The sequence below is a fragment of the Onychomys torridus genome, chromosome 9 (genome assembly GCF_903995425.1).
Source record: "Onychomys torridus chromosome 9, mOncTor1.1, whole genome shotgun sequence".
In the NCBI taxonomy this organism is placed as follows: domain Eukaryota; kingdom Metazoa; phylum Chordata; class Mammalia; order Rodentia; family Cricetidae; genus Onychomys; species Onychomys torridus.
The window spans coordinates 13,936,149-14,008,237 of record NC_050451.1 but is presented as its reverse complement, the minus strand read 5'-3'; the positions used below and the strand labels follow the sequence as shown (position 1 = coordinate 14,008,237).

The window sequence follows — 72,089 nt, the reverse complement described above, 5'->3', positions numbered from 1 at the left end:
AATTCTCTGTTTAGTTCTATAGCCCATTTCTTAATTGGACTGTTGGGCATTTTGATGTCTAATTTCTTGAGTTCTTTATATATTCTGGATATCAGCCCTCTGTCAGATGTGGGGTTGGTGAAGACCTTTTCCCATTCTGTAGGCTGTCGCTTTGTCTTGTTGACCATGTCCTTTGCTCTACAAATGGATTTAAGAAGCTAGCTGGTGTAGCTATCCTAATAGCTAATAAAATAAACTTCAAACTAAAATCAATTGAAAGAGATTGGGAAGGACACTACATATTTACCACAGGGAAAATCCGACAAGATGAAGTCTCAATTCTGAATATTTATGCCCCAAATACAAGGGCACCAACATTCATAAAAGAAACATTACTAAAACTTAAATCAAACATCAAACCCCATACACTAGTAGTGGGAGACTTCAACACCCCACTCTCACCAATGGATAGGTCTGCCAGACAGAAACTTTACAGAGAAATAAAGGAACTAAAAGACATTATGACTCAAATGGACTTAATCTACAGAATATTCCATCCTAACATAAAAGAATATACCTTCTTTTCAGCACCCCATTTCTCCAAATCAACCACATGCTTGGTCCAAAGCAAATCTCAACAGATACAAAAAAATTGAAAATAACCTCCTGTGTCTTATCAGACCTCAATGGCTTAATGTTAGATTTCAAAAACAAATATTATAGAAAGCCTATAATCTCATGGAAACTGAATAATGCCCAGTTGAATCAACAATTAGTCAAGGAAGAAATAAAGAAATAAATTAAAGATTTCCTAATGAAAATGAATGTACAACATACACAAACTTATGGGATACCATGAAAGCAGTGCTAAGAGGAAAATTCATAGCTCTAAATGCCCACATAAAGAAGTTGGAGAAATCTCACACTAGTGACTTAACAGCACAACTGAAAGCTCTAGAACAAGAAGAAGCAAACTCACCCAGGAGAAACAGATGCCAGAAAATCATCAAATTGAGAGCTGAAATCAATAAAATAGAAACAAAGAGAACAATATAAAGAATCAATAAAACAAAGAGTTGGTTCTTTGAGGAAATCAACAAGATAGATAAGCCCTTATCCAAATTAACCAAAAAGGAGAGAGAAAGCATCTAAATTAACAAAATCAGAAATGAAAAGGGGGATATAACAACAGACAATGAGGAAATCCAGAGAATCAGCAAGTCATACTTCAAAAACCTGTACTCCACAAAATTGGAAAATCTGAAAGAAATGGACAATTCTCTGGATAGGTATCCCATACCAAAGTTAAATCAAGACCAGATAAACTATTTTAATAGACCAATAATCTCAAAGGAAATAGAAACAGTCATTAAAAGTCTCCCAAACCAAAAAAAAAAAAAAAAAAAAAAAAAAAAAAAAAAAAAAAAATCCCAGGAGTAGATGGTTTCAGTGCAGAATTCTACCAGATTTTCCAAAAAGAGCTAATATCAATACTCTTCAAATTGGTCCACACCATAGAAACAGAAGGAACATTACCAAACTCTTTTTATGAGGCTACAGTTACCCTGATACCCAAACCACACAAAGATGCAACAAAGAAAGAGAACTACAGACCAACCTCCCTCATGAACATGGATGAAAAAATACTCAATAAAATACTGGCTAACTTAATCCAGGAACACATCAAAAAAAATTATCCACCATGACCAAGTAGGCTTCATCCCAGGGATGCAAGGATAGTGCAACATACAAAAGTCTGTCAATGTAAAACACCATATAAACAAACTGAAAGAAAAAAACCACATGATCATCTCATTGGATTCTGAAAAAAAGCCTTTGACAAAATCCAACACCCCTTCATGATCAAGGTTCTAGAGAGATCAGGAATACAAGGAAGATACCTAAACATAATAAAGGCAATTTACAGCAAGCCAACAGCCAACATCAAATTAAATGGAGAGAAATTCAAAAACGATTCCACTAAAATCAGGAGCAAGACAAGGTTGTCCACTCTCCTCATACTTATTCACATAGTACTTGAAGTTCTAGCTAGAGCAATAAAACAACAAAAGGAGATCAAGGGGATAAAAAATGGAAAGAAAGAAGTCAAACTTTCATTATTTGCAGACAATATGATAGTATACATAAGTAACCCCCAAAATTCTACCAAGGAACTCCTACAGCTGATAAACTCCTTCAGTAAGGTGGCAGGATGCAAGATTAACTAAAAAAATCAATAGCCCTCCTATATACAAATGAAAAAAGGGCTGAGAAAGAAATCAGAGAAACATCACCCTTTACAATAGCCACAAATAATATAAAATACCTTGGGGTAACTCTAACTAAGCAAGTGAAAGACCTGTATGATAAGAACTTATGTCTCTGAAGAAAGAAAATGAAAAAGATATCAGAAAATGGAAAGATCTCCCATGTTCGTGGATAGGTAGAATCAATATAGTAAAAATGGCAATCTTACCAAAAGCAATATACAGATTCAATGCAATGCCCATCAAAATCCCAACACAATTGTTCACAGACTTGGAAAGAACAATACTTAACTTTATATTAAAAATCAAAAAACCTAGAATAGCTAAAAGAATCCTGTATATTAAAGCAGCCTCTGGAGACATCATGATCTCTGACCTCAAGCTTTACTATACAGCTATCATAATACAAACAGCTTGGTACTGGCATAAAAAATCAACATGTGGACCATTGGAATTGAATTGAAGACCCTGAAATTAATCCACACACCTATGAACATATGGTTTTCGACAAAGAATCCAAAACTGTACCATGGAAAAAAGAAAGCATCTTCAACAAATGGTGCTGGCATAACTGGATGCCAACATGCAGAAGATTGCAAATAGATCCATATCTGTCACCATGCACAAAACTCAAGTCCAAGTGAATAAAAAACCTCAACATAAATCCAGTTACACTGAACTCAATAGAAGAGAAAGTAGGAAGTAGTCTGGAATGAATGGTGCAGGAGACCACTTCTTAAATATAACACTAGTAGCAGAGATGCTGAGAGCAACAATTCATAAATGGGACCTCCTGAAACTGAGAAGATTTTGTAGGACACAGTCAATAAGACCAAATGACAGCCTACAGAATGGGAAAAGATATTCACCAAACCCACATCTGACAGAGGGCTGATCTCCAAAATATATGAAGAACTCAAAAAGCTAGACATCAAAATACTGAACAATCCAATTAAAAAATGAGCTACAGAGCTTAACAGAGAATTCTCAACAGAAGAATCACAAATGGCTGAAAGGCATTTAAGGAATTGCTCAACATCCTTAGTCATCAGGGAAATGCAAATCAAAACAACTGTGAGATACCATCTTACAACTGTCAGAATAGCTAAGATCAAAAACATTGAAGACAGTTTATGTTGGAGAGGATGTGGAGCAAGGGGAACACTCCTCCACTATTGGTGGGAATGCAAACTTGTACAGCCACTCTGAAAATTAGTATGGCAGTTTCTCAGAAAATTGGGAATAAGTCTTCCTCAAGACCCAGTTATACCACTCTTGGGCATATACCCAAGTAATGCTCAATCTTACCACAAGGACACATGCTCAACTATGTTCATATCAGCATTATTATTTGTAATAGCAAGAACCTAGAAACAACCTAGATGCCCCTCAACTGAAGAATGGATAAAGAAAATATGGCATATATACACAATGAACTACTACTCAGCAGTAAAAAACAATGATATCATCAAATTTGCAGGCAAATGGATAGAACTAGAAAATATCATCTTGAGTGAGATAACCCAGACCAGAAGAATAAACATAATATGTACTCACTCATAAGTAGATACTAAATGGGAGGGAAGGGATGGCCAGACTGCAACCCACAACTCCAGAGAGGCTAGCTAACACGAAAGACCCTAGGAGGGACACATGGATGACCCTATGAAGGAGAGGTGGATGAGCTCTACATGAGTGGACTGGGTGTGGGGGGTGGCAGGGAGCAAGGAGTGGGGGATGAGAACATAGTGAAATGGGAGGGTCAAGCTGGAACAGGGACAGAGTGGGAGGGTAAGGAGGAAAATACCATGATAGATGAGGACATTATGGGAATATGAAGAGGCAGGGAGCTGGAAAGGCTCTCAGGAATCCACAAGGTTGACTTGGTCTACTGGCAGTGGTCCAGAGGGTGCCTGGACTGGTCTACTCCGGTGACCAGCCTAGCAAATAACCTAGCTGTCATCATAGAGTCTTTGTCCTGTTACTGATAGAGGCAGATACAGAGATCCAAGGCCAGGCATCAGGCTGACCTCTGGAAATCCAATTGATGAGAGAGAGGAGAGATACTGCAGGTGATGGGCGTTGAGATCATGATGGGAGACATGCAGAGATGACCAGCCACACTAGTGGGAGCCCATGAACTGTGAACTGGTAGCTGTGAAGCCCCCATGGGACTGGACTAGGCTCTCTGGATATAGAAGATGGTTGTTTGGCTCAAACTGTTTGGGTGGCATCCAGGCAGGGGGATCGAGATCTGTCCCTGGTCTATGGGCAGGCTTCTGGAACCTGGTGCCTGTGGTGTGACACCTTGCACAGCCTTTGTGCAGTGGGAAGGGGCTTGGACCTACCTAGGCTTAGTGTGCTGAGCTCTGCTGACTTCCCATGGGAGACCTCAATTTGGGGGATGTAGGGGTGCATGGTGGCTTGGGAAAGAGGGATCTGTGGATAGTATGTGGAGTGAGTAGAAAATTTCTTAATAAAGAAAAATGAAATAAATAAATAAAATGTTTTGTTAACCTAAGGTTTTTTATGCTAATGAAACACATCTGCTCCTGGCAGCACCAATTTACTTCATAAAAGGATGATGGACATCAAAGAAACTCCATAGGCATTTGCTCTCATTGTGGCAAGGTTAGCCATTGGGCAAAGAAAAATGCTCTTGCCTTTGACTGCTGACAGTGTGCTGTGCAGAATGGACAAGCAGGACACACAGGAAAAAGACTGTTGAACTTTGCCAAAACAAGGCAAGACAGTCCTTCAAAATTCCTGCTTCACTGAAAAGTTTGTCAGATATTGTGGACCTGTAGGCTAAAGATGGATGACCCAACATTGCAGAGGAATTTTGGGTGACTGTCCAGGCACACAAATGTCTCTGCTGTTGGAAGATATTACATCCTTCTGGGTCTTTGATAAAGTTGAAGACTAGATAGTTATGGTTGCAGTTTTTCTTAGTTATGATAATAAATTAGGTATAAAATTTTAGATTAACTAAGGATATTATGGAGTATTTTCTTTAAATTTGCCACACACAAATGAACTGGAATTCATTATATTGTGGATGTAATCCTTACTTTATAATTGTCCTTACTGTATACAGTCTTACTACATTAAAGTTAAAACTTCATTTTTCTCAGACAAAAAGGAGGAAATGTTGTGAAATATTATTTTGAGATGTGTTACATTTGTTTATGCTGTGGAATATTTGTTGAATGATGCAAAAATGTGCCCTGGCAAGTGGGGTCTTCAACAGGGACCTAAAGGGAGGGCCAGCAAATGAAAGGGACAAGAGACACAAAGAATGAGAGCAAGACAGGATGTCTGATCAAGCTCCAAAATTTTATTTTTCTCACAAGGCATATATAGGTAGGCAAAGGGGGTTGCAGCAGGAAAGGACTTAATTATGGGGGTTGTGAGCAGGAAGGGACTTAATTATGGGCTGTTCAACCAGCAGGAAATGTTGCTTTGAGGGTTATCTATCTACTCTTGTCTAACTGCCTAGTTGCCTAACTACAGCTCATTCACCTGATATCTGAGAAGAGGCTATGGTATTTGTGAGAAAAGGTTCTGGTCCTATGGAGACTTAATCAAGGCCTAGAACTAAGAAAAGAGGAGAGAAGCCTAAATATGGCAGCATGTGTGTCAAGGGTCGCTTAGGCTTATGGCTCCCATCAAAAATGTTGCATTCTTTTATGTTGCATCTGTTTAACTCTATGAAGCTGTATTACTTTGCTTGTCTAAAACACCTGATGGTCTAATAAAGAGCTGAATGGCCAATAGTGAGGCAGGAGAAAGAACAGGTGGAGCTGGCAGGCAGAGAGAATAAATAGAAGAAGAAATCTGGGAGGAAGAGAAGGAGTGAGAGAACAAGGAAAGGAGGACACAAAAGGCCAGCTATACAGCCACACTTCTAGCCATGGAGTAAGAGTGAAAGTAAGATATACAGAAGTAAGAAAAGGAAAAGCCCCAGAGGCAAAAGGTAGATGGGATAATTTAAAATTAAGAAAAGTTGGCAAGAAACAAACCAAGCTAAGACTGGACATTTATGATTAAGAAGTGTTGGGGATTTAGCCCAGTGGTAGAGCACTTGCCTAGCAAGCGCAAGGCCCTGGGTTTGATCCTCAGCTTAAAAAAAAAGCTCTCTCTCCTCCTCTCTCTTCTCCCCTCCTCTCTCTCCTCCCCTCCTCTCTCTCCTCCCCTCCTCTCTCTCCTCACTCACGTGTGTGCCTCACACAGGCCTGTCACCTCTATCCTCTATCCTCTATTAATAAACAGCTCTTCTGTGGAAAAAAAAGTCTCTGTGTGTGATTTATTTGGTAGCTGGGTGGTGGGCCTCCCAAAGAGTGAAAACAAACAATAACACCAGTCTAGCCAAAAGGTTCACTGAAGAGAACCTATTTCAAAAAGTAAAAAAAGTAAAGAGCAAGAGAGGAAGAGCCTCAAAGCCAGCCTCTAACCCCTCCAAGTACACACACATGTACACCACCACTGCCAGCACCATCATTATTGCAGCATAATTTTAAAATATCAAATCAATTAAATACTATGAATACATAAAAATGAGCATCAATTAAAAGAAAACCAGGGTAAGCAAAAAGGTTCAATGGATAAAAGTGCTTGCTATATGAGCCTGATAATTTTACTTTGACCTTGAACTTCTGTAAATTAAAAAAAAAGTTTGGATGTGATGGCATGTGTCTCCCAGCACTCCCAGTACTGTGAGCTGGGAGGTGAACAGAGGAGAATTACCCAGAATCTCATGATCCAGCTAGTTTAGAATGTACAGTATAGTAGAAACAAAAGAGACCCTGCCCCTAACAATGCGGAAGGGAAGAACCAGGTCTCCAACACACACACACACACACACACACACACACACACACACACACACACACACACACACACACACACACACACACACACACAGAGAGAGAGAGAGAGAGAGAGAGAGAGAGAGAGAGAGAGAGAGAGAGATTAAATTAGATTTTAAAAATAAATCCAGGAAAAGAAATCTCTACCTATTTTAACCTTGGTAATCAACAAAGAAGTTACACATTATTTTATTTTCACATGATGAATTGTAGTTTAGGGTAATACAAATGTCTCATTGTCTCATTGCTGATGATGAATTCAAAGATTTCTAGACACAAAATAAAAGTGTACATGAAAAAGTTTTAAATGCAGTTCACAGGGCCCAGCACCCACATGGCACCTCATAACCATGTGTAACTCCAGCTTCAAAAATATCTTATGCCCTCTTCTGGCCTCCACAGGCACTGCACATACATAGTGCAGACAGACTGTGGGTAAAACACAGAACCTAAAGGACTAGGCAGGTGAAGTCACCTACAGACCCACCTGGGGCCATTTGCCTCAGGAAGGTAGAAGAAACCACAGCCTACCTGGCACCTTGGTGGGGTATGGGAGAGAGACAGAATGGCTATGTCCTGTGCAGAAAGGCAGATCTCAAGAGGGGAAGGTGGTAAGGAATGGGCTGATTTGGGTTGCCTGCTTGCCACCTGGGGCCATTACAACATCTGGGTCTGGGCTGCTGCCAAGGACCATGTCTGGGTCCATGGCCTTACCACAGCCACAGTCTGTGTTGATGTCCATCACTTCCATTACCACTGGAGGCCATGAGAAGCCTGGGGTCTGAGTTACCATATGTGTCCACAGTGGGATCTGAGGGCCATGCCACTACAGGGGCCATCTCAGTCTGAGTAGTCTGTACTACCCCTGGAATCATGGAAATATCCCAGCCCAAGCTGCAGCCAAGGGCCATGTCTGGGTCCATGGCCCCACCATAGCCACAGTCTGTATTGATGTCCATGACTTCCATTACCACTGAAGGCCGTGAGATGCCTGGGGTCTGAGTTACCATATGTGTCCACAATGGAGTCTGAGGGCCATGCCACCACAGGAACCATACTAATCTGAGTGGTCTACACTACCACTGGGGCCATGGAGATGTCTCAGCCCGAGCTGCAGCCAAGGGCCATGTCTGGGTCCATGGCCCTACTGCAGCCAGGGTCTGTGTTGACATCTGTGGTTCCTGTTACCATTGAAGGCCAACTGTGTGACTGCCTGGGGTCTGGGCTGCCACCTAGGGTCATATTGGAGTCTGAGAACACATTACTGCTGGCCCTATGCCCATCCAAGAGGCCTGTGCTGCCACCAAGGGCTATGGAGACATCCAGACACAAGCTGCTGCTGCTGCTGGTCACATCTCAGTCCCGAGTCCTGCTGCAACTGGGGTCTGTGTTGCGGTCTGTTACCCCAGGAGCCCATAGGAATAATGTGTTGAACCATGTGTAGAAATATAAGGATGGTGCTGAGCTGATTCTGCCCCTCACCAGCCCTGGCATAGAGAACCCCAATGACCCTGGCATGGGAGAGCTGGTCCCACCCCTTGTAGGAAAGCTGCTCCCCTCTTGGGAACTCCAACCTCATCCCTCACCACTAGTGTAGGAGAGCTGGTTCTACCCCTCACCTGAGAGGAGTGGTCCCAGCAGCCTGAATTGATAACTCAGCTGCCACCCAGGCCCACCTCCAAGGCATTGAGTTGGCACACCCAACATCTACCCAAATTGTGAGCTACTGCAGTGCATTAAGGGACATAGCCACAGGATCTCCATGACACAACAACAGGATATCCGAGAGGAGTTTCCATGAGGGTTCAGCATTGATGATCTACCAGAAGCCAAAGGCCTTGAATCTAACCAACAACACAATATACAATGAACATTTGTAAATAAAGCTGTGTGGACAATAGAGCTTACTGCATGATACACAGCAGCTCTCAAAGCTTCTGAGATGAATGAAGAGGTGGTAGAGAGATAGGAAGGATGGAGGAGTGAAGTGGTTTTTGTTGTTGTTGTTGTTGTTTGGCTATTTTTGCTGTCTTTTGTTTTGTTTCTGTTTGTTTTGTTTGGTTGTTTGGGGTTTTGCCCTCCTTTTTTATTACTAAGAAATTTTCTATTCACTTTACATACCAACTACAGAACCCCCACTACACCTCTTCCTACCCCCTAGTATTCCCCCAGAACCCACCCACCCCCATCCCCACATTTCTCAAGTTAAGTTCTCCCAAGTGGAGTCAGCAGAGCTTGGCACATTCAGCTGAGGTGGGTCCAAGCCCCTCCCCCCTACACCAAGGCTGTACAAGGTGTCACACTCTAGGCACTGGGTTCCAAAAAGCCCACCCATGCAGCAGGATCCCCCTGCCTGGGTCCCCCCAAACAGTTCAAGCCAAACAACAGTCTCCCTTATCCAAAGGGTCTAGTCCAGTGCTCCACAGCTATTAGTCCACAGTTTATGGGTTTCCACTGGTGTGGCTGGTCATCTCTGCACGTTTTCCCATTATGATCTCCATGTTCCTTGCCCACAGAATCCCTCCTCTCTCTGATCAATTGGATTCCTGGAGCTTGTCCTGGCGCATTGGCTTCTATCAGTAACTGGATGAAGGCTCTATGATGACAGTTCAGGTATTTACTAATCTGTTCACCAGAGTAGACTATCCCAGGCACCCTCTTGACAATTGCCAAGGTGGGGGTCATCCTTGTAGATTCCTAGAAACTTCCCCGGCACCCTGCCTCTTTTTACTACCATGATGTCTTCATTTATCATGGTGTCTCTTTCCTTGCTCTCCCACTCTGTCCCTGTTCCAGCTTAAACCTTCCATCCCCTTATGTTCTCATCCCTGATTCTTTGCCTTCATTTATGCCCCCACTCCCAGTTTGCTCATGTAGATCTCATCTATTTCTCCTTCACTGGGTGATCCATGCATCGTTCCTAGGGTCCTCCCTGCTAGCTAGCTTCCCTGGAGCTGTCATTTGCAGTTTGATTATCCTTTACTTTACATCTAGCATCCACTTATGAGTGAGTCCATAACATGTTTGTCCTTCTGAGTCTGGAATGTTTAGTGTTTAGTCATCATGGAGCAGAACTACCTAAGAAGGATCAGTAAATTAGGAGGTATGGCCTTTTTGGAGTAGGTATGTCCTTGTTAGAAGAAGTTTGTCACTCATTGGCACAGCACTAAGATCAATAATTAAGTGAAACTGAAAAGCTTCTGTAAGGCAAAGAAAACCATCATTCAGACAAAGCGGCAAACTGTAGAATGGGCAAGGATTTTTACAAACTCCACATCTGGTTGAGAGGTAATATCTAAAATATATTTAAAAAAAAAAAAAACTTAAGAAACCAAGTAGCCAAGAAACAATCTAATTTAAAAATGAGGTACAGATCTAAACAAAGAAATCTCTCGACCATTGCCAGCAGACTACAGAGGATATATCATTGTGGATTTCTGGGGACCTCTCGAGCACTCTGCCTATTCATGTTCTCATGTGGTCTTCATTTATCATGGTCTGTTATTTCTCATTCTCCCTTTCTGTTCTTGATCCAGCTGGGATCTCCTGCTCCCCTAAGCTTTCTTTCCCTCAAATCTTGCCCTTCATTACTCCCACTGTCATCCAGGTTGTTCATGTAGATCTCATCCATTTCTCTGCATTGGGTGACCCTTGGGTCTTTCCTAGGGTCCCGTTTTCTAGGTAGCCCCCCTGGAGTTGTGTAGCAGTCTAGTCATCTTTGTTTTATATCTAGTGTCCTCCTATGAGTGAGTACATACTGTGTTTGTCCTTCTGAGTCTGGGTTACCTTACTCAGGATGATTTTTTCTAGATCCATCCATTTATCCTCTGTAGTCTGCTGGCAATGGTCGAGAGAAAGCCTGATCTGACCTAGTCTGGTGATCAGATAGCCAAACACCCTAACAGTCGTCTTGGAACTCTCATCCAATAACTGATGGAAGTGGACGCAGAGTTCCTCAGTCAGGCCCCAGGTGGAGCTCCAGGTGTCCAACTGTTGAGAAAGAGGAGGGTCTGCAAGAGTGTGAATTGTTGAATCCAAGATTGCAAAAAGCACAGGGACAAATAGCCAAACGAATGGAAGCATATGAATTATGAACCAAAAGCTGTGGAGCCCCCAGCTGGATCAGGCCCTCTGGATAAGTGAGACCATTGAATAGCTTGATCTGTTTGGGAGGCATCCAGTCTGTGGGACCAGGATCTGTCCTTAGTGCATGAGCTGGCTGTTTGAAACCTTGGGCTTACACAGGGACACTTTGCTCAGTCTGGAAGGAGGTGAGAGGACCTGCCTGGACTGAATCCACCAGGTTTAAATGAATCCCCAGGGGAGTCTTGGCCCTGGAGGACATGGGAATGGAGGGGAGGGTCTGGGGGGAAGTTAGGGGTGGGGGCGGGAGGGGGGAGGACAGGGGAACCCATGGCTGATGTATAAATTTTAAAACACATAATAATAAAGAAAAAATTATTTATTAAAAAAAAAGAAAAAAAGAAATCTCAATAGAGGAAAATCAAATGGCTGAGAAACACTTAAATGTTCAATATCCTTAGCCTTCAGGGAAATGCAAATCAAAATTACTTTGAGATTTAATCTTACACCTGTCAGAATGGCTAAGATCAATAACACAAGTGACAGCTCATGCTGGAGAGAATATGGAATCAAGGGAATACTCATCCATTGGTGAAAGACAAACTTGTACAGCCACTATGGAAATCAGTGTGACAGTTGCTCAGAATGATGGGAATAGATCTATCTCAGGATCAGTTATACCATTCTTGGACATATACTCAAAGGATGTTTCATCCTACCACAAGGACACTTGCTCAACCATGTTCATTGTTGTTCTATTCAGAATAGCCAGAAATTGGGAGCAACTCAAATGCCCTTCAACAGAAGAATGGATAAAGAAAATGTGGTACATTTATACAATGGAGTATTACTCAGCTATTAAAAAATGACATCGTGAAATCTATAGGCAAATGGGTGAAACTAGAAAAAAAAATCATCCTGAATGAGATAACTCAGACCCAGAAAGATAAGCATGGTATGTATTCACTTATATATGGATATTATCTGTAAAGTAAATGATAACCAAGCCATAGTAAATGATAACTGACCCAAAGAGGCTAGGCACAGAGGAAGGGTATAGGAGAGACACGTGGATATCTTGGGAGGGAGAAATAGAATATATTTTAAGGGTGGAATGGGGAAGGGGAGATGGAAATGGGAGGAGAGGAAAGGAGAGGAGAGGGAGTTGAGGGAGGGGTTACAGGAGAGAAAGCTAGAATTGAGGGGCATTTTAGGGGCAGTATGGAAACTTGTTGCAGTGGGAACTTCCTAAAATATATGAGGGTAATGCTCTGAAGTCTCCAAATAATAGAAGAGACAGAGTCCCAACTGGCCAACACTTGAAACCAAACAAAGCATCCAGTACTGGGACTGGGTTACATTCCATTGAGTTGTTGGCTAACATGAAAATTCCTAAATAACATAAAATGTTGCCAAGACAATAGGCTGTTCTCCGCAAACTAACAGCAAGGCCCCATTGCTGAAGACAACTTACTGAACACAGAAACTTCAAGCAGGTGCCTACATTAGAGCCTTCACCCCTAGGTTACAGTGTCTTTGGTATGGGAAGGTGCTCCACTGGTTACCAAAAAAGAAACAGAAACACCAACCCAGCCACAAAACCCTTCGTCTACAATCTGTCCTCCCTACAAAAATATGCCATGACAATGGTGGCACAAAGTTTGTGGGAGTAACCAACCAATGTCTAATTTAACTTATGGCCCACTCCATGAATTGGAACCCATATCCAACACTGCTTGGGTGACCTAGATTAGGTAGCCCAAAGACTGAGGATAAAACCAAATACTGCCAGTCTTAAAAAAAAGGGGGGGGAGTGATAAAATGACTCTTAATGATATTCTGGTATACTCATAGATCAATGCTTTATTCAGCCATCATCAGATAAGCTTCCTTCTGTAGAAGATGGGAACAAATACAGAGCCCCATAGACATTATGTGAAGAGAGAGAGAGAGAGAGAACCTCTCTAGAGGAGAGCTCCTCCTCTTAGAGGAACACTCTAAGTGGGATGTCTCCATCAAATCCCTCTCTTCAGCACTCAGGAAATCCTGAGAAAGAGGAGTCAGAAAGAGTGTAAGAGCCAGAGGTGATGGAGGACATCAAGAAAACAAGACCCTCTAAATCAACTGAGCAAAACTCATATGAACTCAGAGAGACTGAAGCAGCATGCACAGGGCCTGTGTAGGTCTGCACTAAGTCCTCTTCATATATGTTATAGCTTCCAGTTTAGTGTTTTTATGGGACTCCTGAGTGTGTGAAAAGAATGGGTCCCTGATTCTTGTACCTTCTCTTGGCTCTTTTCCTTTTATTGGTTTGCCTTGTCCAACTTTGATGTGATGGTTTTGTTTTATCTTATTATATTTTATTTTGCTATGTTTTGTTGTTATCTCTTAGAAGTCTGTTCTTTTGTAATTAAAGACAGAAAGTGATTGGATTCAGATGGGAGGGGAGGTAGGGGGAACTGGGAGGAGTAGAGGGGAAGGAAATTGGAAATAGGATATACTATATGAGAAAAGAATCTACTTTCAATAAAGGGGGAAATTAAATTTACTATTGTGTATTTTATGTGTGTGCACACACATGCACATATATATAGACACACACATGCTGTAGGCATGTGGCTGTCAAACTTGCAGGAATATTTTTTCCGTCTGTTGTGTGGTTTCAGGGTATCGAACTCAAATAGCCTAGCTTGGTAGCAGGTACTTTTACTTGCTGAACTATCTCACCAGCCCTAAAGTATTTTATTTTAATAACATAGTTTGCATTATTTATGAGGCGTTATTTACATGTGATATATTTATACATACACACACACACAGGTAATAATTCAAAGAACAATCAATGTTTCTGTTACTTGGAATTTTTACCACTTTTTTATGATGATGACATTCAAAATTCTCTCTTTTGGCTAATCTAGGAGTTCTCAGAATGGCGAAAGTGAAAAGATGGTGGAATAAACCAAAGCTGCTTAATGGTGTGTACTTTTTTATAGTACTGATATACAACTTGATCCTTCATTTTGCTGAATATCACCATCCTTTTATTTCAGATTCAGTGTGCCTGCATGGTCTAATCTTTTGCAGTGGGAAAAATTAGTTTAATTACTGTGGTGGTTTGAAAGAAAATGGTCCCCCAAAGGGAGTGCACTATTAGGAGGTTGGCCTTGTTGGAGTAGGTGTGGTCTTGTTCAAGAAAATGTGTCACTGTGGAGGCAGGTTTTGAGGTCCCATATGTGCCCAAGCCACACCCAGTGAGACAGATCATTTCCTGTTGCCTGCAGGTCAGGATATAAAAACCCTCAGCTCCTTCTCCAGCACCATGTCTGCCTGCATGTTGCCTTGCTTTCCACCATGATGATAATGGACTAAACCTCTGAACTGTAAGCAAACCACCCCAATTAAGTGTTTTCCTTTATAAGAGTTGCCATGTTGTGGATTTAGCTCAGTGGCAGAGTGCTTGCCTAGCAAGCGCAAGGCCCTGGGTTCGATCCTCAACTCAAAAAAAAAAAAGAGTTGCCACAGTCATGGTGTCTCTTCACAGCGACAGAAACCCTAACTAAGACAATAACCTATGCTTACATCCTTTGTAGCCACCATTTCCCCATCTATTTCCTCCTCTTCTGGATTCCTTGCCATCCCTGAGTCTGATTCAGATGGAAGATCTAGATCCCTCCATAATAAGGCCAGAATTGGTCCAGCAGCAGAGACAGTCTACCAAAATGAGCCTAGCTGCCATGAGCAAGAAAGTCTATGACTCTGGTGGACAGCCAGGATTAGCCACTCTATTTGAGACCCATCTCCCTGTAGGGCAAAGAATATCTGCTTCTCCCTCTCTCACTGAGTTCTGGCCAGGACTACTTTAAACAAAACTGTATCCTTGGAACCACAATGTCTCAGCCTATGACCAGCCAAATTCAGCTTTCACCCATACCCTTTGAGGACTGTTCTAGGCTGTACAAAGTCTAAAAATTACTCCCCCTACCTCCTTCCTGTCTCTTCTCAGGGCCCAGTTGTTGGTTGGGGTCCAGCCCCGATCCATGGAAAGGTCCCTTGAAGGGACCCAACACCAAAGCCTTGGATTTGGAAGGATTCAGTAAAGGAAGTTCTCCTGAGAGCTCTAGATATATCCTGAAACTTCAAAGGGAGCAAAAGATCTGTCTGGCCATGGTGAACTAGTGCCTTGAGCCTACTGGCTGATCCAGAAAAAAGTGTGCTCCAGGCCCTCCAAGACTTTCCCACTCCCCTGTCTCTGTGTGAGGAATTTAGAAATGCTAAATAGAAAATATAAAAGTGGATGAATACAAAGAGACACAGGATAGCTTCTGCGGGTTGGGGGGGGGGGGCTGGGTCAATATCCAGCAGCCTTGAGTTTATTTCTAAGGGGGTTTTATACTCTAGCAAGGGGAGAGGGAAAAGACCTCCACCTTTCAAGATCAAAGCACAACATACAACCAAGTGTAGACCCTTCAAAACACCTGGTAACCACATCTCATGACAAAGCATCTTGTGATTAGGCCTTGAAGGATAAGACATCAGGTAACTATGTCTTTGCACCCTATGTGCAGCCTTGGAGAGCAACATAAACTCTGACTCTCTGACCTTGAGTCAAACCACAAGTTTGAATCTTTGTGGTCTCCCACAGTCTTTGACCTCCAGCCTCCCATGATAAAGTCTTCTGAGGCTGGGTAGACCTCCAAAGACACAGTTCCCTTCTCTGACAGATTCTCATTTATGGGTGTGATTAATGTTGAGCCATGCTAGTCCCTACTGCCTGGCAGATCCCCAGATCCCCACATCTCCAGAACTTTTTGTGAATAATAATATAGAACAGGCATGACAAGACAGTATATACATTTAATAAGTAATTTCTCCTATTTTTCCCTGTTTCAATTTCCAACTGAAAATGGCTTGGGAAAATGATATTATATACAAAAACATTAAAAACACAAAAGTGTTTCTTTCTAGCATTTGTGATTTTTGTACCCACATCTTTGAGAACTAAAAACTCAACACCATAGCCTTGGATTTGGAAGAATTCAGGAAGGAAGTTCTCCCAAGAGCTCTAGGTGTATCCTGAAACTTCAAAGGAACCAAAATATCTGTCTGACCATGGTGTCATAGTGCCTGAGCCTACCGGCTGATCAAGAAAAGGTGTGCTTCAGGCCCTCCAAGACTTTCCCATTCACCTGCCTCTGTGTGAACACTCATTTCAACAACCCTACTTTCACAAACCCTGAAAAGACAGAACCTGGATACCCAACTGTACAGAGAGTAAAGAAAAAGAAACCCTGGACCTGTTCTTGAATGTAGATAATCAAGCCAAGCTCAAGAACAGCCACCAACAGAGCAATGGGGAAAATACTCCCTTCAAATCTGGCTACATCATAGAAGTTTGATTAACTGTTCCTGTGAGGCTCCACCTGCCAGCAACCTGGGAAATGCTTTTCAGTTCATTCCTAAAAGAGAGGCAATATCTGAGACTTGTTAAAACTCAAGACCTCCATCCTTTGTACAGTAGTAGTTTCTTTTCTAGAACGTTCTTTCCAAGCATTTTGTTCTTTGTAGAGATGTACATTCTTTTGGTCCATCTCTTGCCTCTTTTTGTTGCTTCAGCAAATTCTGTCCACAATAAATCACACAAGTAACCAGATGTACTGAAAAATCTAAACTGTATTTTAAGGATACCCTTGAATCCCATTTATAAAGTTAACCGGGGAGAGTAGAGCTCACGTTTGGAGGAAGAAAATACTTATTAGGGCCCTTGTGATTGAAGTTTGAAACAGGTAGAAAATAATTCTTTGCAGTTGGTTGGTCCTACAAATCTTGATCAATGTTTAATGCAACCTAAAAGAAAAATACAGGGTAAATAAACTTTACTACAATGAAAAGACACAAAGAAAAGAAAACAGAGCTTAAGTAATATCAATGTGATCCTGTAAAGGAAGTTTTCTGAGTTCCAGGTTATTTTAGAAGAGTACCAAGTAGTATATAATTATACCTCATGTTCCCAAATTAAGTCTTATCCTTGTCTTTCTCATCCTTCCTAAGAGGCACAACCTTTCCAGAGCTACTCCCTTTGGGAGCAGAACCCTTGTCCTGTTGATTGTGAGCCTTGGCATTCAAGGGTGTAGTCATGTCTCCAGTTCAGGCACCTCTTAGTGGAATTTCTAGTGGTTCCTTCATAGATGGACCTTCACACATTGCATTCATTCCTCAACAGCATGCTCCCTTCCCTGGCTCAGTGAACACACTGGCTGCTGAATTTGAATCTTCTGCATGGCCCTCCCATCCCTACCAAATAAAGTGGGTTTGGGTCATGTGCATATCTCAGAGTCACCTGAAATTCAACATCTTCATGACTAAAGCCTCCCTGTTCAAAAACCTTCTTCCTCTTTTATGTTCATCAACTCATCCAATGATAAGACTCACATCTCAGCTGCTCAAGACAAAAGGCTAGGATTCATTCTTGGCACCCTCTCTCCATCTCTTGAGCCAAACTCAAGTCCATGCTGGTCACCTCTGTGCTCTCTAGCCCTGGTCATCTTGCACACAGATGACAGTAACCACTGTCATGTGGTCTTCCCTTTGAATACCTGCTCCACTCCAACTCTCCACCCGATAAAAATCCTTATATGCTCCCAATAACTTTCTCTGCTCCTAAGTCCCATCTGTCTAAGTGACATGCACATGTGATCTGACACTTTCTACTTCCCTGCCTTTAAGTTTTACCATGCTCCTAGCTCTGTGTAGCTCAACTCAAACCCTGGGCTGTTTGAATGCTTTTTGCCTTCTCTAGTTTCAAATCTCCTTGCTTGGTCTCTTATAGGCCCTTCCCAATGACCCAGGACTCAAAGGAATGGAACTGTTCATTGATTGTAGCTCCCTGCTGTGAATAGCTCTTGAAAACTCCTAAATTCATCTTTTTCTCTACTTCCAAGAGCTACCATTCAATATTGCAATTCCTTGTGGTTTCTCCCAGTCCAGCCTGCAGGCCTTCTCACTCTGTACACTCTCCTTAACACCTTGATCCCTCCCTTAGCTCAGTTAGCATCTGTGCTCTTTCTGGATTACTACCAAATCTACTCATACCTACTTCCCCATTCTCCTCCCAGGCTGTAGTCAGATGCTCTTTCTAAAGTGCAGCTCTGATGAGATAATTCTCCCACTGCCTGAAGAAAAATGTCTGGGGCCCAGAGCAGGAATTACAAGTCCTTTCAGGGTCTGGCCCCAACTGTCTCCTGACCTCCCTCATTTCCCTAAGTACCATTCTTTTCTCTCTCCTACCTGGGTTTTTTCCCTTCTTATGATTTCTGCCTGGAATTCTTTCTATATCCAGGTTCCTCTGTCCTCTCAGTGCCCACAGAATGAAGTAACAGGATGTGCCTCTTCTAGTTCACTTTCTTTTTGTTGCTGAGACAAACACCATGGCCAAAGGAACATGAAGGGAGCGGGCTATTTGGCTTATACTTCCAGATCACAATTCATCACTGAAGGAAGCTGGGGCAAGAACTGAAGCAGATTCCATAGAAGACTAGACCAGGCCAGACCACTATTTACTGGCTCATTCCCTCACTTTCCTTATTTCTTATTCAGCCCAAGCCTACAGTAGGCTGTACTCTCCTATATCAATTAGCAATCAAGAAAATGACCCCCACAGATATGCCTACAGGCTAATCTGATTGAGGCAATTCAAATTCATGTCCAGATGTATCAAGCTGACAACCAAGATTAGCCCTCACATTGCCCTCCTGGTAGGACAACGTGCCTGCTGATCTGAGTGAGCTATTCATGGCTCTTCTTTCAGTCATAATCTACACTGGTATGGGCAGTAGATTTCCTGGTCATTCTGGTGATAAACACTAAACCTGCTCTGGTTGTATTTTTCTTCTAGGCAAGAAACTCCATGAGGTAAAAACTGCCTTATTGCCCACTACATCTGGTACAATGCCTGACACACAGACATCGAAACATGCTTGTTAAATAAACACATTCACTTGCGTACTATAAAAACCTTTGTTTGCATTAAACTGTTTATATGTTTCCAGAGTTGGCTCCAAAGAGCCTAAATGGTTCTTCCTCTATTGAATTTAAGGATTGTGTGTTTCAAAAAAATATTTCACACATATATTTTTAAGAGGTTTTGATGGTTCCAAAATCTAACTGCAAAATACACATACAGATGATTGGATATAGATAGAAGCCTAGGCAGATAGGATGTTATAGATGTAAATAGAGATATGGCACTGCCAGCTCATTGACAGGCAAAGAACCAGTTAAAACTCTGGTTAATGGGGCTAGGCAAGTGGCTCCACAGTCAAGAGCACCGGCTGTTCTTCTAACGGAGCTGAGGTTGAATCCTAGCACACATATATGGCACTCCCAAACTTCTGTAACTCCAGTCCCAGGGCATCTGGTACCCTCTTCCAGCCTCCACTGGCACTGCACAAATATGGCACACATTTATATACATACAGTCAAAATACTCAGACACATAAAGGTAAAATTTTTAAAAACTTGGTTAGCATACACACATTCGGTCTTCTTTGTAAGAAGGAAAAGCACTATTTGCCAACCCACTTCAGATATACTAGACTTTATCAACACAAGACATAATCTGTTCTGGGATGACACACCTTGATACTTACATCAGATAACATTGGCTCATCAAGCTCTTCCACTCTGCTCAGGTTAGGTGCCCCATAGCGATCACTGATTTCAGCCAAGGTTTTGCCTGAGTCCACTGATTCCTACAGTCATATAAAAATCAGCTTTTACTTTCACATGCCTTCAAAATTAACATGCTATTTTTTCTTGCAATTTTGATACAAAATTTCTTAATTGCACCCAAACTCAACATGGTTAATTAGTAGAATTCACCAATGCCTAGTAACAAAAGAATTCTAGTAAGAAGTTATTTTTAATGCATTTAGAATTTCAAAATGCATATTTGTAAGTAATTCTATGTGCTTCAAAATATACAAGTACATGCTGCATGTCCAAATTTTATCCACCTTGAGGGTTAGTTCAAAGCACCATACACCTGCAACTTATCATTAGAATGTCCATTTGGACTGTCACTTTTATAGGGTTTTAGGGTTTGCTTTTGTTTGTTAAAACAGAGTCTCACTATGTAGCTTTAGGCATGCCAGGAATCACAACTTTCCCGCCTCGGGCACTGTGATCATGTGTGCACCACTATGCCCATCCTAGACCAGCAGTATTGACAGTGCCCTTATTCAGACTTTAGCCACTGATACAAAAAAATCAAGTTTCTATTCTAAAACATGTATTCATTTCACATAACACACATTCCTTCTCACCTCTGACAGTATGGACTCCTCACCCCTAGCTGTACCATCCATGCTCATCTCCTAGAAAAAAAAAATATTTTCATCTTTATTCCATGTTTCGTTTTCAGGAATTTTTATTTTTATAAAGTGCTGTGATTTGTTTAACAGTAAAAACAATGTCAGTTTCTAAGGAGTGATCAGAATATAGTATATACAAAACAATGGACCAGTTTCATTTATTACTATATACTAATAAGAGATAACTATTTAAAATTAAATAAAACTCTTTCAAAATAGGCTTACTAAAGGTGGAAGGTAAATCTCAGTTGCTGAAGATACTGTGCTAAGATACTTCAGAGACAGAGCCCTGAGCTGAAACTGACTTGAGAGTCTTTTTCTCTGAGGGTGAGTTTGGTGATAACAGAAGGTGCCATGAGAGCTTCCAAAGAAACAAAGCAACCAATAGTCCTAGTCAGTTATGATGCCCATGAACCACAGCAACAACCAGCATTGCACCATAACCCCAAGGGTGCAGTAGCATGCCTACCTTAGTGGTAACCAAGAACTCTCCAATTGGACTTAAGATCTGGTTAACAAGAGTGGCATTATGCTTGGTACTGGAAACCTAGGTAACTACTCAGGTCAAGCAAATTGGTGGATCTTGAAGGGGAACCTACAACCACTTTACTAAACCTGCATAATCCCTAACTACACTCTAAGTATTTGTCTTTGTACTCATAGATAAATGTAGTCCTCACCCCTCTGTGGAGGCTCACAAAGGTTTCCTACTGAGTTCTGGGTTTGCTTTACCCAGCAAAGCTGCATTAAAGGATTGCTTGACCATGTGCACGGTTTCTAGGTGATTGGAAGGATCTACACTTTGCTGAGCTAGGAAGAAGTCTTTTGCTACACCCCTTGGCACTCCTATAAATAGCCCTTTAAAAGAGAAAAGAGGGGCCAGTGGATAAGGATCCAGACCCTCCTGAGACTTTCCTGTATTTCTATCTGTTTCTCTCACTTCTATCCTTCTGTGTAAATCTCTTATTCCTCCTCAAGAGTACCCTGGAGTAAAATGTGGGAGCCAGTCTCCCAGTTGGCCTCCCATAGATGGCACCAAGAATAGGAACCAGGGACTTGGAAAAAGGAGTGTCAATAAGAACCAGGGACTTGGCAAAAGGAGTGTCACAGGTATAAGGAGGCATGCCTGATAAGGAATTAAAATATAAAGGCAATGGTATTTTATTCTCAGGAGTGAAAATTAGGTGGCAGAATGCCAAAGTTGGAAAGTGAACCTGCAGTGTGTATTTCTTTCTATCTGGGTCTATTTCCTTTTTTTCTCTCTCTTGATTCCTATCTATAAAAATTAAGAAAAAAATGTAAGGTAGAATATAGGAATATAGTGTAAGAAGAAATTTAGAATAAGAGTAGAATTAGGAATATTGGGTAAAAAAGAAACTTAGGGTAAGGTAGAATAAAATAAGCAACAAGACAGAGAAACTATGTCCTTGATTTCTAACTATGGGACTACAAATGCATACTTGTAGGGAAGAATCAGAAAAATCTATCAAAGATGAAAAAAATGAGCAGAAAAAGATTCCCATAAAAACTTTTGTGCTGTGGGATATTCTGTATGTCAAATGTGTTGCTCTGATTGGTTAATAAATAAAACACTGATTGGCCAGTAGCCAACCAGGAAGTATAGGTGGGACAAGCAGAGAGGAAAATTCTGGCAAGTAGAAGGCTGAGGCAGAGAGGCACTACAGCTGCTGCCATGACAAGCAAGATGTAAGGAAGTGGTAAGCCATAAGCCACGTGGCAAGGTATAGACTAATAGAAATTAGTTAATTTAAGAGAGAAGAACTAGATAGCAAGAAGCCTGCCATGGCCATACAGTTTATATGCAATATAAGTCTCTGTGTGCTTACTTGGTTGGGTCTGAGTGGCTGTGGGATTGGCAGGTAAGAGAGATTTATCCTGACTGTGGGCCAGGCAGAAAAACTCTAACTACAAAAAGAAAACTCTAGCTACAAATGGCACCCAATGGGTTGGCAAGAGTTTCTGCCTAAAATCTGAGAAAAAAAAAAGATTCTAAAATGGAGCTAAACGCAGCTTCCTAGTTGTCTCTCTCAAGTTAGCAGCAGCCTGTGGATTTGAGCTACTCTATGGTGGGTTCGTGGCATGTGTGCCGACTTGACCTATGCTATGTTACACAGAGGTGTTTCCAAGCTGCACACTATGCTGTGTGTTGGATATAGTTTAGAAAAAAAAAAAAGAGGTTTCTGGGCTACATGCTACTTTGATAAAAGCATAGACCCACCAGGTGGTGGTGGCGCATGCCTATAATCCCAGCACTCAGGAGGCAGAGGCAGGTGGATCTCTGTGAGTTCAAAGCCAGCCTGGTCTACAAAGCAAGATCCAGGACAGCCTCCAAAGCTACAGAGAAACCCTGTCTCGAAAAAAGCAAACAAAAAAAAAAATAGTTTTTAAAAATAAAGTCTTTAAAGAGACAGTAAAGGTAGTATAAAAAATAAGCCACGTAAAGATGGATACTACACAGAGAATCTGGATTGTGTTGTCTTTGGGATTTTTAACTGCAGAAAAACATCTGATCGTAAAAGCTGGCTGTTGAGTTAAACCAATATGTTTAAGTAAAGGTACCTTGACTTCAAAATTTGGATGTAAGGGTATGTTGCTTTAGAAAGGAGTCTCTGCTTTTGTTTCCACAGAAAGCAAGAGGCTATGGATTTGTTCCAGATTAAGATACATCAGGTTTGACCAACCAAGACCACCTGAAAAGTCTCCAATGACACAATGGCCTAGATGATGCAACATCCAGAACAGTTTCAAGGCAACTGGCTCTGACGATACACCCTCACGAACTACTCCATAATTCTAAAATTTTCTTTATGTCTCCATAAAATAGAGCAACCCCCTCCAGGAGGAAGTAGTAAGAGAAGCTACACCCAAATTGCCAAATATACCAAGCTGACTTTGGAAATGGAATTGGCTCACTCCTTCTCTAAACCCAGGAATATTGCTAAAAGAAAAGGTTAAGAAATTCTTGTGTTCCAAATCAGAAGAGCCTTTGGTGTGGGACAGAGAAAAACCAATATTTTTATTTAAAACAGGTTGATTATGAATGCAATTTCTTTCTAAAGAAGAAAAGGGGATAGTTTAGGTATGATAGGATGAAAGGGTAGATTAATGAACGTACTTTTAAAAAACAACAACTTGTTTGAAATGTTTTACATTGGTATAGATTTTAGTTTATTGATACAAGTTTAAACTTCATTTTGTTATACTGTGTGTATATTTCTACTCTTGTTTAAGGTATTATGTTTGTATAGCTCATTTAAAATTGTAATGGACAATTAAGGAATAGATTAATAATTAGTCATCTATGATAATCATACTTGTAGCCATGTTAGTTAAGTCTTCTAGGTATACATAGATATATTCAGATAGATAGGTAATCTTCAAATACTTCAAAGACCTACAGAATATGGCATTTAAAATGTTTTTTAAAATTTAGACTTTCTGGACAATGAGACATGTCTGCTCCTGGCAGCACCAATTTACTTCTGAGAGGAGGATGGGCATTGAAGACATTCTATATAAAGTGTATCTTCACCTTGGCAAAAATAGCCATTTGGACAAGAAACTGTTCTTGCCTGGACTGCTTGATCGACTGGACATGCAGGACCCATAGAATGGTAACCACTGAACTTTGCTTGGCAAAATGGTCTTTCAGGTTCCTGCTTCACAGAGGAAACTGCCAGACATTCTACAGGACACAGAGAGAAGTAACTGAGAGACTCTAGACCTGTGGGCTGAAGACAGGTGCCCCAACTTTACAGAAGAACTTTGGATGACTGTTCAGGTTGCCAGCTGTCTCTGTCTACTCTTATAAGACTCCCAAAAGTTGCCTGTGACAGCTTAGATTTAAGTCCTGAGCTGTGGAGGAAAGAATTTCCCCTGGGGTGGATGTAGTGGTATTTGCTCCATCCACAAACCTGGCTATATGGTCCAAAAGAGGCAATGCTTGCTGTGGTTGTTTGTGACGGCTGATAAAGAGATAGAGAAGGGACACAGCCCCTTCTTCCAGGTCCTGGCTGTGAGGTGGATTTGCTCCCCATCAGATCAGAGGACAACTTCTGCTATCTACTCTTTTCTGTAATTGTGTTTTTCTTCCATGTATATCTTAATAAATTCTGTTACCCACTTAATAGACTCATGTGGATTGATCTTAATAAGTGACACCCATGTGACAAAAAGACCACAGATTCCCTGTACCTTGTGACTGCAGCAGCTACAGCAGCAGCAGCTAGGCTCACAGGCTTGTGTGCTCACTGCAGCTCAACCACAATAGTACCTGAGAGTTACTTGGTCCCAACCACATGGATCTGAGTCCCTCGTGTCCCTACTGGAGCTACTTGCATGACCAAACCCTAAAATATGTGGGCAGCTGATGGTGAGTTTCTCTGCCCTGCAGAGCCCATGCAGCCCAACCTCCCAGGAAGGGCCTGGCCCCTACTCAGGTGAATAACTACATACAGCAGCCCAGCGCCTGTAGACCAGGCAGCTTATGAGGTGTGTAAGTCAATCACTCTCTGGCCAGGTAACTCACAGTGCAGCACTAGATGCCTTTCTATTTTTGTGCTTTTAGCGATAATATTGGGTCACAGTTCCCCAACTATTTAGAGATTACCAGCAGACTGTTCCTTTAATTTTAAAATTGTTCAGTGTAGCAGCTGCCAATTCTAAGACACCCTGGGATGCAATGCTCTGCCCCTAAGAGCACACATGCCCACCCACCCACCCACCCACCCGCTTCCACCACTCCAGCAGAGTCGAGTCCCAGTGCCGCACCCCTGCCTGCCATCAGCTCTGGAGTGGATCAGGACTCCATGGCATTCAGCTACCCAGGGGGTACAACAACACCTCTGTGAATCCTCTCCCCAGTGGCTCAAGCTTCTGTGTCCTGGGCCAGGGATCTGCCACCCCTGCTTGCCTTCACCAGCACCATAGCACCAAACAGACAGGCAACTACTTCCAGGTGTGTGATTGTGCCTGAACTCTTCTAGCTTATTGGTATTTTGCCTCATTGTTGTATATAAGCTGTTGTAGTCCCAGCAACCCTACCTAGTACTCAAGAGTTGCCTGGGTGTGCATTTAAATTCACAAAAGCCATTCGGGACCTCAGTTGGCTTGCACCAGACCTGTTTTAGCACTACACACCAGTGACACCTGCTAGCCAAACAGTGCTACTACACCCAAAAACCATTGCAAGGATGATAATACAAAGGAAGCCAGGTAAGAATACTTGATAATTTTACACTTTAAAACTGATTAATAAATAAACAAATTAATAAAATTTCCTTTACAATTTTTGAATATTTCTCAAAACATGGCAGAAAATAGTATTTCACAAGGATTTAAGAATTTTTTTACTTGTATGACAAATGAGATTTTTCAGGAAATATATAACCTTCCTGGGACATATTTGGCATACATCATTTTAGCATTTACCATAATAATTCACATAGCACTGAAAAATAAGTTTAATAATAATAACAAAAATGAGTCATTATTGGGAAACAGGCTTTGCAAGATAGCGATGAAGACTTACATGAAACGATTCTTTCTCTGGAAACTGCTACCCCAAAATTACAAGGTACTAATAAATACTTGAATAAATAGATTCTTCCTCTGGAATCTGCTAAACAGGAATTACAAGGTAGTAATAAAGACTTACATGACAGGCTCCTTATTTGGAATTTCCTAATTTACTACAAGAAATTCAGTCCATTAACAATAAATGTACAGGCTGATTTGGTTTTATTAGTAAGAAATAGGAATACTTAGTGGATAGAACAATAGCTCTCCAGGTGATGTTGTCACTGCTCAGACACTTTATAAGGAAGAAAGATTATCATTAACTGATAAAATAAGGTCTATGGAATCATGTGTTTCAGAAGAACATAAAAGGCTGCACGATTCCATGAGAAATCTAGAATCCCTTGCAACAGAGGAGGTTCACTCACTGGGACAGACTCTAGATGCTTGTCTGCAAGCCCTGGAAGAAACTCTCAGTGAAAATGACAAGGAACCTAATAAGCAGAACGGCAAGACCATACAGCTCATAACATCTCCAAATAATTCTTATACAATGGCTTATCCGTGAGAGGCCAGCAGATGATAGACATCCTGAGTGATATGTAGAATATATATTACAACCCATTCTGACTAGAGATTTTAAAAAATATGAAGGAAATGGCAGTCACATGTGGCATACACTCAACATTTGTAAGACAAATGTTAAATTCGTGGTTTACCTCAAATAGAATCATACTCGACTACTGGAATCCATTAATTTCAGCTGTTCTAGAATATAGCCAGCAGTTGCAATGGATAAACTGGTTGAAAAAGGAGGCAAGGAATCTAGAACAACAAGGTAAGATCAGCGGTTTTGAGCTCTCCTAAGATCAAATCCTTAGTGAGGGATGTTTCACTGATAGGAATGTACAAGCCACTTATGATAAGCATAAAATATCCCTGTGCCATACAGCAGCTCTAAATGCTTGAGGAAAATTCCAGAAACAGGAAAACCATCTGAAGTATACACAAAAACATTCCAAGGACCACAAGAACCTTTCACTGATTTATTACATAAGCTGACCACAGTTATAACAAAAGCTGTGTCAGATAAAGAGTTAAGAAAAGTATTAACTGAGTCCTTGGCATTTGACAATGCTAAAACAGAATGCAAAAGAATACTTATGTCATTAAAGGTCAGATCAGCTCCTTTGAAAGAATGGATTCATTATACTATCAGTGTTGAGTCTCTTAACCATAATAATGAGGCTTGGACAGGAGAAGCAATTTCCAGAGGTGGAAGAAGGCCCTAGGATACCAAATGCTTTAACTGTGGTACACCAGGTCATATAAGTAAAAACTGTACATGGGGTGCTCCTAGAAGTAATGCTCTAGGAATTGAAATCCCTATCTCACATAAAACAGAGTTCAAGATGGGTTTGAATGCATAGGGCCAGAAAGACAGAGGAAGGCTGAAGCCATATATGGCAAATGTTGCAGAGAATCTTGGGGATGAGATCTGTTACAGCAGTGGAATACTCAGATTAAAATTCCTACAATCTCAGAAAGGGGATACAGACCAATGCATGTTTCTATACTTACTATAAAAAAGTCACCAACTGTTCAGTCTGTTGAACTCTCAGAAGTGCCAACAGTCTTACCTTTAAAATGGATAACTGATAAACCTACAAGCTACAAGATTTAGAACAGCTGATTTAACAGCAGTTAAATGCTCAACTCATAGAAGAATCTATCAACTTTGGAATTCTCCTGTATTTGTTATTAGAAAAAGGTTCGACAATTGGAGAATGCTGACATATCTGAGACCTATTAATAATGTAATTCAGGATATGGGCTCTCTACAGACTGGGATGCCCTTGCCCTCTCTGCTACCCAAAGAATGGCCTATAGTAGTTACTGACTTAAAAGCCTGTTTCTTTACCATACCTTTACAAGAAAATTATAGAGAAAAATTTGCCTTCACAGTACCTAATTATAACAATTCCCAACCAGTCAAGAAATATCAATGGAAGGTCCTCCCACGGGGAATGTTAAACAGCCCTACCCTATATCAATATTTTGTGCAAAAACCATTGGAGATAATTTGTGTGAAATTTCCACAATCCATAATTTATCATTATATGAATGATATTTTAATAGCTGACCCAAAGTTAGATAGCTTAGAAAGCATGTTTGAAGAAGTAAAGGAAGTTTTGCCTCACTGGGGACTACAAATTGCTCCTGAAAAAATACAAAGAGGAGATTCTATTAATTACTTAGGATATAAGATAGAGCTGCAATAAAATTAGACCCCTAAAGGTACAACTCAGGAGAAATTGATTACAGACTCTTAATGATTTTTAAAAATTGTTAGAAAGCATTTCCAACTAACAGGGTATCATTGGAATACCTAAAGATGGACTAAAAATTTGGTTAATACTCTAAAAGGGGACAAAGACTTAAACAATAGAATTCAAGAGAATTATCAGCCAAAGCTGAGAAAGAATTGGCTCTAGTAGAAAAGAAAATATGAGAAGTGCATGTGGATTGTGTGAATTCAGAACTTAACTGCATTCTGGTCATACTCCCCTCCAGACATTCCCCCACAGGGATTTTGATGCAGAGGGAAGATGTTATATTAGAATGGATATTTCTACTACATAAACTGCATAAGAAACTTTGTAGAAAAAAAAAAATCTCTGATTTGATTCAAAAAGGAAAATTAAGACTTTGCCAGTTGACAGGAATGGACCCAGCAGAAATTATAATACCTGTAACTAATGAGGAAATTTCCTTGCTATGGAAAGATAATGAATACTGACAAAGAGCCTGAAGTGACTTTTTGGGAGAGATTAACAACTGTTATCCCAAAAGCACAAGAATAGAATTCATAAAGAGAACTGAATGGGTCCTCCCTCACATTGCATGGCATAAGCCAATTTCTGGAGTCCTCATATTCTATACTGATGCAAATAAATCAGAGAAATCAGGATACAAATTGGGAGACTTAAGTGGTTCAAAGTTCACACAACTCTATATAAAAAGAACTGTATGCCATTCTTATGGTACTGATGGAGATCATAGAACCTCTCAATATAGTCACTGACTCTCAATATACAGAGAGTTGTTTTACATATTGAAACTGCTGGAATTATTCCTGATAATACATAATTAACTTCATTGTTCATACAATTATAGAAATCATCAGAAGTAGGGAATTTGTAAGAAAATATCCTACTTGTTTCTTCTGTAACCTAACTCCATTACCCACAGGAAGCAATCCAAAAGGCATACAAAGAAATGAAACTTGGCAGATGGTTGTGTTTCATTTCGCAGAATTTGGAAGATTAAAGTATGTGCACCATACCATTGACACCCATTCAGGATTTCAGTGAGCAACTTCTATGAGTTCTAAAAATGCTGATTCTGTGATTACAGACCTATTAGAAGTTATGGCCATCATGGGAACACTTGTACAAATTAAGACTGATAATGTCACAGCATATGTCTCAAATAAAATGAGAAAGGTTTTTGCTTATTATAATATCACGCATGTTACAGGTATACCACACAATCCCACAGGTGCTGGGGATGTCTTTCTATATGCTGTGAATGTGTGTTGCTCTGATTTGGTTGATAAATAAAATACTGATTGGCCAGTAGCCAGTCAGGAAGTATAGTATAGGTGGGAAAAAGCAGAGAGGAGAATTCTGGGAACAGGAAGACTGAGTCAGAAGATGCTGCCAGCCACCGCCATGAGAAGCAAGATATAAAAATACTGGTAAGCCACAAGCCATGTGGCAAGGTATAGATTTATAGAAATGGGTTAATTTAAGAGGTAAGATATAGCTAGCAAGAAGCCTGAGCCATTAGGCCATACAGTTTTAATTAATTAAGCCTCTGTGTGTTTATTTGGGTCTGAGTGGCTGCAGACCCAAGCGAGACTGGAGAAAACTCCAGCTATACACAGGCCAAGCAGTAATAGAAAGATCCAATCAAACTTTAAAGAATATGCTAAATAAACATCAACAGGTAACAAAGACTCCTATAAATACACTGCATAATGCTTTATTAACCTTGAATTTTCTCAAGGCTGGTGAGAAAGGAACAACAGCTTTGGAGAGACATTGGACAACTGAAAAACTTCTGAGCTAAACCAACTGATTTATTTCAAAGATGTGTTGACCTCAGAATGGAAACCAGGATACATTCTATGTTGGGGGAAAGGTTTTTCTTTTGTTTCTACAGGAGAAAAAAAGCTATGGATACCAACAAAATTCATAAAAATTTGATTCAGACAAGAGAAACCCCTTGATGAAGAGAAGTAAAAGCTCATCTACCAATGTGGCACCTCTATAAGTTGTAAAAAAAAAAACTTAACAAACATGGGTTGGGGCAAGGTTCTTTTTTGTCTTTACAGGATAATAGGATTACCCATCTTCAAGAAATTGTAACACTTTGGATATCCAGACGTCTACAGCAGAAGGAAAGAATCTACTGGAACCAATGTATACAGGGTAATATCTCACTGCCTAACATCTATATCTCTTTAACTCTAGAAAAGTTGTGGTTCCAATTCAATTATATATCAAGCTGACTTTGGAGTTAGAATTTGGCTCCCTCCTTCTCTAAACCCAAGCATATTGCTAAAAGAAAAAGTTAAGAGATTCTGTCTCATATCAGAAGAGCTGTCTGCTGTGGGACAGAAGAAAACCAATAAAAAGGGACCACCGTCATCAAGATTCTATTTCTTTCCATGATTTTCCTTGCTTCAGAGAATTCTTTCTTACATATCATATCATCTTTAAATCCAAACTTTTCATTTTGATATTAATAATGTTCAACTTTTCCACAATTAAAATAACTCTTCCCAATAGCAATCTCTGAAGCCTCTGGAAGGAACATGGGGCCCCACAACAACAACTCTACTTAGTCTAGAAAGATGTCATGGCACCTAAGAACATTACTCAATGATCAGTTTTGGACTGAAAACACTTCAGGACAGTTCTAAGATGAAATAGATGGTCCATCATACTACACTTCTAGCCAGAATCTCAAACAATCTTATTCATTTCTGAGACTGGCTGCAGACTTATTGCTAGCCCTATTGAAATGTAACAATCTAAGCTTTCTTATAGGACCCCACAGAGATACCATTGCCCCATAAACAGCAGAAAATAATTATAATAAAATGACACCCCTCTCCAAAATGTTTCATTTTTCTCAGGGTTAAGGATGAATGGCTGTACGGTTGGGTGTGGAACAATAAAATTTGAACTCAGTATTCATTTTTAGAAAAGAAAAAGGGTAATGGATAAGTATAGGCTATTAAGGTAATTATTGTATTTACTAGTAAACTAATTCAGTAAAATATCAGCCTTAGATAATTTGCACTGATGTGGATTCTTATATATTGATACAAATGTAAACTATTCTTATATTCCTATTTAAGATAATTTGTATATAGATACAAACACAAAACTATATTTGTTGTATTGTACACATATTCCTACTCCTGTTTGAAGTATTTTGTATATTGATACAAATGTAAAATTATATTTGTCATACTGTATGTATGTTCTACCTCTGTTTAGGATATTTTGCATTTTGATACATACTTAGGATTATTGTCACATTGTATATTGCACTATATATACATTCCTGTGTTTAAGCTATTTTGTGTATTGTTACAATCTTGAGGTCATTGTTCTTATATGGTACATCTGCTTACAGACTGTTTATCTTGTTATGTGAAGCCTTAGACCTTAAGTTATATTAATAGAGAAGATTTACTGAGCTGTAGTCACTCATGCTTGTCATTTCTGTAGTTATGTTAGTTAAGTTCTTCAGACTTACAGAAACATATGTCAGATGGATAGGTAATCTTCAAACATTTCATAGACCTAGAGAATATGGCATTTAAATGTTTTGATAACTGAGAATTCTGTTGACATGAGACAATATTGCTCCTGGCAGCACTGATCTGATTGTCAGAGAATGTTGGGCTTCTCAGACATTTCTGTTTGGAAGTTTTTCTTCTTCTTGGCACAAAGCAGCCTACTGGGAAAAGAAGTGCCCTTGCCTCAACTGCTGACAGTACAAATACTGTTCTTTCTGGATGAGCAGGACACAAGGAAAAGTGACTTCTGAACTCTGCCAAGATGGGGTAAAAGAGTCTTCCAAAATACCTGTTTCTGAAAATGAGCTGTCAGATACTCTAAGGCCTATAGCCAATTTGAATGGACCAATGATGCTGAAACATTAGGTGACTATCCAGGCTGCCAGCTGTCTCTGTCTAGGCTCACATGATTCCCAAAAGTTGTTTGCATCCATCTCCTGTTTACTCAGGAATTATTATGTTCCTTCTCATGTCTTTGAAAGAGTTAGTTAGACTAGATAACTATAATTACAATCTTCTTGTATCTTAGCTAGAACACATTAAGTTCTAGATTCAGGTTCTTTGGGATAGGACACCTTTTGAAATGATACAGGTAATGTGCCATTTACATAGACTTCTCTGGATTTTAGTATGTTTCTTATTTGATATTATTCTTATTGGTTGTAGTTCCATTTTGTTTATGTTATTACCCTTTGTTTTTTCCTGGACAATACTTCATAATCATTCTTATTGTATATAGTTTGCATTAAGATTAGAAACTTCTTACTTAGACAAAAAGGAGAAATGTAGTAGTATTTGCTCTGCCCATAACCCTGGGCTATATGGCCCAAAGGAGGTGGTGCTTGCTGTGGTTGTACATGACTTCCAATAAGGAACTGGAGAAGGGACACAGCCCCTTCTCCCAGCTCCTGGCTGTGAGGTGGATTTGCTCCTGGTCAGATCAGAGGATGACTTGTGCTGTCTACACTGTTCTGTAATTGTGCATGTATTTCCTCAATTTATATCTTAAAAAATTCTGTTACCCATTTAATAGACTCACTGGATTGATCTTAATATGTGGATGTAAGTGAAATAAAACTTTTCACTCCACTGATGCTGCCACTGTATGAAAACACTGTACAATCAAAATAGTTTGGAGGACAGAACCTTGGGAAAAAACCTAGTTAAATCTTTTTCTAAAACCCTGAAAGCTTTTCAGGTCTTCTTTTTGTAAAGGCAAAATTAGATTCACCTGAAAATAACATCTATCAGTATGGGAAAATCACCTGTAATTACTCTAAATAAAAACAAAAATCCACCAGGCAGTGCTGGCACACACCTTTAATCCCAGCACTCGGGAGGCAGAGGCAGGCAGATCTCTGTGAGTTTGAGGCCAGCCTGGTCTATGGAATGAGATCCAGGAAAGGTGCAAAGCTACACAGAGAAACCCTGTCTCAGCCCCCCCCCATATAAAAAAATCCTCTTGAAATATGGAAAATCCTCTTTGCTAGTCCTGTCTCTCCTTCAAGCTAGTAAAAACAGCAGCCAGAATCCCCTATGCCTGAGAAAGTGCAGGCACAAAGCTGAGCAGGGGCAGCATCCCACAAGATGGAGCTGTGGCAGAGATGGAGCAGGACCCAAGGATGGGCTGCTGGTGTAGAAGCAGTTAGCAGAGAAATTGAGCTAAGGCACCAGGGACTCTACATCTTGGAGGAGGGGACAAACAGGGACAAGCAGAGGATCTATCCAGGGGGGAAAATCTTACTGAAAAAGCTTTATTTCAAGTACTTTCATTTTCTTACACTGACCTACAAAGGCAGGGGAGCAAGCCACAAGAGGTTTTTGCTTCTGGCACCAAAGCACCTGTCCAAATGAGTGTAGGTGGATGGATGTGGCCTGCTCCAGAAAAAGTGTCAGGTGAAGGAAATACACCTATCAATGCCAGCTCAGAGAGAACAGAAATCTCCCATGGTAAAAAGGCAAAATCTTGACTCAAAAACCTCCTGTGGTAAAAATAAAAGCTTGAATATAGACTGTGTCAACAAAAGTTTTCTCCTGGACCCAGAAATGTTGTTTGTTCAATAACAGTGTGACCATATAGAGAAAGGCAGTTTGGGAAATGTAGTCCATAAAAGAGATACTTTGGTACTGCACTGCCCACAAGCTTTGTTAACTTGCCTCCTGGGAATGAGAAACAGGTAAACAGTTTGCCTGTCAGGTAGGAATTATTTGCTATGAAAAAGCAAGATGGTAAATTGACCATAAAACAAGCATTTCTTATTTTCCTCAAGGACAAGGCATAGTGGAAAGAGCTCATGGCTTTAAAAATTAAGAAGGGGGAAATAGTACCCTCAGAAGCTTGCTTGCTGCCTGAGTTTGGTATAATGTGTGGAACGAGAAATGTCAGCTCCAATTATGCTCCTCCAGAAAAACTGGAATAACTTTCAGAATGAAATTAAAGCTGACCATGAACTCCAAACTTTCAAAAATAAAGCAGTGTTGAGTTCACTTATAATTTTTACTATGGTAACTCATGATTTGCATACTGTCTTATTGAAAGAAAATAAGTTAGTTCTGTTAAGAGATTCTTTCAAGATGTTTGCTAAAGTTTATAAAGCAGTTCTATAGAGTTTCTTTTTGAATGTAAGTTTGGTAAATAGTTCTTCTAAGAAATCTCTTCTAGATATGTGCTAACATTTGTAAAATAGTCCTACAGTGTTTCCTTTTGAATATATAAGTTTGTAAAAAGCATAAATGTTGAATGGAAGTCTGTAAAACATGTAAATGTTGAAAGTGTAAATGCTAAATGTAAGTTCACACTAGAATTGTTTTTATTACTCCATCAATATCTATCTAGTCTGAACAAATGAGATAACTAATTTTTAAAAGCTAAACCAAATCAATCACATTAGAGGCATTTTGAAATTTTTACTACTGTTTTACCTTCAGATATATTTGAATACTTTTTATGATAGCTTAAAATATAATTTTATGATCTCAGTGGCCCCTGGAAAACTTAAGTGAAGGTGTTATAATTAGGGGAGCTTTTCCAACTTCTTCCTAAAAGTTTCCACTCTTTTTGTTTCTGTTTAGAAAGGGGTAGGCCTCACACAAAGGGGTAAGCCTCCCACAGTCAAGTTAGTTTATACAGAAACTCTACTGCTGTGCTAGGGATACATGTATAGATGAGGTACTTAAACAGCTAAAAGTGTTTTTATAATCAGCATGGGTTTTTGTTTACTTGATCGGACACTTTGAAATGATTTGAAATGGCAGTTTTCTCCTGGGAATCAAAATAGTCTCTTGAAAGTTTTATTGAACATCTGTGGCTTGACCAAAGCTTGCTATGAAACTAAGCTGGCCTTGAACTCACAGAGATTCTCCTACCTCTGCCTCATGAATGCTGGGACCAAAGGTGTGCACCACTATACTGGCTTTTCTAGGAAGTTCTTATCCTGAATCCACACAGTAGCCCCAGGTGGTTTATATTCTTAAAGGACCACAACCTGACACCATAAGGATGAATATTTGACACTAACCTTTTCCCTAGTTCTTTTAACTAAAGCCAGAAAATATGTTTCTTCACCATGGTGGGAGCTACAACATGTGACTCTCCAGTACCCAATAAGATTCAAGTTCCTCATCCTTTGCCACAAACAAAAGCCCCAGGAGGGAGGCTGAAATCAGTATCAGACCACAGCAGGGAAAACATTCCTGTTAGCTCTTGATTCTCTGACTCCCAAGGGTCTGAGGCAAACTTCCCAGAATCCAGCCCCTATTCAACTCAGGATTCTTCAAATATTTTTGAGAACGATAGTTTACACTGTGTGTCTATAGGCTATAGCAAGGGACATGAGTAGAGTCTGAGTAGTGAGTGAGACAGGGATACTTTCCAGGATCAAGATGAGCAACACTAAGTCAGTGTGGACAGGAAGGATAAAAGTTGTGATGACTCTGTTCACACAGGCTTGCTATCTGTAGACAAGGGTGTGACCCTCTGGAGTGTTAATATTTGAGCGAGCTTGTATATATATACACTCAACAAATGCTCCTTTTGCACAAGCTAACATAAGTATCCGGATGTTAAAACTAGGCACAGATATTTGAATTTACCCTTCATTATCTCACTTTTTATTCAGTTCATCACCTATATGTCTCTAAAGAAATATCTTTAATCCCAGCACTCAGGAGGAAGAGATAGGTGGATCTCTGAGTTCTAGGCCAGCCTGGTCTATGAAGTGAGTTCTAGGACAGCCGGAGCTACACAGAGAAACCCTATCTCGGAAAGAAAAAAGAAATGTTTCAAATAATGATTTTTCTCATCTAACCCACTAATAAACATATCAAATATATTTGATAAAATTTGCTTCTGATTTCAGTTTTAATTATGGATTCAATAAAGGGAGTTGCAGTTGGATAGGGGAGATAGTAGCCATAAATACAATCATTGAGAAAGCAGGCCTAGATGGTACACATTTTCAAAATATCGGGAAATATTGGCTAAACTAGAAATTTGACTCTATATCCATATTGCCAATGAAAATTGGCTTTTTTTTTTTTAACTAAGTCACTGCACTGTTTATTTTCATAAGGGATATGAAAATCAACATAAGAACAGACTTTTAAAATGTAAATTATTTTCTTGGCATATCTAACATGAAGAAAAGCAACACACTGCTTTCTCATCCATCCAAATACCTTCAAATCAGCCAACATAATTAACAACAGCTGTCTCCTGACAAACCCATTGACAGTCTTCCTCTAGAAGCCCTTGTGGCTCAAGAAGGCACACATGTGGCTCCCTGCTTGATGCCTATGGTACTGTGCTGCAACCACTGTTTTGAAACAGGGGAGCAGACAGAAAGGCTGAGGCTTGAAGTCCCACAGGTGATGGGAACAGGTGTTTGGGTCCTAGAGTCTTTCTGCTGGCATGGCTGGAAGAAGGAGCCTGAAGAGTCCAGAAGCTTCTAAGGAGCAAACACTCAACTTAAAATTACCTTATTTAATTCTTGTTGAGTTCTCTGGAGTTCTTCTGTCTCCTGTTTCTCTTTTTCTTGCATTTCCAATTCCAGTTGGAATGCCAGCTGCTGCTGAAGAGTCACAAATATTTAAATCATATGGCAGTGGTAAGAGAACAATAGCTAGACATCAACTCTACCATGCTTTCTGTGTGTGTGTGTGTGTGTGTGTGTGTGTGTGTGTGTGTGTGTGTGTGTGTGTTTTAGACAGGTCTTGCCTATTTAGCCCAGATGGGATGTAAGGATCCTCTTGCCTCCACCTCTCTAGTGCTGACATTCCTGGAACCATCAAACCTGCTTATGTGTCACTTTTAAGTCCCCAACTAAATTTTGGAAAACTACAAAAATGATTATATTCAAATAATATTCAGTTTCTACAACGATTTTTTTCCTTAAGCATAAAAAAGAACACTTCTTTAATTGCCAAAAGTAGGAAGTGGTGTATACAGAGTCCAGTTGTGTCTCTTTTGTTCTTAAAACTACAAATAAGACTAGAGTGATTTTTCTGAGATGAGATCTTTATAAGTTTGGCTGGGAGAGAACCAAATCTTGGATGCAAAGCAGTGAGTGAGAACAGTCTGATGACCATGAAAGTGTGTATCTGTAAACACGGCTGATTAACAGCATGCTTGGTCCTAATCCAGCATGCATGTCACACTGAATAGATATCAGCAATAAAGCCTGTGGACCAAATGGCATAAACTCTGGTTTGGGTGCAGCTCAGAAGCCAAGAATATCATGTACATTCTGCAATGGTTGAGGGAAAATGAAATCAAAGGAATAATGATATATGAAAGTTATATAACATTCAAGTTCCAGGATCTGTAAATAAAGCTTTGTTGAGATGCAGCTGGGCTCATTCGATTGTGAATTGTCAGTGACTACATTTTGCTGGCAACGAAAGAGCAAAGCAGTCATTATAAAAGGTCACATGTGGTGCCACTGTGACACTACAAATCAGATAACACTGAACACCAACAGTGTTTGGAGCATCATGATATCACTATGCTGTGGCAATTAAAATATAGACGCCATCACAAAAACAAAGGAACTGGATGCAGTGACATACACTGGTAGTTGCAGCTTTTAAGAACTCAGGACAGGAGAATCTGAAGTTGGAGGCTGATTTGGGCTAATATATTGAGACCTTGTCACAAAGAAACAAACAATAAGAATGGCTATTGACTGACACACTTTAAAGACAAAATGGGGCATGAAATGTTTTCTTACCTCAATAGTAAAATGCAATTTTGTTTTGTTCAATATAATGACACTGCACTAAAAGAATGCAACAAACATCATTCACAGATGATGCACATATCACAATAGTCTTAACTCACATTGAAAGCAAAGGTCAAGGGTCATCAGACAGCTAAGTGGGTAAAAGCACTGTTGGTGAGCCTTACAACCTGAGTTGCATCCCCATAACCCCTGTAAAAGAGGAAGAAGAGAACCAACCCCACAAAGTTGCCCTCTGACCTCCACACATGGGCCATGGTGTACACATGTTCTGCTTCTCACCCTTGTATAAACCACATACACATACACCCTCACAATAATATTTTAAATTTAAAAAAGAAAGCAAATGTTAAAAATAGAAAATTTAAGATTCCTCTTATCACTGCAGAATTTCTTCATAAAAATTAAAACAAGCTTGCAAAAAATATTAAATATCTAAGTAATTTTATTTGTTCTCAAAGTGAGGAATGACATTTGCCAATGTGAGTTCATTTGAACAGTGTTGATTTATATACTCAAAGAAATGTGTCCCCCTGAAAAATTAGTTTTTTTTTAGATTGTTGGACTTTTAGTGAGAAAGCTGGGTGTTAGGTCTCAAACCTGAGACAAATAGCTAACATATCAAAGTGGACCTGACCACCATGTTCTCCCAGCATCCCTCATTCCCTACCTGTTAGAGAGTATGGCTGGCAAACTCCACCCCCTACACTATAAAGTTTTCTAGTCCGGGGGTATTGGGGTGTCTTTCCCTCAGCTGCCCTTCTCTATAGAATCCAGACATTTGGTTACTAGGCCTTTTTCTGTCTACCCTCTACTCTCCTGGCTCTCCCCTCTCCTCACATGGCCCAGCTCAGGGTCATGTTCACTCTAGACTCTCACTGATGTCCCTGCCTCTGGCTATATGGCTATACTCCACCTATAAACTTTCTCCTCCACCATACCTAAGAGCAGTAATGTCCTTCTTTTTTTTTTTTCTTTCTTTCTTTTTTTCTTTTTGGCATTCACTGATCAATTTGTTGACACTGGGAGCAATATCAGGTGTCCACTAAAAACAAGTCAAATGCTTTTGAGAGTTTTCTCTCAGCTTTTGTTGATTTCTGTTTGCTTGCTTTATTTTATTTTTTGACAGAGTCTCACTATGTAACCCAGGCTGACCTGGAACTTCAGATTCTCCTGCCTCTGCCTTCCCAGTGCAGGGATTGTAGGGGTGTACCCAGATTTTTCTATGGCTTTTGTTTAGGAGAGGATGTTCCCAACGTGCCCACAGCTACTCCTTGAAAGCATCAGTGCTGAGTTGAAAATGACCTCAAGGAAGAAGCCAAATCCTCAGCCTCCAACTCAGACTCTTCAGAGAGCACGAGAGAATACTCAGCCACTTCTCATCTTAACCCACTCCCTGTTAAGCCCTTTTGGTTCAGCTCCCCTTCTCCCACCTACTTCTGCCCCCCAATCCACTTCTTTAATTAGCCATTACATCACATGTAGAATGTTACCACACATTCCACACCTGCTGCAAATGAAATGCTTTGGTTTCAACACACAGCAGATTAGCTTTGCTGGCTAACATGGCTAGGCAAATGCCTAATTTCTACTGTAACTAAATTTTATTCCAGTAGGGTGAAGTAGATGCATCAAAGAAAGTGAAGTCTATTTCCATAGTTAACCCATTGTCTTAGGGACAGAGAACATCTGAGACTTCCTGCTTCTCTTCAGTAGAGATAAATCAGCAGTAGAAAAGGACAGGTCCAGTGAATAGCACTGTTATGAATGCTTTGTTTCCAAATGTTACATCGTCCAGATTGAGTATCTTGTTTCAGAAATGCTTAGGACTGGAAGTGGCTCAGATCTCATATTTTTGAGATATTTACATATCTGTAATAAGATGTCTTAGGTATGGCACCCAAGGCTAAACATGAAATTCAATTCCATTTTACCTTCTACCTAAAAGTAATCATATACCATATTTTAATATTTTTTATGTGAAACAAAGTTTATCAGTGTGGAATTTTCCACTCCTTGACACCATGTGAGCACACAGAAGTTTTCATATTTAGAAACATTTTTACACTTTCAAGTTAGAGATGCTCAACAGATAAAGCTTGGTCAACCCACTCTTCCATTCTCCTAAGGTATTATTTCAAACTTTCATCATTCTTTCCATCCTTCCTACCTCATTACTTGATTCTTAAGTGTGTGGTCATGGTTGATTCTAAAGAAGATAGAAACAGTCACACTGAGTCAGCTTTCAACTTTATGTGACAAGACACCCACCTATACCTAGGCCACTTATGCTTGGTCTTCAAGCTCCAATAAAAGAAGGACTCGTCCACTTGTTTTCCAGACCCATTTTCTCTTATTAATGTGGACAGAAGGTTTTAGATCATTTTTTTCTATTTTTCTAATGTCACACACTGTGCTCCATGTGTTCCTAAATCAAAACAAAACCCATTGCCCTTTCCCTCACAAACTCCCTCAAAGCATAATGCTCACTCACCATCCCCCTTCTTACCCACTACACCCCATCCTCATCACTGTTCCTGGACTGATTGTCTGGGCTTTGAATGAGAACCAGCTCAGCAGTGGTGCTATTGACTATTGTATCCTTGGCTTCCACAATAATACACACCCTGGGTTGTCCAGTTACCTCTCGGTACTGCCTCTACAGCAGAGAAGGATGGGGATACTAGGGAGAAATGTCTAAGTGACCAGAGCCAGTGAGTATTTCAGGATGTGGGTTAACTTCAGTCACAGTTGAGCTCTTTTCTCACCTGCTGAAACAAGAGTTCTTCTGCTTTGAGTCGCTCCAGCATTTCCTGCTCCATCATTGCTAATTCTCTCTCATGCTCCAACTCAATCATCTCTCTCTGTCTCTAGCAGTTGGTAAAAAGCAACAGCACATATGCAATCTCAGAAGCATCTCAACTACCAGCAATAAAATAAGGGTTAATAAAATGATTATTTATTCATTTGGAAGCTATATACCAATTTGGGGGAATTTTATGCTTTAGCCAAACAAAGAATGAACAATTAAGATTATACGTTGAATATAAAGAAAAAAGTAGAAAAAGAAAACCAATCTACAGACAAACATGTCAGAAAAAGACAATACTGGAAAGAAAATATTTAAAATTAAAACTGAAGCTTTCTTTCCATTTTCTCTGTTCTCTACAAAATTCACATATTGTCCAAAGTGTTTATATAATAATAGAAATCTTTATAATAAAAAACAAAATTGAACATAAAAATATAGACAAGATGAACCAATTATCATTTTCTTCTAATTTCCTAAAAGGAGATCCATATTTACCAATTGCTCCATGGTCACATTTTCCTTGTACTTATAAATCCACAAGGCTAAATATTCGATTGGATCCATTGGGCGAACTCTTGCCACCTCTGCAAGGCCTTGAGTTAGGCATGTCCCCAGGCACTTCTGAAGGTATATCGACTCCATTTCTAACTCCTAAATAAAATTATCTATAAAAGTTTTTCATTAGAGCCAAAGGTGTTCTGAGTAGACACAGTTAAGAGTAAAGTCAACCTCTAGGTTCCCAAAGAGTATTTTGGTCACAGGGCTAATACCACTGTCTCTCTATGGTGGCAAGTGAACAAGTTTGTGCCCACTCTCAACTGTTTCTCAGTCTTTTCAAATATGAAGACTGCTGCGTGGCCTTTTCTGGGTTGACTATTTCTACTTACCCCAGAAGGATAAGCAAGTGGACAATAACAGGCCAAACAAATGATTCTACCCAAGCTCAGTATTATCACCCAATGAGTTTATTGGGGTTTCTGCACAGAAGCTAAGGTGAGAATATAGGTCCTGGTGGGAAGACTATTCATACTGCTTCATTAGACATACGTGATATGTCTGTCAGATACCTTCTAAACATCAGCATTTGGACCAATAGACTATCTCAGATTTCATAAGGCATAAAAATAAGTAGAGGAGATAATATTAATGACAAATCAGTAAGTACAAGATTAGAACTGAAATATATTCCCTTAATAGCAGACAATAGGGGCTGACAAGCCAGGGAAGCCAAGAAAACCTTCTGTGAGAAGTTGATATTTAAGCTAAGCTCAAGTTTGGTGAAGAAACACTGAAATTTGCTAGGCCAAAAAGAAGCAAAAACTCTAGCAACCAGAGGAGACAGAGTGCCAGCGTGTCAAGATTTGCCTCTGGATCAAGGCATTTTTGCCTCTTGTAGATACTACTCTGGCCTGCAATAGTGATGGGAGAGCAAAACTGACATTGTTGAGGGTGATGTGGTAACATCTAGAAATATCATGATATGTTCACCTTTGCTATTTTTTAATCCTATCTCAAAGGTGCAGTCTCAAGACTGTAAAATGACATGTGGACACAGTGTTCACACCGTTATTACCATAGTCAGACTGGTATACCATACTGTGGAGTATTGTGATAATATAAGGGAATGGAAATGCTCTCTAAAATAGAGAGTGGTCCCCTAGTGACTCACAATGCAGGAGGAGAAGGGTGGTACATAAATTGCTTCTGCCACCAAAGGAATGTATGTTATGTGTGCATAAGTGCAGCCCTAAAGAACTGACGAGCTGATCTCCTATAAAGTTGCCACTGATGCCCTAACCACATAGAGAGAAGTATTATGGTAACCGACTGCACTGTGACTCCATTGTGCTTCTTTGGTGGAAAATCCTCTAGGATAAACTCACTATGTGGACATCTCAAAGCCATTTGAAATTCAGTTACATAAAACATGGTAGATGCTGCAAAAACAAGGAACCTTGGAAAGGGACAATGGCTGTAAGGGGAGAACTCTTATTTAGGAGTTGACCAGGGTCTATCTGGGTTTTCTGGCTGCTGCTTAGCATTCTCAGTTGGGGCTTGCTTGTGGTCCTCTGTCATCTCTGTAACACCTATTTCCTGGCCATGTGAGAAAATAATAGCCAACGAGTGACTGTCTCCCAGGAATCAAAGGGTCTCCCCTGACTTTCAAAGACCTGCTGGCCCGCAGGGCTCCTAACTTACGGCCTGTGCCCCTCAGTCTCTGTCTCTCAGGGTCTGCCAGGTTCCATCTCTCTGTCCTGATGCTCCTCTTTGGTGCTTCCCCAACGCAAATCTGGTGTGCCCTAAGAAATATTATTTCCCAACAAACACCAGTACACATCCAGCTCCACAGAAGAAAGTCCCTTCTCCCAGAGACAGCTGCCTCCAGGCTGGAGTAGCAGCTGTGAGCCACTTCAAGAAGGAGGTCCTCTGCCAGGGCCTGGGAGACAGGGGGCCTGGGCAGCAGCGCTGGATTCGGCACTTGAAACTACAGCAGGCCCCGTTCAATTTGAATTTCAGAGAAACGATTAACAATTGTCTTATACTATGTTTATGCTAGAAAGTAACCAGTTTGCCTGAAAACGAAATTCAACCAGGCAGCCACTAACCTAGACACTTATCTTAGTTTTCCTATTGTGTGGACAGAGGGTGGAGAAGGGGGAGGAGTAAGAGAAGGAGGAGGAACCGGAAGAGAGGAAGGTGGAGAAGGAGTCACCCAGGCCCACCGGCTCCTTCCAGAGAACGCTGTAGAGCGCTCCCTCAGCCTTTCGGGGTGAGACCCACAAGACTCGCAAGGTGTAAATTTGAGAATCGCTTCTGCAGAGACACTAGAGGATCAGTTCTGAGGACACCGCTCCAGCCTCCTTGGTGCGTGCAACTGACTCACGTTCCTGCCACCTGCCCGTGAGTCGCGTCCCGTTGCCTGGCAACGAGTGCATGCTCGTTGGTAGAGCTAGGATTCCATCCCGGAGGGGTGCAGTGGCGACGAAGGGAAATGGAATGGGAACACACGCACGAGGGGAGGGGGCGCGCTCACGAAAGGGCCGGGAGCACGCCATAGCGGGAGGGACATGCATATGGGAGAACCAGATTTGAGTTGGGGAAGCACCAAGGAGGAGCATCAGGACAGAGTAATGAAACCTGGCAGACCACGAGAGACAGAGACTGAGGGGCAGGGGCCCTTAGATAGAAGCCCTGGGGACCAGCAGGTCTTTGAAAGTCAGGGGAGACCCTTTGATTCCTGGGAGACAGTCACTCGTTGGCTTGGTAGTTTTAAGATGCCTTTCAGAGCCTACTCAAGCACAGGCAACTCCAGGTTGTGCAAAGACACCCTCCACCAGGTCCTCCTGTGCACTCTTCCCTAAATGCTGGTTAGTTCTTGTCAATGTGACAAAAGCCTAGATATATAGAAGAGGAAATCTCAAATGAAGAATTGCCTCCATCATACTGACCTGTGGGCGTATCTGTGAGGCATTTTCTTGATTGCTGATTATGTAGGAGAACCCATTTCACTATGGGCAGTGCCTATCCCTGGGTGGACTTGGACTATGTGAGAAAGGTAGCTGAGTCACCCTGGGGAAGCAAACTAGTAAGAAGCATCCCCTTCAGGGTTACTGCTTCATGTTCTTGCATTGAGTTCTGCCTTGGCTTGCCTTGATGATGGACTGACTGTAAGCCGAATAACACCCTCAGCTGCCCCATCCCAACCCCATTTGCTTCTGGTCATGGTGTTTATCAAAGCCAAAGCAAACTAGGACATAGGCCTGGCGGTGTGTGGACCATATTGGGGGATGGGGGGAGATTCCCCATGCTCTCTTGTAACTTATGTGGCCATGGCATTGCTCATTGATAGAGGCTTCCATAAATGCAAGAAGAGGGTTGTTGATGGGTCAACAAAATATGAGCTGTTCGTATCATCAGAGCCCTCAGACATATTTACTGAGTACTTGGTGTGTGCCAAGTGTCAGGGATAGTATCTTCCTAGGACTTGTCACTTTTAAGCAGTGTGGCAGTCACTCAATGACCCAGAAATGGATGTGTCCTGGGAAGGCAATTGGTGGTTCTGTGCCAGGATTCTACACTGATAGAGGCATAGGTCAGTAGCTACAGATTGCACTGGAGATTCAGTATAGATACATATGTCTTGAAGCTGAGATGTTGGTAGTTGCATTTCACCAAGCCCGTCAACAATTTGTCATCAGATCACAGAGCAGCAGGGGTTTGGAAGATGGTTTATCCACAGGCGCAAAGAAAGGATGACCTGCCCCAATCCCCCAGCCTCCACACCTACCCCAAACTTAGTAGCTTTAAACCCAAATGTATACAGAGCTAACCCCTCTGGATGTTTCGTGTCCTTGTCTTCTGGATCTTGAATCACTTGCACATGATCTTGATTCTTATGCTGCTTCTTTCTTCTGTCTTGTCACTGGGCCATCTTCCATGACTGGCCTTTCTGACATCCCTGACAATTACAGCTGTGGCTGTATGGTGGTTTCAATGAGAATGGTCCCCATAGGTTCATATTTTTGAATGCTTGGACCCCAGTTGATGTAACTGTTTGGAAAGTCTGGCCTTGGTGGAGGAGGTATGTCACTGGAGGTAGACTCTGAGATTTCAAAAGCCCACAGCAGGTTCTCTGTCTCTCTGTGTCTCTGTCTCTGTCTCTGTCTCTCTCTCTCTCTCTCTCTCTCTCTCTCTCTCTCTCTCTCTCTCTCTTACACACACACACACACACCTCCAACTTGCAGGTAAGAAGTAAGATCTTAACGACTGCTACCTCACCATGCCTTTCTGCCTGCTGCCATGCTCCCTGCCCCATGATAGTCATGACTCACCCTCTAAAACTGCCCAGCCCCCATGTTAAGTGCTTTCTTTCATAAGTTGTCTTGGTCATGGTGTCTCTTCATATCAATAGAAAAGTAACTAAGACAGCCTGCTTGTGTAATACAATCCATATCTCAAGATCCTTAATCACAACTTCGAAGCTCCTTCTATCATATAAGGTACCATTCACAGGTTCCAGGTTTGAGAAAATGGGAGCCGTTGGAAGCAACAAGCCTTCCAGATGGCTCCTGTGAGCACAAACATTTAATTTGTTAGTGTTTTCTTACTTTCTGGCATAATTGTCTCTGGCTGGTTAGACTTTCTTTGCCCCAACACTGGAACCAACCTCTTCTTTAAGGATCTCTGGTCCCTTAAGTAATGAACAATATTTAATTCCCCTTTGAAGCGGGGTGTGGTGGAGCATACCTCTCATCCATCACTAGGAAGGCTTAGGCAGAAGAAGTACAAGTTCAAAGCCACTCTAGACTACTTAGGGAGTTACAGGCTAGCCTATGCATAGTGAATCTCATTTTTAAAAGGAGAGAGATACAAATAAATACAAGTGTGCTCAGAGTGTACACTGCTTCTGGAATATTTGGGTTTCTAGACTCTAATAGTAATGAGTAATAGAATGTATTTATGTTTTCTATACCAATATGTCTATTTATCCATCTTTAAGCTGAAAATGGGAATATGGGGGCTAGGTGCTAAGGATATATGTTGACACTGTCTTGTTCCATAGCTCATGTTTATTAAATTCTTGCTGTGTGCCAGGCTGGGTGCCTTTTATGTGATTAGTAGCTCAATTTGTCCTTTCAATATTATGAGGAATGTATTTTATTTCTGTTTTCCAAAGAACACCAAGACTCTGAGACACCAAGCAACTTTCTGAAGATCACAGAGCTGTTAAGTGTCAGCAACAGGCCTGGTACAGATGTTTATGGCTTTGCTCTGGTTCACTGTTGCTCCCAATGTGGCATTCAGTCTCAAGCTGCATTACTTGTCACTCTTGACACCTATTAGGAAATCTAGGAGCATCAGCTCCACCTAAAGTGATGCTGTGGGATAGTGTATCAGCAATGGCTTGATGGGCCCATCACTTTCTTCCTTCTCTCTCCCTTAGTAAATGAGCTTCTGTTGTCTATGTCATAGACTAGCTTCCAACCTCACAATAGCACAGCTTGCTGTTTACCCAGAGTTTCTCTGTACTTAGGGGCAAATATGGATTAGTTAAAAACCTTCATCACCCTTTACTAATCACGGGCCAAGCCCTCTCAAGACTGATGACCACTAGGACTCATGGTCTGACATATTCCATCTGCAAAGCCTTAGGAAAGAAGCCCACCTGACTGCAGCAGCTATTGGCAAGTGCGATTTGGTTGGTTCTTTTAAGAAAGGTAGTGCTATGGTTGGATCTTAAATGACCCCCAAAAGCCACATGCTGAAGGCTAGTTTGCCAGTCTGTAGTGTTAGTTCCAAATGAAAATCCAGTTTCTCAAACTTCAAACGGCTGTCCAAATATCCAGAAACAGGCTCAACTTGGACTCCAGGAGGATTTCTGATGGTTAGATAAAAGCTAGCATTTCTCAGGAACTTGTGAAGGCAAAGCTGTTTCCCATACCACTGGCAGAAGAGAAGCCTTAAAAGGCTTCCTGTAGTGCTTATTAGCATACTAAAGTGGATGCTGGCCCGAGGCTCCCTCAGAATCACAGGTACCTGTTTCAAAGTAGCTCTTCTCTCCTCCTCCCCCACTCCCTCCAACTCATGGGCTTCCCTCCCCCCAGCTACTCATTGTTCTTTACAACCCTGCTATTTTCAACATGCTCTCTCTGAACCCCTTCCCCTTTCTGCCATGCCTCTCCCCACTGCTCTGCTCTTGCTTCTCTCCTGGTCAGGTCCAATCTGCTTGCCATGTTCAATCTACCTTTTTCTCTGCCCCTGACCTCACCCCCTCACCCCCCCCCCCCCGCTCTGGACTCTTCCAGATGCCTCTGGCTGTCCTCTCTCTCATATCTACAATAAAAACCTTCTGCTAACCATACCACGGAACTGTCATGTGGTCAGTTTATACATGTAGCACTGTTGGAGGCTGATGGAATCTTTAATGAGTATGGCCTACAGGAAGAAGGTTCATCACTAGAGGCATGGCCTTGAAGGGAATTGTGGGACTCTGACCCCTTCCTCCCTCTCTCCTGACTTTCATGAGGTGAGCAGCTTTGTTCTAATATGTTCCTCCCTACCCTGAAGTTCTCTCTGCCTTTCCAAAGGCCCAAAACCAATGCCAAGTGACTATGATCTGAGACATTCAAAGTCATGGGCAAAAGTAAACACTGCCTCATTTAGTTAATTATCTCAAGTATTTTGTTATAGCAACACAGAGTTTACTAATACGGAAATTTGCACCATGAAATCAGGCTCATTGGTTTGATTACTAGATAATGTGCTTCAGAAATCTTTGGAATTTGTGGAAGGAATTTTGAAAAACTTCGAGAAGCCAGCCTACAATGTTGTAAGCTGTGATGTACCCCTATAAAGCTTGCCTGAGGATCGGAGGACAGAGCCAACCACTAAATTAGACATAGAGGTCAGGCAGTGGTGGCTCACACCTTTAATCCTACCACTCAGAAGGCAGAGATCCATTTGGATCTCTGTGAGTTCAAGGCCACACTAGGCTACATGAGAGAAACAGAGCCAGGCAGTGGTGACACATGCCTTTAATCCCAGGAAGTAATATGGCAGGACACAGAAAGGTATATAAGGCATGAGGAAACAGGGACTCACTCTCTTTAGACTGAGGACTTCATAGAGGTAAGAATTAGTGACTGGCTGTTCTGCTTCTCTGATCTTTCAGTTTTCACTCTGATATCTGACTCTGGGTTTTTTATTATAAGATTTGTGTTACAATAAGCAGAACTTGATGGATAGTTCTGTCAAGGACTCAGAAGACCAGAGTACCAATAAGTAAATAAACTGACGATATGATTACTTGATGGTGGTTAAGAGGAGAGTTTTATTGTAGATGGACAGGAGAGAACAGCCAGAGGCATCTGGAGAGTCAAGAACAGAGAGAAAAAAGTAGCCTGAACATGGCCAAGGGACTTGAACTTGACCTGCCAGAAGGCCTTGAACTTTTGATCCTCTTGCCCTAGGCTCCTCAGTAGCTGGAATTTTAAGCCTTCACCATCAGGCTTGACCTCCATTTTTTCTCAGAAATATGTATTAATAATTTGCTCTTTCAATTTTTTTTGAGAGAGGGACTCATTCTGTTGTTCAACCTGGTTTCAAATTCTTTTTTAAAAGAATATCATTTATTTATTTGTTGACAATTTCACACATCTAATCAATGCATTTTGATGATATCTAGCACAAATTCCTCCTCCAACTCCTCCTGTATGTCTCCAATACAGTCCTTTCCTCTCTTCTCTCCTCTCACTGTCTGACTAATAGCCCCACTGAGTCAGTGCTGCCCATTGGGATAGTGGCTGGTTGTACTAATTTGATCTTGTATAGGTAGGCAGTGAGTTCATATCATGTTATATAATGAAGACAGCATGTCACAGTACTCATCCCCACTGTCTAGTTCTTATATTCTTTCCATCCCTCTTCTATGATGTTCCTTGAACCTTGGGGTGAGGATTGATGCAGATGTCCCATTTAGGACTGAACACTCAATAGACACTTACTCTCAGCACGTGGACCAGTAAGGAGCCCGTATTAACCATTGCCCACTACAGGCAGAAGCTTCCCTGCTGCCTCCAATTCTTTAACCCTCTTGCCTCAGCCTCAAGAGGGCCAAGATTACAGACATATGCCACCTTGGCCCACTTCTTTTGATTTCTGCAGAGGCTCATATCTTAGAGTTTTCCCTATCAGGAGACTTAGGACCTTTACTTTTGAACAGTCCTGGGACTATTAAAGACTTCAGTGCTAGGGGTAGTCGTACATGCATGTAGTTCCATCACTCAGAGAGAGGACTGAGGCAAGAGGATGGCAAGTTCAAGGACAGCTTGAGCCATACTACGAAAACCTGTCTCAAAAGACAAACCCCAAATCAACAGCAAAAGACTTCAAGGACTCTTGAAGATATACCAAATATATTTTTCATAGTGAGGTTAAGTACTCACCTTTGGGAACCAGGGGCAGAGTGTTGTGATCCCAATCTTAAACATCCCCTAAAGGGTCATATGCTAAATAAAGGCTTGTTTGTAGGGCTGTGCCAATATTGGGAAATAGCAGTCTGTAGAAGGGGCAGCCTAGAGAAAGGAAGTTAGGTCATTAGGGTCACACCCTTGGAGAGGAGCCCCCCCATCTCTCTCTGTCTCTCTCTGTCTCTGTCTCTGTCTCTCTCTCTCTATCTCTCCCCCCCCCTTTTCTCTCATGTGTGGGGTTGGAGTATGTACCCCCCCTTTCTTCTTCTCCTCTTTCCTTTCTTCCCCTTCCTGAAGTCAGCTACTCTTACCTACCATGTACCCTCTCTTAAAATGTTTGGCCTCATTATAGGTCCAGAGTGATGGGACCAAATGGTTACAGAGCCACAATAAGCTTTTCCTTCCGTAGTTTATGATCTCAAGTATTGTGTTGTTGTAGTGGAAAACTACCATAAGTGTGATCCAGAAATACTTCATGTTTGTCCTGGAACAAATCTGTTGTTAGAATGGACCTATTTTAAAAGGGGTATCGCATTTGTAAAATAGAGTATCTGATCTGGTGTTTCCCAGGTCCACAGCATGGAAACTGCCTACCTGAAGAAGTGTTTTGGAAACAGCCTGACCCAGGCACTGGCAGAGGTGGCAAGTGTGCGGCCCAGTGACCCAATAGAGTACTTGGCTCATTGGCTTTACCATTATAGGGATGTGACTAATGCTGAAGAAAAGGTGCGTTTGTGTACTGGGCCAGCTTGGGGGGCAGGGGCAGCTTGCTCAGAACAGCTTGAAATCCAAGGCACAGTCCTGAGATGCCCTGGAGAGTTTCTTGGCTCATCCACCACACAAGGACTGCTTAGTCCCAGCTACCTCTGACATGTGAGGACTCTGAGGGTAAGGAGAGAATCTAGCTCAGAGTTTGGAGTTGGGTTTGGAGCTACAGGCTAGCTAATCCTTATAATAGGAAGCAGTTCAGTGGGCCTGGTAGGTCCAGGCCTATCTCAGGTAAGGGAGGGATCCTGTCTAAGGGGTGGGACCTGATTTGTCTCTGTCATATTACCCAGAAAAGGCAAGAGGAGGCACAGCTAAAGGAGGAATATGACAGGAGCCTCAAGGAAGGGAGAATGGCCGAGATGGTGAAACAAGAGGAACAGCAGATTCAGCAGATGTGTGACAAGTGCCATCAGGTAGGAGGAAAGCATGGCAAATTCAGCTCAGCCACCCTGAGGCAGGGTGTCCAGGAAATCCTGAAGGCACCTGGCACTGGACAGAGCACACTGAGGCTAGCCCTGGCCAGCCTATCCCTCACAGCTGCACCTCAGGCATAAGCCAGGCTCATTGACATCTTGTTCATAAAATACTTGACAAAAGAAAAAGGAAAAAGGCAAATTTACTTTAGATTTCAGAAAACGTCATGAATGTGAATATGACTGGCTTTAAAAACTTCAGATTTAAAATATTCTTTCTTTCAAATTCCTTGAAGCCCTTTAAAAATATTCTATATTTCTCAGAGACCAAATTTAATTCTCAATGCATATATTACATAAAGCATTCTATTTAGCATTTTATCTTTTGATTGTGATTATTTATGTGTCAAGCATCAGGTATGGCTTATACTATATTATACACACATCAGTTATTGACTCTGAAGAGTTGAAAGCATCTCTGTTCTTCCTATGTCAAACAGAACTTTAGTCTCCCACAGTCTTCTACAAACTTCTAAAAATTTCACCATTTTACACAGTACCTGGTTAGAGAACTCTCTTAAGTGTAATATTGGGATTGATACCAGATGTCTTCTTAATCATAAATATCTCCTTAGACATCATCAATATGTCCTTGATATCTTAGTGAGGTCCTCTGCATTCACCAGCTTTGCTACCCCAACTCAGAAGACACTAAGCTTGTTCACATTTGATGCTAAGATACTCAGCAATCTAATACACTTTCATAACCAGTGGGCTTATTTTGTAAGGCTGAATGTCTTGTCAATAAATTGAAAGGAAGATACACCAGATTTAGAAGCCTGGACTACATGGTAAGTAAACCTGGGCAAATAAAAATCCTAAAGAGGTGAGACCATATCACTCATGTTGGAGAATCAGCTAGTATGTTCAAGTGCTGGGTTCAATTCCCTAGGACAAAGAAAGGGAGAGATTCACTATGTAGCCCAGGAACTTACTGCAAACTTTTTGCCTCAGCCTCCCAAGTGCTGAGAATTACAATCACAAGCTACCACACCCATCAGGAAGCTGGTTTGATAATACTTTTTGACAATCCCGTGAGTCCAATCAATCCATGTACTCCAAAGTAACTATGAATACGGGTGAATATATTGCAATATATTTTTGTGTAACCCCATTGTGTAGGTCTGAAACTTGAACTTTGTAGTTGGCCACATTTTGCAATATTAAACGTTGAGCATGCATAAAAGGGGACTCACCCTCCAGGGTTTGTTCTTTGAATGGCTGAGATGGAAGCGATGAGGCACTGATGCTTTACCCACCAGACCGTCTCTTCCACCCTCTCATCATTTTTTTCTGGCGATGTCATGCCCAGAAGACAGTGTTCTACAATGTTCCACCCCGTCTTTCTGATCTGACATTCTTTCTACCCACTCTGCTGCCTTGGAAAGGGTGATAGAGCATTAAATAAGCAAGTCACTTATTCTCAGCAGCTTTTCCCTCAACTTCAGGTTGGATCATTTCTGTTGCTCTGCCATGGCCAGCATTCTATTTAGGAATTTCTGTGATTATTTTCTTTGCCTTTTGTGTATAAGTGGCTATGTATGTATGCATACATGTAGAAGTCAGGGGTCAGTCTCAGATGCTATCCATCTTGTCTTTTGGTTTTGTTAAGGTTTATTTATATTTATTTTATGTGTATAAATGTTTGTGTACATGTGTATAAGTGTGCCATGTGCATACAGGACTCATGGAGGCCAGAAGAGGGTGTTGGATCCCCTGAAATTAGGGTTACAGATACTTGTGCTCATCCATGTAGGTGTTGGGAACTGAACCTAGGTCCCCTGTAAGAGCAGCAAGTCATCTTTCTAGCCCTCATCTTGTTTTTTGAGACAGGGCCTCTCACTGCCCTAAAGCTCAATGATTAGGCTAGGTTTAATGATCATCTCAGTGCACTGCAGGGATGCCTGTGCTGGCTTCCCCAGCACTGGGATTACAAACACATACCACTATGCCTTTGGGGGTTATGTTGTTGTTGTTTACTTCATTTTGGGGATCAAGCATGTCCTCCTACTTACACCGCAAGCTCTTTATTGGTTGAGTTATCTCCCCAACCCCTCTATGATTTTTTTTAGTGCAGCTATACTTTTCAACTCTAGAATTCCTGTTTCCATTTTCTCGACTGTCTACCTTAATTTTTACTTATTATATCTGTGTTTCTCCCCTATAGTTTTGAAAGTATTTAAGACTAGTTTAAGTCTCTCTCTGCTATTCCCATCATCTGTGACATTCTGAAATTAACAGCTCACATTCACCTCCTTCCTCATCTGTCTAGTAATTTCTGTGTATGTGCTGAACATTGCAGTGGATATTTTGTAGAGTCTAGAGTGCACTGCATGAGGTTTTACGTGCAGGCTGCTGAGTCCCTGTGCACCACTTTGATCCCAGCAGGTTTGATCTCAAGGGTCTTTGCAGTAGGTTGATTTCAGCAGTAGGTTGATTTCAGCTTTGTTCTTTGTGGGTATCCAGCATAAAAACAGTAGTTGTGTATTCTTTGCTATCCCTGTGTTTAATCTCTTAAAACACCTTCTCTCCTTTGTGTTTTCTCTTTAGGAACTGCTCCCCGAAGCTCTTTCCTCAAACAGGACCTCAGCCCTGCAGGAAGACAAAGCACCTCTTGAGAAGGAGACTAGGGGGCAGACATCTCAGCCAGGTGTCTCCAGTGTGGCTGCAGAAGTGCCTCACCGGGTTTTTACCTCTTGAGAAAATGACCTGCCAAGAGGAACTCTCACCTCAGCTAAGATGGAAGAGACTGAGAAGGAGACAGGCGTCTACAGATGCTCTGGTCTGCTAACCATGAATGCCTTTAATCATGTGAAGTTTTGGATTAGCATGAATGCCTTTAATCATGTGAAGTTTTAGATTAGCTATTGGATAAAAATGAACCCAGAACATGAATTAAATTCAGTAAGTCATCAAACTGATGAGGCCTTTTCCTCCTACATTATAGGATGAAAGCATGACCCTCTCCCATACCCTTCTTTTAATTTTTTTTAAATTTTATTTTATGTGCATTGTTTTTTCCATGGGTGTCAAGTGCCCTGGAACTGGAATTACAGTTTTAAGCTGCCATGTGGGTCCTGGAAATTGAACCCAGGTCCCCTGGAAGAGGAGTTAGCACTCCTAACTACTGAGCCATCTCTCCAGCCCCTCCCATACCCTTCTAACTTTAGCTGTGCTTTGCAGTCAGGGCTCTGGGAATCCTTACAGATGTCATGGAGGCTGCTCATGGTACTAATAACAGGTGTTTTTCTTCACTGTATGTCACCACTTTAAAAATGTTTCCATCTTTTCATTGTGATAAAGCACATGACATAAAATTTACAGTTCAATGACCTTAACACATTCATATTGTACAACTATCCCTAACAGCCAGCATCCAATCTCTTCCTTTACCTTGTAGGACTGAAGCTCTGTCCCATTAACTAACTCTATTTTCCCTCCCCCAAACCCTCAAAACCATCATTCTACTTTGTCTGAGTTGTTTTGACTATTCCAACCAAGTACCTCATGTAACTGGAATCATGGGTGTGTGTGTGTGTGTGTGTGTGTGTGTGTGTGTGTGTGTCTGTGTGTGTGTGTGTGTGTTTTCATTTATCATTCTGTAGTTATCCTTAGTGTTCTAGTGATTAGAATTTAGTGCTTTTATTTGGCATACTTGTCCTTGGGGTTCAATCACCCTGAATGACATGGATCAGAATTTCCTTCCTTCTTAAAGCTGATCAGTATTCTACCCTAATATGGGATGCACAGAATGTAAGCATTTCTGCAGTTGATCACACAGTGTAGTGACTTGTGGATATGAGAAATAATTAAGAAGGAAACTGACAGGATAGAGAGACTGGGAATGTGAGTCATTCAAGATGATTGCTGTGGGTTTTTGTTTGTTTGGGTCCTATGGATGAATGGAGGTAGTTTTTCCTTCAGTGTAGGACAGAAGAAAAGTGGGGCATGCTGAGTATGTGGTACCTGTGAAAGGGACAGGCATGGGGACACCGCAAAAGAGAGCAGACCTGAGATGCTATCTCTACCCAAAACCTAAGAAAAGCCAAAGACCCCAGGCCAACCTTGGCTTCTCTAGAAGATGCTAGAGCAGAAAGGAGAATTGCTATTTATCTGAAGAGGCCTCGGGACACATTCTCTCTCCTTCTCCCTCTCCCTCTATCTATATATAATATAACATAAATATATTTATGTAGTTAGGGTGTGTTTACTTTTGTCTGTAGGTGTGGATACATGTGACACAGCACACATGGGGGTCAGAGGACAACTTTAAGGAGTCAGCTCTCTCCTTTTACCACATGGGGATGGACCTTGGGTCCTCAGGTTGTCTTGGGAAGCACTTTGACCCTACTAAGTCATCTCACAGATCCATTCTTAGATAATGTTTAAGCCCAAATTAAACATAACTTGGAATTGTATAATGGAATTTTTATCAAAGGGGCATATTTTTGCAAATTATTACAAATCCTATATTTGCTTTATTTCAAAGTCATTATTTCCATTGACCACTGTTTTGTATGATCCCTACTCTTACAAATGATAAAGTACTGTGAGATTATCCTAGAAAAACATTAAATTTTGCATTTTATTTTTACCATTAATGCAAATTGAAGCAAAACAAAATAAAATGGTACTGCTTGGTGGTAGTGCAAAGCCAACTTTGAGTTAGAATGCTCTTATTAATATCCCTCAAAAAATTTCCAAGCTTTGTCTTCTATGCTTGATAGTTTTACATCAACTTGACACAAGCTAGAGTTATCTGGAAGGAGGAACCTCAATTGAGAAAATGCCTCTTTAACATCCAGCTGTAGGATATTTTCTTAATTAGTGATTAATGGAGAGGGCCCAGCCCATTGTGGGTGGTACCATTCCTGGACTAGTAGTCCTGTCTTCCATGAGAAAGCAGGTTGAGCAAGCCATGCTGAGCAAGCCAGTAAGCAGCTCCTCTCCATGGCCCCTGCATCAGTTCCTGCCTCCAGGTTCCTGCCCTGCTTACATTCCTGTCCTGACTTCCTATACTGATATGGAAGTGTAAGCTAAATAAACCTTTTCCTTCCTGGCTTGCTTTGGTCATGGTATTTCATCACAGCAATAGAAACCCTAAGACACCTTCCATTAGACAGCAAGCTCCCTGTGGAACTAGCATTCATTGCCTAGAAGGTGTATCCAACCTCTAGAAGTAAAACCAGGGACACATTGGGCCATCCAAGAGTTAGAACAGGCCTTCAGTCTTAATATAGAATACTAGATATATTTAATTTCACTGAGTAACAAATACTACCACCACCAGCTTAGAACTATACCCATTGGAGTTCCTTAGGCCATAGGACCAAGCAGCTTATGGAGTGTTGAGGTAGAGCCATAGTGTTGTCCATAGCAACATCTTATCCGAGACTTGAGGTTAGCCTTTTCACATCTACAGGAATCTCTCCTTCTTACTGGCAGCTTCTGGGATCTGTCTGTCATTCCCTATGCTGAGTCCTATCTAGAGCATGCACACTGTTTGCTCCTTTATGGCCAGCAGGAAAATCTCTTTGATTCCCTTCAAGGGTCCACCTGATTAGATGGGGTTCACCCACAACAGTTCCCACATTTAAATTTTTCTTTTTCAATTTTTTTTTCCCTTTTTGAGATAGGGTCTCATGTATCCCAGGATGGACTTGAACTCAATGTGTAAAGAGGACGATCTTAAACTTTTTATCCTCTTGTCTCTACCTCCTGAATACTTTGATTACAAACATGTATCATTATAACCAGTTTTTGTCATGTTGGGATATCAAATCCTTGACTTCATGCTTATTAAACAAGCACTCTATCAACTGAGCTACGTCCCTAGCCCAGCAATTTCACTTTTAATAAACTCAAAGCCAATTGATTTTATCTTAGTTATGGGCCATGCTATCCCATGCTGTTCACCAGCTCTGCACACACACACACACACACACACCTGGGCCATATATCAGGACATACATCAGTAAGTACGATCAAAGCCATCTCATAGTCATGCACTAAAAAAATAAATAAATAAATAAGCTTTTCAGAAAGCAAAGGCCTATGACTACCAGTGTAAAAGTACATGAGGAATTCAGTGACCAGAGTCAATGAGGCCCATGCACTGGAGGAACCTTCATTCTTTGAATGATGTTCAAACAACCAGTGGGCTGAGGTATGAGTGGATGGAGAAGGGAGATTGAAGTAGCAGAGCACCTGGGGAAAATGAACAAAAAACAAAGGGCAGTAGATACATACAGTGGGGGAAACTGGGAGCTCGCTCACTGCAGGCTGCTTGGGAGACAAGGAAATGGAAATGAGAGCCCACCCAGTCAGAAGGTGGAAAAGCTAAATTCCCTTTTCACTGAGAAACACCCCTACCTTGTGAGCTTTTAGAATAAGCACAACCTTCTCAAGCCCATGCTGCTTCTTATTAACCAGGTGTCCAAGCTAAAAATATCGCCTTTACATTCCCAGGCTAAAGTTTAGGGACCAGAATTCAGCCTCTTCATTTTGTGAAGTTGACAAAGACCTACCAACTAGCACATGGTACCCATCCTTAGGATAAAGTCTGAGTTACATGCAAAGATCTTTTTAATTTTTTTATAAGAAATATACTAATTATCACAAGAATTGGTTTCATTGTGACATTTTCATTATGTATTTTGACTATATTCACCACGATTTCCCCATTTTGTCCTACTCTGACTCCAGCTGATTCCCTTCTTCCCAACTAGTCCCCCTCTACAGTCTATAAAAATATTCCACACAGGGTTTTGGTATATGGAGGGAGTTACATGTGCTTTAACAAGAGTTTCTCTAAATAGCTCAGGCTGGCCTTTAAGTCACTATGTAGGTCAGGCTGGCCTCAGACTATCTTCCTACCTCAGGTTCTTAAGTGCTCCACAACTGGTTAGCTAATATTAATGGTGAAATACAAGTAGTTTTCCCACTAATATCATAAACAAGGTGCAACTTCTCACCATGACTCCTTTGCAGTATCATTGCTGAAATAATAGCTAATGCAATAAAACAAAACAAAATAAAATAAATATATACAGATGCACAAGGTAAGGATGCCCCTTCTCACTACATCTCCTTTACAATATCATTGCTGAAATCATAGCTAATTCATTAAAACAAAAATTAAATAAATATATACAGATGCACATTTGTAACCCCAATGTTTGGGAACACTGAGGGAGAAGGATCATGAATTTGAGACCAGACTGAGTTATATAATGAGTTCTGGGCCAGCCTTAGCTACTTAAAAAGACCCTCTGCAAGAATTCAGTGGTGCATCCTGTTAGTTTGTGTAACTTTTATGAGAGGCCTGTTTCAAATAAATAACAAATAACAATGTACATTGAGAAGGATGAAATCAAATTGTCTTTCTTCAAGATGTTCCAACTGTTGGTGTAAAAACTCAGAGCAAAGAACAAAAGGCTCTTGAACCTGATAAGCACTTTTCAAATGGTTACAAGATGTAATGTCAACAGAGAGGCCAATCATATCTCTAAGTTTCAGTAATTATCACAAAAATTAAAATTAAAACAATATTTAAATTAACATCCTCAAAAATAAATACTTAGGTACAAGTCAAACACACACACACACACACACACACACACACACACACACACACATCTTTATGAAGAAAACTACATGGTTCCAATGAATGAAGTCAAAGAACTAAAGGCAGAAACGTTCTATTTCATGGATAGGAAGATTGACTGCTGTGAAGTTATAGATTCAGTGCAATTAAATAAAACAGCAGCAACAAGTGTATATCAGAAAAGTGATTCTGAAGTACCTATGGAGAGGCAAAAGTCTCCCAAAAGCTTACACAGTCCCAAAGAATGGTATTAAAAATGGACTCTGTCCAATGTTAAGTCTTACAATAAAGCTACTGCAATTAAGATGATAGACTCTTGGTGAAAGAGTAGAAAAGTGAGTCATTGCAACATAATACAGAGCCCAGGAAAAACCCACATAAGTATAATCAGTTGACTATGAACAAAAGCACAAAGGCCAGCCTTGAATTCATGATCCTTCTCCCTCATCTGAATAGCTTGGATTACAGGCCTACACTATCAGGCTCCAGTTAAAATAGTTTTCTTTCTGGTGCTGGATATTGAACTTGTGGCCTTGTTCATGCTAGGCAAGTTTTCTGCCAACAGAGCTAGATCTTTAGCTTTCAAAATAAAAAATTTAACATAAAAGTACATGGGTAACCTAAGGAAATAGAATCAGTCATTAAAAGTCTCCCAACTAACAAAAGCCCTGGACCTGATGGTTTCACTGCAGAATTCTACCAGATCTTCAAAGAAGACTTAATACCAATACTCTTTAAATTGTTCCACACAATAGAAGCAGAAGGAATATTACCAAACTCCTTCTATGAGGCTACAATTACCCTGATTCCTAAACCAAACAAAGATGCAACAAAAAAGAGAACTACACACCAATCTCCCTCATGAACATTGATGCAAAAATACTCAATAAAATTCTGGCAAAACAATTATCCACCATGATCAAGTAGGCTTCATCCCAGGGATGCAAGGGTGGTTCAACATACGAAAGTTCGTCAATATAACACAACATATAAACAAACTCAAGGAAAAAACCACATGATCATCTCACTAGATGCAGAAAAGGCATTTGACAAAATCCAACACCCCTTCATGATAAAGGTCTTGGAGCAATCAGGAATACAGGAAACATACCTAAACATAACAAAGGCAATCTACAGCAAGCCAACAGCCAACATCAAATTAAATGGAGAGAAACTCAAAGCAATACCACTAAAATCAGAAACAAGGCAAGGTTGTCCCCTCTCCCCATACTTATTCAATATAGTACTTGAAGTTCTAGCCAGAGCTATAAGACAACATAAATAGATTAAGGGGATACAAATTGGAAAGAAAGAAGTCAAGCTCTCCTTATTTGCAGATGACATGTTAGTATACATGAGTGACCCCCAAAAATTCAACCAGGTAACTGATACAGCTAACAAAAACCTTCAGCAACATTGCAGGATACAAGATGAACTCAAAAATATCAGTAGTCCTTCTATATACAGTAGACAAACAGGCTGAGAAGGAAATCAGAGATACATCACCCTTTACAATAGCCACAAATGATATAAAATACCTTGGGGTTACTCTAACTAAGCATGTGAAGGACCTATATGACAAGAACTTTAAGTCCCTGAAAAAAGAAATTGAAGATGTCAGAAAATGGAAAGATCTCCCATGCTCATGGATAGGCAGGATTAACATAGTAAAAATGGCGATCTTACCAAAAGCAATCTACAGATTCAACACAATTCCCATCAAATTACCAACACAATTCTTCACAGATCTGGAAAGAATAATACTCAACTTCATATGGAAAAACAAAAAACCCAGGATAGCCAAAAGAATCCTGTACAATAAAACAACCTCTGGAGGCATCACAATCCCCAACCTCAAGCTCTACTTTAGAGCTACTGTAATAACAACAGCTTGGTACTGGCATAAAAACCAACATGTGGACCGATGGAATCGAATGAAACCCTGACATTAATGCGCACACCTATGAACATATAAATTTTGACAAAGAAGCCAAAAATGTACAATGGAAAAAGGAAAGCATCTTCAACAAATGGTGCTGGCATAACTGGATGTCAATGTGTAGAAGGCTGCAAATAGATCCATATCTGTCACCATGCACAAAACTTAAATCCAAGTGGATCAAAGACCTCAACATAAATCCAGCTACTCTGAACCTGATAGTAGAGAAAGTAGGAAGTACTCTTGAATGCATTGGCACTGGAGATCACTTTCTAAATATAACACCAGAAGCACAGACACTGAGAGAAATAATGAATCAATGGGACCTGTTGAAACTGAGAAGCTTTTGTAGAGCAAAGGACACGGTCAACAAGACAAAGCAACAGCCTACAGAATGGGAAATGACATTCACCAACCCCACATCTGACGGGCTGATATCCAGAATATATAAAGAACTCAAGAAATTAGACATCAAAATGCCCAACAGTCCAATTAAGAAATGGGCTATAGAACTAAACAGAGAATTCTCCACAGAGGAAGTTCGAATGGCTGAAAGACATTTAAGGAATTGCTCAACATCCCTAATTATCCAGCAAATGCAAATCAAAATGACTCTGAGATAACACCTTACACCTGTCAAAATGACTAAGATCAAAAGCACAGAAGACAGCTTATGCTGGAGAGGATGTGGAGCAAGGGGAACTCTCCTCCACTGCTGGTGGGAATGCAAGCTTGTACAGCCACTTTGGAAATCAATATGGCGCTTCCTTAGAAAATTGGGAATCCATCTCCCCCAAGACCCAGCTATAGCACTCTTGGGCATATACCTAAGGAATGCTCAATCATACCACAAGGGCATTTGCTCAGCTATGTTCATATCAGCTTTGTTGGTAATAGCCAGAGCCTGGAAACAACCTAGATGCCCTTCAACTGAAGAATGGATAAAGAAAATATGGTACATATACACAATGGAGTACTATTCAGCAAAGAAAAACAATGACATCATGAGGTTTGCAGGCAAATGGATGGATCTAGAAAAAAATCATCCTGAATGAGGTAACCCAGACTCAGAAGGACAAACATGGTATGTACTCACTCATAGGAGGATACTAGATGTAAAACAAAGATTACTAGACTGATACCCAACTCCAGGGAGACTACCTAGAAAATGGGACCCTAGGAAAGACCCAAGGATCACCCAATGACAGAGAAATGGATGAGATCTACATGAACAACCTGGACAACAGTGAGAGTAATGAAGGGCAAGATTTGAGGGAAAGAAAACTTAGGGGAGCAGGAGATCCCACCTGGATCAAGAACAGAAAGGGAGAATGAGGAATAACAGATCATGATAAATGAAGACCACATGAGAACATGAATAGGCAGAGTGCTTGAGAGGTCCCCAGAAATCCACAATGATATATCCACTGTAGACTGCTGGCAATGGTCGAGAGAAAGCCTGATCTGACCTAGTCTGGTGATCAGATGGCCAAACACCCTAACAATCATGTTGGAACTCTCATCCAATAACTGATGGAAGTGGATGCAGAGATCCTCAGCCAGGCCCCAGGTGGAGTTCCAGGTGTCCAACTGTCGAGAAAGAGGAGGGTCTGCAAGAGCATGAATTGTTGAATCCAAGATTGCAAAAAGCACAGGGACAAATAGCCAAACGAATGGAAGCACATGAATTATGAACCAAAGGCTATGGAGCCCCCAGCTGGATCAGGCCCTCTGGATAAGTGAGACCACTGAATAGCTTGATCTGTTTGGGAGGCTCCCAGTCTGTGGGACCGAGACCTGTCCTTAGTGCATGAGCTGGCTGTTTGGAACCTTGGGCTTACACAGGGACACTTTGCTCAGTCTGGAAGGAGGTAAGAGGACCTGCCTGTACTGAATCCACCAGGTTTAAATGAATCCCCAGGGGAGTCTTGGCCCTGGAGGACATGGGATTGGAGGGGAGGGGCTGGGGGTAGGTGGGGGTGGGTGCGGGAGCAGGGAGGACAGGGGAACCCATGACTGATGTATAAAATTTAAAACACATAATAATAAAGAAAAAAATTAAAAAAAAATAAACTACACTATAGAGCAAATAGACTTAACAGAATATTCTAGCTAATACATATTGAATACACATTATTCTCAGTATCCCATAGAACCTTCTCAAAAATGTATTACATTATAGCTGACAAAACAATCCATAACAAGTACAAAAGGGCTAAATAACTTATTGTGTCTTAGAAGATCAAAGCAGAATAAAACTAGAAACCAATAGCTAAATAAAAACTACAGAAACTATACCAATATTTGAGTTTAAATAAGACACTCTTGTATTTTTAGCAAGTCATTCAAAAAACCAGGGGACAAATGTAAAAAAAAAAAAAAAAAAAAAAAAATTCCAGAATAAAATGCAATCTCCCTTGGGAATGAAGAAGCAGCAGGAGCTGGATCAGTGACATGGGGCAGCTTTGTTCTGTATTGTGAGTATACTAAAGTATTTCACCTATTAATAAACTCTTACTTGATCAAAAAAAAAAAAAAAAAAAAAGTACATGGGTAAGAATACACCAAACGAAGGAGTGGGAGAGATGGCTCAGTAATTAAAAGCATCCGTTGCTCTTCCAGAGGACCCAAGTTTAGTTCCCAGCACCCATGTCAGGTTGTAGCTTCAGTTCCCTGGGACCCAACATCCTCTTCTGGCCTCCATGCACATGCACAAACTCATACCACCCCAGACACACCCATATACATGATTAAAAATTGAATTTTTTGGGTTTTTGTTTTTTGTTTTTTGTTTTTTTGTTTTTTGTTTGTTTGTTTGTTTGTTTTGTTTTGGTGTGTGTGTGTGTGTGTGTGTGTGTGTGTGTGTGTGTGTGTGTGTGTGTGTTTTGAGACAGGGTTTCTCCATGTCGTTTTGATGTCTGCCCCAGATCTTGCTCTGTAGACCACACTGATCTCAAACTCACAGAGATTCACCTGGCCCTGACTCCTGAATGCTGTGATTAAAGGCGTATGCCACTGCCACCTGGAGAATCTTTTTTTTTAAAAAAAAAAAAAAAGAAAGTTTTGTCTTTGCATTTTAAGCTAAGCATTGCTATAAAAGAACCAATAAGTTTTTTGAAGTCTATAAAACAAAAAATAACATTAAACTAGGTGTACTATGGAAGAAAGAAACCAAACCTAATGCAGTCTCCATGTAGCTGTTTGTAACACAACAGTCATGACCTAGGCCATTATGTCGTGAGTGAGTACTCACTCTCTGAAACCACCCAAAGCAATGCCCAACCCTGCAAGCTCCCTTGATGGGAAAAGTCCTGTATAGGTCTACCAATTTTTCATCTTTTAGAACACATTTTAACTGTACATGCTCTGTGTTTAAAGATGTTTAGATATTTTTAAAAAATTATTGTGCTTTGAAAATTCATAGTCTGGTGCAATAGGCTGTCCACACGGTTTAAGCATACAGTAGGTTATTCCTTCTAGGTTTATGGGTATACATTAAGATGTTTGTACAATGGTAAAATTGCCCAGCAATAGGTTTCTCAAAATGTAAACTCTCCATCAAGCAACGCAGGACCATCTCCACTAAAAGCCACCAAACCCTGGATCTCAGCAACCTTGATATCACCCAAGCTAAAGGCCGGAAATGGGATGCTTCTTCATTTCTTATATATTATTTCCTTAAGTTCTGTGGACACCCTCAGCCACATGTCTTGGCCACCATTGACTGTGCACTTACATGTGCTGGACATGACAACAACACAGTTTGTAACAGTCACAGAGTTTTACTTGCCCAGGGATTGAACACTGTAAAGTAGCATGGCCAAACTCCCAGTTTCTTTCCAGCAGTGCTTAGAGGTCATTGTCAATGCTGCATCTAAAAGGTGTATTCTTCTAAGGGGAGCTGAATCCCTTCATTGAGGCAGCCTTTTTCAGCTCTCTCTAGATGATATCGTTATGTATTTTAATTTCAGCCACGTTTGCCCAGCTCTTATAGGTAAGCTAAAAAGACAGTCGTTTTCCTCACTTCCTTGTTCTTGCTAGCTCTCAACCTATACTGTCTACCTCTCATGGTTACTATGACAGACAAGTGAGGGATTTTATCCTGAGCATGCAGGAGGTGTCCGGTGACTACTGCAAGGTTCCTGGTACAGGGAACAGATGGCATAAACAGGCAGGTAGAACACACCACACCTCAGACCAGGAACAAGACACATGCCAGAGCATGAGGGCAGGAGTGAGCACTCACTTGTACTTAAGTAGGGGTGCTTAGAGGTACTGTCCAGGAGGCTCAGGGACACATAGGAAGTCTGGATTTGAGAAGACTAGAAAGACAGACTCAACAGTGATAGAGGGGGCTAAATGACTCACATCTTCCATTTATTAGGGACAAATTGAAGATCCGAGTAAGCTTATTGCCAAACAACCCTATTTGTAAGTGACAAAGATAATGGCCATTCCCTAAGAGTCAAGAATGGAACACTTCTGCCCTCAAAGAACATGTTCATTCATTACTCAACCACAGACATAGTCTAGAAGCCTTAGTTTTCCATAATAATGGGAGAATTGCTTGACCTGTTTAACCTGTGTTGTGCAGGGACTAAGCTTCAGTGCACTATCTCATTCAGTTCTCACAGCTCCAAGTGATGGGTGCTTTCAAAAGTCTCACATTGCAGATGAAGACAAAGCTAAGTTTCAGCAAATGAGCAGAGGCTGTGTTCAGAGAGTTGAGAAGTGATCCTCGAGTCTGTCTTAGGAGCCGGCTCCTTTCCAGACATCCCTGACAGTATAACAGAGGAAGTCAAATAACCCTGACCATGAACAGGATACTATATGAGTCCATTTGCTCCAAGTTTATTACAGCCTTGTTCCTACTCCTTTGATGAAAGGAAGCCTGCATAGAGATTTCAAATGACCAGTATTATTCAGAGTCATTTAAGCTCACTCATGCATCTTTTTTATTACCAGCTAACATTAACTCTCTAAATAGTTATAATCCAAAACAGGAAGCTTTAAAAATTCATGTTTGGTTCTTTAAAGACAAGGCTTTCATAATATAAATGATACAGTTGATAAACCAAAGTTTTCCAGTGAGAGAATATTATCTTCTAGTGAAAACATCTTTTTGACTAATAAGCATTGATTAATCTCACTCTTATACTTTTATGTAGATTATAACTATTTTCTCAAAAGGTTGAATCATATCCTATAGCAGTGGTTCTCAATCTGTCTAATACTGAGACCCTTTAATACCATTCCTCATGCTGTGGAAATTATTTTCATTGATATTTCACAATGTAATTTTGCTACTGTTATGAGTCATAATGTAAATATCTAATATGCAGGATATCTGATATGCAACCCCTGTCAAAGAGCTATTTGACCCCCCAAAGGATTGCAATCCACAGGTTGAGAACCACTGTTCTATGTAGAACTATATTTTCTTTTTCTATCTGTGAGCAAATGACTTTGGGAAAATGTAAAATTTGTGATAACAGATATTTTTAGAATTTGAGAATGAAGTAAGGGTTGGGAGGTAACTCAATTGGTGGAATGCTTACCAACCATGACCAACCATGCATGAAGACCCTTGTTTGCACACCTGCCATCCCAGCATTCAAAAGGTGGAGACAGGAAAATCAGAAGCACTGTGCATCCTAGGGTACATAGCAAGTCAGGTACAAAGCCTGCCTGGGCTACATGAAAACCTGTCATAAAACATGACAGAAAACAGAGATAATGAAATGGTTTAAATTAATTAAAAGTGTGAGTATCAGAAGATGCCTGTCAGCAAAGAAAGGCTAATGCATGACATTTCCAGGCAGTGCTAAAACTCATGATCTGTATATGAAGATGGTCAGATATTTGAGTCCTCAGTTCTGGTGCATGGCTGGCTGCTGAGTCACAGCACAGGCCACATGAGAGTGAAGGAAATTTCCAGATCTCCCTGCTTTCTTGTTTGCGTCTATTTGTCAGGAAAGAAAAGTTCCTCTGATGCCTTTCAACAAAAGACCAATGCCACAGAGGAAAACGAGTCCCTAGAAACCAGATCCAGAAGCAAAATTCAGGAGCTGCACTGGCACTACGAGGATCTCCTGGGTCTGAGGTCCTCTAGAGTCCTGGTCAAAACACACTAATTCAAAACAAAATTGCTAGTACATCTTTCACTAATCTTCAAAAGGATCGTCTCCACAAAGACAATGACAGAACCCAAACCTATCACTGCCCGAACAACTACCACTTGTAAGAAAGTTTAGCCAAAGCAGGGTAAGAGAACCAGAGGGCTGGTGCCATAGCTCAGTGGTACAGCACTTATGTAGCATATATGAGACCCCGGACTGGATCCTCATCACCGGGAAAAAAAATCAGAAAATATACAGTTTGCAGGTAAGGTAAAAGACACCAGAAAAAGAGCTGGCTGCAGAGACAGCTCAGGGGTTAAGAGTGCATACTGATCTTTCAGGGGACCTGAGTTCAGTTCTGGGTACCCACATTGGGAAGCTCACAAATGCCTGTAATTCCAACTCCAACATCCCTGGCCTCCATAGGCACCTGTATTCATATATACATGCTAACACAGACATGTGTATATATACATAATTTAATTTTTAAAATCTTGTTTTAAAAACATTAGAAAAGACTCTGCATACAATGTCTAGAAAGTATGAAAGTAATGGGCAGGATTGGGGATTTAGCTCAGTGGTAGGGTGCTTGCCTAGCAAGCCCAAGGCCCTGGGTTTCATCCTCTACTCCACAAAAAAAAAAAAAAAAGCAACCATTGGCCCTAATGATGTTACCTAATTAGCAAACTGAAATTATCCCAACAATAACAACAACAAAAAAATCCACAATAGAGAATATATTCTTAGATCCTAGTGGGCCAGGATGAACAAGTCCAGATTCCTGTTTGAGGAAATGAAGTACATGGCAACATTTAGCTTAAGAAGAGGCTCTTCAAGAACTATCGCCTGAGGAAATAAGTTCTACAGATGGGCTCAGCCAATGAAAAGCACAATAGTGTTTGGGTTCCTGTGGGTTGCTGTGACAATATGTCCGAGACCAGGGAATTTATAAAGAGGAATCATTATTGATTATAGTTTTACAGGCTAGGGAGGTCCAAGATTAATGTGCCAGCATATTTAGTGTTTGGTATTCTTCATGGATGGTGTCTTCTGTGTGTCCTCAGGCAGACAGAACAAACACATTCCTCAAGCATCCTTTGAAAAGGCACTGATAATTGCAGTGATGAGAACAGAACCCTCATGACCAAATTGCCTTCCAAAGGATCCATCTCTTGCTATTGCATCAAGGATTGAGTTTCAACATTTGAATTGGGGGCAGGGGGGAGGTGGATATTCAGATTGTAGAAATGGCCAATAGTAATTAATTTCATGAAAAACTTGAGATATTTCCTATAGTCATTTGTGTTACCAACAATATATAATACATGTTTATGAGACTTCTCAAAAATCATTTGCTGCAAAATGAATTAACCACAAAGTAATTAATCTTGCAGACATTGGGTCCTTATACAAAAAATTTGAACACCCAAGTCCAAATTACATGCTGAGTATGTGTTTATGCATGTATATGCACATGACTGCATTTGTGTGTGTGTGTGTGTATGTGTGTGTGTGTGTGTGTGTGTGTGTGTGTGTGATTTGAAAGGTTGTTTGAGGGCACATTTCTTCAAATGATGTCAATGAGTATGCCATCAATATACAAATATAACTAGGACTCAATTCTCCAAGCATCAGGCTCACTGACGGTCACCACATTGAAAAGAGGTTGACCAACATACACTGTCTCACAAGGATTTCTCAGAGTATTTGAACCAAATTGATGGATAAATGTAGAAGGAAAAAATCCCCAAATTTTGATCTGGATAAAAACATGTCTTTCCACTGCCACCAATATAACATAATTAATTGAAACAGCCTTTGAGCCTGGTCTGGGGCACAGATTTATAATTCTAGCTACATGAGAGGCTGAGGTATAAAGATCACAAGTTCAAGTCCACACTGGGTTTTTGAGTACAAAGTCAATCAGGGAAATTTAGTGAAGCATTTTCCAAGTCTCAAGAAAATAATAAAAAGTAAAGTGAAAAACAATGGCTCAAGGTTTCACTCTATGGCAGAGTGCATGCCAGGTGAACATATTCAGGCTTCGATTCCAATTATAGAAGAGAAAAAACAGATGCCTTCACCAATAGGATGTTGGTGAACAGAGTATGTTCAGATAATTTATATACATATAATAATGTAGGTGGAGTTTTTTGTTGAGACCCGATCAGCTCTGTCCTGCCAGCCATACTCAAATAGCCACATAGAAATATATTATGAATTATAAATGCTCTGCTGATAGCTTATGCTTGTTACTAACTCTTACAATTAAATTAACCCATATTTCTTGTCTATCCTCTGCCATATGATAGTACCTTCTTTCAGCACAGCACATTCATCTTACTTCTCTCCATGTCTCCTTGTGACTCCTCAGACTCTATTCTTCTTCCCAGTGTTCTCTTAATCTGCCTGTCCCACCCAATCTCTTTCTGCCCAGCTAAAGACCAATCAGTTCTTTATTAACAATGAAAGCAATACATATTTACAGTGTACAAAAATTGTTCCATAGCATTTTCCCTTCTTGTCTAAACAGGAAGGTTTTAATTTTACCATAGTAAAATCATATATAACAAAAACAAGTAAGAATTAAAACTACAATATCCAGTCCATTTGTTTTTGGCAAATTTAGAGAAAATGTTTTATTATCTATCTTATCTTCATGAGTCTAAAGTTTTATACCTAATTTACCTTTTATTGTAACTAAGGAAAACTTGACTATTTAGTCTTTAACTCCATCAAAGATCCTAGAAGCATGTAATGTTCCCTAATGACAGAGACAAATCTGGATGTCTGGACAGTCACCCAAAGTTTCTGTAACATTGGGGCATCCAACTTTGGCTGACAGGCCTAGAATATTTGACAGATATTTTTGAGAAGCAGGGAATTTTGAAGGATTGTCCTACCTTGTCTTGCCAAAGTTTGGCAGTCACTTTGTGTGTGTATATGTGTGTCCTGCTGGTCCAGTTTGAACAGTATATTGTCAACAATTGAGGCAAGGGCAGTTTCTTTGCCCAAATGGCTAGCTTTTGCCATAAAGAAAGCAAACTATTTGGAGTTTCTTTCGATGCCCACCATCTTCTCTTGAAGCAAACTGGTGCTGTCAGGAGCAGATTTTCATGAAAAACCTTAGGTTATTTAACACCTTAAATGTCATATTCCATAGGTCTTTGAAGGGTTTGAAGACCATCTATCTATCTATTATATCTGTTTAGCCTTGAAAACATACATAATATGACTGAAAGTTTGATTATAGATGACTATTAACCTGCATTTCTTAATTATACATTTCTAAATGAGCTGCATAAGCACAATATCCCAAACAAGAGCATAAACATACACATACAGTATAACAAAGTTAACTTTAAATTTGTACCAATAAGCCAAAGTTCATACCAATGTAAAATATTTTGAGAGTAATAGCTGTTTTTTGGATTAAAATTAATTCAATAATCTACCTTTTTTTTTCTATCATCCCTATATCATATCCTCCTTTTTTCTATAACAAAGAGGTCTTTGAATATAACTCTTTTGGTTAGCTTTTTTTCTGATTATGACCAATAACAAGTTGTAACCAACCCTCCCTAAATAATGAAAAAATACATAAACCATTGAATAACCAAAACCACCCATACCCCTTATTTTGGGGATGTGGGTGTCATTTTCTAGGCTACTTCCTGTTGTCTGTGGGCACTGGTATCTTTGGGGGATCCTAGAGAAAATCAGGATAATTATTAGGTCTTGGCTGGAGTAGTTTGTAAGGCTGGATCATCTCAGCCAGCAGACTTGAAGTTGTTTTGGATGTAGAATTCTGAGGATACTGTAACTGAGTCATTTTGAGATGTTGGATCATCTGGGCCATCTGATTTCATTGGTGTTTGGTTTCTTTGTTCTAAAAATATACAAACCTTTAAAGGTAACATACATCTCTGTATTAGTACAATTATAGACTGCATTTTGTACATGAGTTAGCCACAGATTATTTTTTTGTTTTATATTTGAGCAAGTAAAATATACATTACATGTTTTGTAGTTTTGTTAGGTTTATTTCTTTATGTTTGTAGCCAGGATTTTCAGGGGACCTTCCTGGATTGAACGTGATCCATATCAACCTGAAATGAATCCATAGCTTCTCATTTACTTTGGAAATAAAAGTATAACCTCTTCCCCAAAGCAACACATCTTTTGACTTCCATTTTAAAGTCAACATATTTTTAAATATATGAGTTGTTTTAGTCTAGCGGCTTTCATAATCCAATGTCTCTTAGCAGCTATCACTCCATCAGCAGCCAAAAAACTTAAAGACAACTTAATAACCTACAGAATCCAAACTATATATTTTCCATTTTTATGTAGCTTACTAATTTTTTTACTTTATTTTTTAAAGACTTTATTAATTTTAAACTATTTTTAATCTGACTGTATATATCTTTTTTCTTTTCTCTCTCAAGCCTATGTATACTTTTAAACATACTGTAACATGTTTAGAGGTTTTATCCATTTGTATCTATCTTTACTGAGCACCTGTATTGTTTTTTAATCAAATGAAATGTATTTTAAATTGTTATGTCAGCCACTGGCACTGCTCAGCTTAGTGAATGGCACTAGCACATGGAAATTGGTGTCTGGCCCCATCCTGCAGGCAGCTGCTGGGAGATGTGTCTCTGTACTGTGGCCTGGCATGAGAGACATGAACCTAGGAAGTCACATTTGACTCCATTTTGTGTGTTTAAAAACATGTTTAAGCTTTCTCGGGTCTTATGTCAATGTAGGTGTCTCACATTGGAATGCCATTTGTAGATAGGGTTTTTCATTGGGCTCTGATTGGTTTCACCAGCCACACTCAAATAACCACATAGGGACTTATCATGAATTATAAATGCTCGACTGATAGCTTATGCTTGTTACTAAATAGCTCTTACAACTGAATTAACTTGTATTTCTTGTCTATCCTCTGCCATTTAACAGTACCTTCTTTTAGCATAGCATGTTCATCTTGCACCTTTCCAGGTCTCCTTATGACTCCTGAGACTGTCCTTCTTCCCAGAGTCCTCCTAGTCTGGCTCTCCTGCCCAATCTCTTCCTGCCCAGCTATACCTAGTCGGCTTTCTATTAACCAATGAGAGTAATACGTATTTACAGTGTACAAAGATTGTTCTATGGTGTAACAACATTCAAAAACCAAGAAA

General features: G+C 40.5%; 2 protein-coding genes across 7 annotated transcripts; one reads left to right on the top strand and one right to left on the bottom strand.

Moving 5' to 3' along the window:
* Nucleotides 1–16,849: 16,849 nt before the first annotated feature.
* On the bottom strand, nucleotides 16,850–43,976 carry Dydc1 (DPY30 domain containing 1). Of its 2 annotated transcripts, none has more exons than XM_036198566.1 (7): nucleotides 43,648–43,976; nucleotides 41,525–41,694; nucleotides 40,986–41,087; nucleotides 36,958–37,050; nucleotides 20,518–20,568; nucleotides 19,843–19,944; nucleotides 16,850–17,041 (listed from the first exon to the last, which is right to left on the bottom strand). In XM_036198566.1, exons 2-7 carry the CDS (start codon nucleotides 41,669–41,671, stop codon nucleotides 17,012–17,014), a joined length of 525 nt encoding a protein of 174 aa, XP_036054459.1. In that variant the 5' UTR covers nucleotides 41,672–41,694; nucleotides 43,648–43,976; the 3' UTR covers nucleotides 16,850–17,011. The 2 variants fall into 2 exon arrangements, with proteins under 2 accessions (XP_036054459.1, XP_036054461.1); XM_036198568.1 differs by having other exon boundaries at nucleotides 36,958–37,047.
* Nucleotides 43,719–54,160, top strand: Dydc2 (DPY30 domain containing 2). 5 transcript variants are annotated; one of them, XM_036198572.1, is made up of 5 exons: nucleotides 46,638–46,778; nucleotides 47,972–48,056; nucleotides 50,569–50,724; nucleotides 51,057–51,179; nucleotides 53,790–54,160. In XM_036198572.1, the coding sequence occupies exons 3-5, from the start codon at nucleotides 50,578–50,580 to the stop codon at nucleotides 53,937–53,939; spliced, it is 420 nt and encodes a 139-aa protein (XP_036054465.1). In that variant the 5' UTR covers nucleotides 46,638–46,778; nucleotides 47,972–48,056; nucleotides 50,569–50,577; the 3' UTR covers nucleotides 53,940–54,160. The 5 variants fall into 5 exon arrangements, with proteins under 5 accessions (XP_036054463.1, XP_036054462.1, XP_036054465.1 ...); XM_036198570.1 differs by lacking the exons at nucleotides 46,638–46,778; nucleotides 47,972–48,056 and adding an exon at nucleotides 43,719–43,894; XM_036198569.1 differs by lacking the exons at nucleotides 46,638–46,778; nucleotides 47,972–48,056 and adding an exon at nucleotides 43,719–43,930.
* Nucleotides 54,161–72,089: the final 17,929 nt, after the last annotated feature.

Excerpts from the sequence above, each read along its gene's own strand:
- Dydc1 (XM_036198566.1), bottom strand. The coding sequence starts at position 41,671 with ATGGAGTCGATATACCTTCAGAAGTGCCTGGGGACATGCCTAACTCAA. Across the intron at positions 41,088-41,524 it reads ATGTGACCATGGAGCAATTG|AGACAGAGAGAGATGATTGA; the intron begins GTAAATATGGAT and ends ACCAACTGCTAG. Across the intron at positions 20,569-36,957 it reads CTCAACAAGAATTAAATAAG|GAGATGAGCATGGATGGTAC; the intron begins GTAATTTTAAGT and ends TTTTTTTTCTAG.
- Dydc2 (XM_036198570.1), top strand. The coding sequence starts at position 50,578 with ATGGAAACTGCCTACCTGAAGAAGTGTTTTGGAAACAGCCTGACCCAG. Across the intron at positions 50,725-51,056 it reads TGACTAATGCTGAAGAAAAG|AAAAGGCAAGAGGAGGCACA; the intron begins GTGCGTTTGTGT and ends CATATTACCCAG. Across the intron at positions 51,180-53,789 it reads TGTGTGACAAGTGCCATCAG|GAACTGCTCCCCGAAGCTCT; the intron begins GTAGGAGGAAAG and ends TTTTCTCTTTAG.